Source organism: Rhineura floridana, chromosome 5, assembly GCF_030035675.1.
Source record: "Rhineura floridana isolate rRhiFlo1 chromosome 5, rRhiFlo1.hap2, whole genome shotgun sequence".
NCBI lineage: Eukaryota > Metazoa > Chordata > Lepidosauria > Squamata > Rhineuridae > Rhineura > Rhineura floridana.
Genome location: NC_084484.1, coordinates 151994615 through 152055562, shown reverse-complemented (window position 1 = coordinate 152055562; position 60948 = coordinate 151994615). Strand labels below are relative to the sequence as shown.

The window sequence follows — 60948 nt, the reverse complement described above, 5'->3', positions numbered from 1 at the left end:
CTCATGATACTGGATCAATTATACCATCAGTTACCACCAGAAATAAGGCTCCTGGTCAAAGACCGTTCCCCTACATCTGTGCAGGAGGCCGCCGAGATGGCGGATCACTTCGCCTCCAACAGAACTGGCTGGGTGGGGAAAACATCAAGAGAGTTTAAACCCAGACCATATAGTGCTGGCAGAAGGGATGTGGTACCACAGCGAGTGAGTCCTTCAGTAAAATCTGAAGGGCACAGGACACCCCAGAGTGGATCTGTGTACCCTAAAAGTGAGGAGAAATTATGCTACAAATGTGGTAGACCGGGGCACCTACGTTTTCAATGTGAGGTTGCCAACCCCATTAGTAATCCTGCTCAGACAAGGGCAGTGAAAACAGAGCCCAAGGCTTTAGAAACAGCGAAAAAGGTTCAGTTCTGCCAGATAAACTGGACAGAAGTAACAAACCTTGATTCAAGTCTGAGAGAGGAAGTGAGTGTACAAGGGGCAAATTATTGGGCATTGCTTGATACTGGTGCCGTTCAGACATTACTGAGGCCAGATTTAATAAAATCTGAGGTAATATTACCTCAGGAAACTGTGACTATCCAAGGAGTGAGAGGTCAACCAGAAAGTTTGCCTGTGGCCCTGGTGGATATGACTTGGAGAGGCCGAGAGGGCCGATATAAAGTAGGCATTAATGCCCAGCAACAAGAACCAGTAATACTGGGAAGGGATGTAATGGGCGCCCAAGGAAAGATCTATGTAGTGATCAGACAGCAAATTGGCAGAGAGAAAGAAGCCATATTAAGGGGGGCTGAAACAAACAGGGTGGAATCTGTTAACCAGCCTCAGGTCACCATAGCAACCACTAGCAGGCCTGCTGAAGAAGACAAACTGTATCAAGTGGTCTCTGGGGAAGAAGCAGATCAATTCAGGGGAGAGCTGCATAAAGATATCAGTTTGAAGCAGATAAAGGAACAAGCCCTGACCCAACAGATTCCTTTCACTGACAAACTGAGGAATCAAGTTGTGTGTGAGAATCGGATTTTATATAGACTGTGGTTGCCTGCTGAGAGAAAGGATGAATGTGAACCAGTGAAGCAATTGATAGTACCTAGCAAATACAGAACCAGATTGGTAGATTGATAAGGTAGCCCACAATGTCCCATGTGCAGGACATCTGGGAATAAAAAAGACCAAGAGGAGATTGGCTGCACATTATTATTGGCCAAATATCTCCAAGTATGTAAAACAACATTGTCTATCTTGTGGAATATGCCAAAAGGTGGGAAAGAGTGGAGTAAAGACCAAGGCACCCTTAAAGCCCCTTCCTATAATTGGACAACCCTTTTATAGAGTGGGAATAGATTTGGTGGGCCCTTTTTCCAAACCCACAAGGCATGGCAAGAAATATCTAGTGGTGGTGGTGGATTTTGCCACCAGGTACCCAGACGCAGAAGCACTGAGATCTGTAGAAGCCCCTGTAGTGGCAGAGGCTTTATTAAAAATCTTTATGAGGCTGGGTTTCCCTCATGAAGTGCTGACAGATCAAGGCAGTGTATTCATGGGAGAAGTGATGCAATGTATGTGGAAATGTTGTGGTCTAAAACATCTAAAGACCACTACTTACCATCCCGCCACTAATGGGCTAACTGAGAGATTCAATGGAGTTTTGAAGGGCATGATAAGAAGCTATGTTCAAGATCACCCACAAGACTGGGATGAACGTTTGGGATGCTTCTTATTTGCATACAGAGAAGTCCCTCAGGAGTCAACAGGCTTCTCACCCTTTGAACTCATGTTCACTAGAAAAGTGAGGGGACCTTTGGAACTGCTAAAAAATTCATGGGAAGGAACTCTGGGAGAGTACAAAACTTCTGTAGTAGATTTTGTATTGGAATTCCGCAATAAATTAACATCAATGATGGAAGTAGTGAAAGAGAATTTGAGTCATGCACAGGAGAAGCAAAGTTACTGGTATGACAACAGCCAGAGAACGTGTGTATGATGTGGGAGATATGGTTATGGCGTTCATACCCAGGAAACATGACAAATTACAGGCTAACTGGGAAAGACCATATACCATCAGAGAAAGGCTTGACACAGTGACGTATGTAATTACCACAGACCAATTAAACAAAAGCAAAGTGGTTCATGTAAATATGTTGAAGCCTTACCATACCAGGGATGCACAGGTGTTGCAAGTTACCTTATTCCCTGAGGGAAGTGGGCCTGAACTTCCAGATTTGGTACAGGAAAGCAAAGACAAAGGAGGGGTAGATCAAGTGGAATGGTCAGAGGAGGTGAAGGAGGAAGTAAAAGAGGAGATTCTGAGAGTTTTGAAAACCTATAGGAATCTCTTTAGCAACAAACCTGGCCGAACCAGTATAGTTATACATTCCATTGATACTGGAGATCATGCCCCAATCAGATCTGTTCCGTACCGTGTGAATGGGAAAGTTTTGAATGAGATCAAAAAGGAGGTGGAAGATATGCTGGAATTAGGAGTGATCAGGGAATCCATCAGTCCCTGGGCCTCAAGTATTGTCCTGGTTCCGAAAAAAGATGGAACGACAAGGTTTTGCATTGATTATCGGCTAATCAATAAAATTACTGTCCCAGATGCGTATCCTATGCCTAGGGTAGACGCAATGTTAGAGTTATTGGGGGCAGCAACCATTATCTCTACACTAGATCTCTGTAAAGGATTTTGGCAAATGGAACTAGACGAGCAATCCAGAGCCAAAACTGCCTGCAGTACACCAGATGGGTTATATGAGTTTGTGACCTTACCCATGGGACTAAGGAACTCACCAAGTTCATTTCAGAGGCTAATCAATACTGTGTTGCGAGGCATGTCAGATTTTGCAGTGGCCTATATCGATGACGTGGCCATTTTTAGCAAGTCGGTGCCTGAGCATGTCCAACACCTGACAACAGTATTGGAGGCCTTAAGAAAAGCAGGCCTCACAATAAAAGCTAAGAAATGCCAGTTTGGACTAAAGGAAGTAATCTATTTAGGACATAAGGTGGGGAGTGGGAAAATCACCCCCTTATGGAGCAAGGTGGAGGCAATACAAGCGTGGCCGATCCCCTTAACCAAAAAACAAGTAAGGGCATTTCTGGGTGTGGCTGGATTTTATAGGAAGTTTGTGAGAAATTTTGGGGAAATAGCAACCCCCTTGCATGAATTAACAAAGAAGAAGTGTTCTGAGCGTGTGGTATGGACGGATGAATGTCAGAAGGCTTTTGATCTACTGAAGCAAGCCTTGTGCCAAGGACCCATATTAATAGCACCAGACTATGAGAAACCATTCATCGTGGCTACAGATGCGTCGGACCTGGCGCTGGGAGTCGTCTTGCTACAGGAGAGAGAAGGCACCAGACATCCAGTGGCGTACCTGAGTCGCAAGCTGACGCCGAGGGAGAAAAACTATTCGTCGGTCCAGAAGGAGTGCCTAGCGGTCGTGTGGGGACTGAACAAGTTGCGCCCATACGTGTGGGGACGAAGATTCACAGTGACTACGGATCATCGGGCCTTGTTATGGTTGCAGACTATGAAAAACCATAACACTATCCTGCAGAGGTGGTCCTGGGCCCTACAGGACTATCAAGTGGACTTCCAGTTCATAAAAGGCAAGGACAATGTACTGGCCGATGGACTTTCCAGGCAAGTGGCTGGGACTGCAGTGACGTGACCAGACAGAGGAACAAAGAAAGACATTTTCCCCATAGAGACTTTTATTTGTTAACGTGATGTATAAATCCTGGAACAGGAATAATACTCTGCCGTTGTTTTAAGGGGGGGGAAATGTGATGTTCCTATATTAATGTATATATGGTAAGTGTTGGTTGTTTAGAAGATATATGGTAAGTAGTGAAAGAGGAGGGGGAGTGAATGGGCAGTAGAATGCTAGATGATTGGCTGAGTGTTTAAAATGGCTGAACGTATAAAAGGAAGAGTGAGAGTGGAATCTGGGGGGGAGAAGAGAAAGAGTGGATTGCTTGGTGGGGTTTGAGAGAGTTGTTTGCCAGGAGAGAGTGGAGAAGGAGGGGGGTGGAGTTCGGATTAGTATTGAGTAAAACCATATGCTTATGTGCCTTAAGAAGAAATCTTGTTAATCTTGTTAGCTTTGTTATCTGTAATAAATACTTAATTTGGTTTACCAAAGGCCTGATCCTTGGCTGGGGTTTCACAGACCAGAAGGGAGGGTAAGGTAATGACCAAGGCTGAAGGGGAACTGTAACAAATGGTGGCAGCGGTGAAGAGAATAACAATACCAGTATTCAGAGTCTCTGGGAATACTAGTATTGGGACGTTACTGGTGGTTGCCTAGCAGGGGGATCTGTTGAGATCTGTGCTAGAGCGGGGAGAGAAACAATACAAGAGGACAGTCCGGACTGGTGGAGTCCCTGGTGGTGCCTAGTGACAGGCAGTAGCCACGCGCAGGTAGGAACCTGACAGGGAGAGCCAGGGAAGGGGGTGTCACAAGTAGAAAAAGTGGAAGACCAAACAAGGGATGGATTGATGCCATAAAGGAAGCCACAGACCTGAACTTACAAGATCTGAACAGGGTGGTCACTCATTCATAGGGTTGCCATAAGTCGTAATCGACTTGAAAGCATATAACAAGTTGTTTAGGGCTTTAAACACTAACATGAGCACCTTGAACTGGGCCCAGAAATAAACTGGCTACCAATGCAGCTGTGTTAAAATAGGGATTATATGACTTCTAAAGGGAACTGCAGCCAGTAATCTGCCTGCTGCATTTTGGACCAGTTGAAGTTTCTGAAATGTCTTCAAGGGCAGCCCCATGTAGAGTGTATTGCAGTAATCTAGTCTGGAAGCTACCAGAGCATGGAGCCCACTCTTCTCTGTCCAAAAGGGGCCAAAGCTGGCAAACCAGCTGGAGCTGGAAAAAGGCACTTCTAGCCACTGGGGTCACCTGAACCTCCAGTGACAGCATAGGATTAAGGAGTACCCTCACGCTGCAGACCTGCTCCTTCAAGGAAAGAACAACCCCATCCAGAACAGGCAGTCTTCCCACCTCTTGGACATGAAAACTCTGGACACATAACATCTCTGTCTTTTCAGGACTCAGCCTCAATTTATTGGCCTACATCCAGTCCATCACTGCCTGCAAGCACCGGTTCAACACCTCAACTGCCTCTCCTGATTCAGATGGAATAGAGAGGTAGAGCTGGGTGTCATAAACATATTGATGACACCTCACTCCAGATCTCCTGATGACAGCTCCCAATGGCTTCATATAGATGTTAAATAGCATGGGGAACAAGATGGAACTCTGCAGAACACCACAGGATAATTCCCATGGTGCTGAACAGTAGCCTCCCATAACCAGTTTTTGGATAGATATATCCACACCATACATTTAAAGCACATTTAAAACAAATGGCTTTTCCCAAAGAATCCTGGGAACTGTAGTTTGTTAAGGGTGCTGGGTAAACTACACTTCCCAGGCTTCTTTGGGAGAAGCCATGTGCTTTAAATGTATGGTATGCTCCTTTATCACAGCCACTAACAGACCAGCAACCCCCACTTGATCCTCAAACACACAAACTAATTGCTCACGATCAGCTCCATTGGGACAGCATGCAGGGAAAATCACCACGTGAGCAGAAGACGTCTTTTTTCAGGATACCTGTACACGTTGTGATTTTTGAAATCACCACGTGTAGACTCTTTCTCAAGAGCAGCTGTACCCAGGTACAGGGGGCTTCTACCTGGGTACACAGTAACGTGTGAATACCCCTACAGTTAATAAAATAATCCTTATCCAGGTAGATAAAAGATGTTAAGCAAGGATATAGTCCTCCAGTGTTGTGGGGTGTGTGTGTCACATCTTACTTTTTTGGGAGCAGGGTCCCAGCCAGGTCCCTATGTATGAACCAATCAGCATGAAAGAGTATGTCAGCCACTAAGAAGAGTCCTTGTCATTTTGTGCTGATTGGAACCAATCATAGTGAAAGGAGGTGAGTCAGCTTCTGAGGAGACTCTTCTCAGTAGCTAATACAGCCTCCCCTTTCAAACTGATTGGCTCCTAGGGAGGTCTGTTGCAGTAGACAACAGGGAAAGCAAGGTAGACAAGGGAAAGTGGAAAGGGAGTGTGGCTGTAGGAAGTGTTGCATGGCTATAATGACTACTGCATTTCTGAATTTGCCACAATTCTGGTGCTAAGGGCTAGTAAACAATCCATAGAAAGTTGTTATTTTGAATGTCTCCCTAATAAATCTTTAAACCATCTTAATCAGCTTATTCAAATCACCACTGTCCAGGAGTGATGGGATTTTGTTTTATTGATTGATTTTATTTGATATATATTATCCAGCTCTTCCTCCTGGAAGAGTGTTCCAACCATATCCAAAAACAAAAAATTAAAATGACAATTTAAAAACAGTGCCGAAATGTAGCTATTCCCTTCCAAAGCACTGGACAAATAAAAATGTCTTCAAATTCCACCTGAATTGTGACCAGGAAGGGATTGCCTAATCTCTGCCCGTCCAGCTGCTTCTCCTCCCTGCCTAACATTGTGTGTGTGTGTGTGTGTGTGTGTGTGTGTGTGTGTGTGTGTGTGTACTGTGTGTGTGTGTGCGCGCATGTGCACCCACTCTCTCTCTCTCTGAGGACTAGCTAGGGAATCTGTTGGGCAGCGGGGTGGGCGGCACACCAACAGAATCCCCAGTCTGTCCCGCTGACCCAACACTCCAAACCAGTAGTCACATGGACAGGGTGCTTGCAGAGGGAGATGGAGCTCCTATAGACCACAGCAACCCCCCCTCCCTGACCCTCAGGTCTACCCTGATGCTGGACCAGGTACCCTGGTGGACATAGCTGAGAGAGACTGACTCCTCCCTGCTCACCCACCTAGGTCTCGGTTATACATGCCAGATAGGCTGCTTCATCCGCAATTAAATCGTGAACGAGGGAGATCTTATTATGCACTGATCTGGCATTTACGAGCAGCATCAGGAAGTCTGAGAGCTGGCTGATAGGGCAACCAACAAACCTGCGGGTATGGGGAGGACCGGAACAAGGCACAGTCGTTAACTGCCTGGGCCGCGTTCCCCTTACCTGGCAAGTGCTCCTCACAACGCCATATCTCCCTCTACCCATCACTACATTAATTGGGGGCCCCTTGAGTCTCCCCACTTGGTTCTGAGTCCTTTCTCCCAGGCACATGACTCAAGCCCCTCAAGCCCCACAAAAAGCCAGGCATCTGCAGAGCAGGAGCCACCTCAGCCAGCCAGCCAGCTTATGTATCCCCTCCAGGGAAGGGACAGGTGGATGATATCAGCAACAGCTGGCTGAATGCCTGGGGCCTGGTTCTGCAAGGCGTGACAACCTGCAGAGCAGAAGTCCAACAGGGACAGGGCGGTGGTGGTAGCCAAGCAGCAGCAAGCAAGCAGGCAGGAGCAATAGGCTCTCCTTCTTTCCTGGGCAGTGGTGGTCCCCTTCCTCCTGCAGGCACTGGGTCTCCCAAGCCACCTCAGCCAGCCAGTATGTATCCCCTCCAGGGAAGGGACAGGTGGATGATAGCAGCAACAGCTGGCTGAGTACCTGGGGCCTAGTCCTGCAGGGCGTGACAACCTGCAGAGCAGAAGTCCAACAGGGAGAGGGTAGTGGTGGTGGCCAAGTAGCAGCAAGCAAGCAAGCAAGCAAGCAAGCAGGCAGGCAGGCAGCAGCAGCAAACACCTCTCCTTCTTCCCTGGGCGGTGGTAGTCCCCTTCCTCCTGCAGGCACTGGGTCTCAAATATCACAAATTAAAAAGACAACTTCCCCAAAAAATCTGAAGGGGGGCAAGCATCCATTTGCCCCACCCTGGTTACAGGATTGGTGGCTACCCCCACCATTTTTGCTACATAGGCAATGGCACTCACACCTTGAACATCAGAAACAGAGGGAAAGATACTAGTATAGAATTGTGTACAGAGTAGAATTTGATTACCTAGTGTCCATGGATAAGCAATGGGGGAATAATTACACTAGATCTTATCAGTAAGGTCTTTTTAAAGGGGAGAAATGCAGGGGGCTAACATAAATGCTTGAATTATAAGGTTGGTACTCCCCCCATACTTTTTGTGGCTCCCCTTTTAGAACTGTTTTTAGACAGAGGCTGATGGGAGTTAGGGCATGGGGCTTGTGGTTTTTCATTACTTTTCCCTTTATAATTCAGGTACTAGCCAAAACACTGGAGACTGTGAGTGTGCAGCCTTTAAAGTGGGGCTGGGGGACTTTTGGGACCCCAGACGTTGTTGGACTCCAGTTCCCATCAGCCTCAGCCAGCACAGGCAGTGGTCAGGGATGATGGGAGTTGGGGTCTTTCAACATCTGGAGGGCCAGAAGCTTCCCTAGCTCTGCTTTAAAAAACAGAAGGGATGATAGTTTCAAACAGTAGCTCACTGAAAACAGCAAAAGCCGATGAGAAAGGGGCCTGTGATGCATTTCCCACAGATATCCTTGGTGCTTTTCACTTAGGAATCTTTCTGAAGGAAACAACTGGAAAGTCAATTAAGTGATGAGTTTTAAAGAAATTTCCATAAAGGGGAGGAGGACATCATCACTGAAGAACACTCCACAAAACAGGGTGTTTTATCATAAATACAGCAGGGTAACAGCTAGATTTGATATCTTCAAATATGGGAAATCCACCATTGTATTCTTATGAGCATGGGTGTTGGGATGGATGATTCCTGTGGCTCCCCTTTCCAGCCTCTGATTTGGAATCCCATGGCTTGACCTGGCTCTCCTGGCCAGATGATTTTCCTTTGTTAAACAAATATAGTGGTCAGGTAGGATAGTGGGATTATCAGTTGCCCAGCAATTGTTGAATGGGCCAGGAAGACCCTTTTGTCATTGAAACTCTTCAGGAGAGTATCCCCCCCCCCCGGAGCCCAGGAGAGGCTTGTAGTTTAGCTGTGTCTGGAGAATGCTTGGAGACTGGAGGCAGGCAGAGAGGCTGGCTCTCTGCATCATGGCTTTAGGATGCCTCCTGTAACACTGATGGAAAGACTGGATATTGGACTGCTGATGCCTTGAACCCCTCCATCCTAAGCTCAGGTTGGAATGTGTGTAAATAAATATACCATATTTCATAGAGACACCGCAGTCTCCACTGACCTTCTTCCCAAAGGAAACCAAACCCTAGATGAGCTCAGGGACCCCGGAAATCTCACCGCTCAGAGATTGGGGAGGCGCACAACAGTATGTTCCTTCTTCTCAGCATGTCTTGGTGCAACATGAAACCTGCATAGCACCTTAACAGAGCCTCATGTGAATGTCTGCTGCCTCCTTCCACTCAGGCCTGTAGTGGGGTGGGGGGGCACCACCCCTCCCTAAAGCTGTACACCCCCTTCCCCAATTTTTGGGGGAAATTGTATTTGTGAAATGACAGACAATGACAACCACCGTTTAAAGAATGATAGCTTGTTTAAAGAATAGGTGCAATTTAAGAGAGCACCCCCTGGAAAATGCAGAGTGAGTGCACAACAAAAAGCCTCATCTAGCAGAGTCCCCAAAAGTCTGCTCACTCAAGACTTTCCCTGACTGAGGGTGGATTTTTCATGATCACAATCACCCTATAACTAACATTATAGCAACATGAATTTTAAAGTTTAGAACTTTGTATGTATTATGGGTTGGAGATAGACTCAATTCCTTAGACTTTCCTTTGCTCTGCTTTTCAGTTTCAGTTTCACTTGTATTCTCTACCCAGCCAGCCATAAAGAAGCATGTTTGCCTGCAGTAAGAAGAAAGCATTTGTTTATTCTACTGTTATTATAATGAGCAGAGCAAGATTAGGTACTTATTGCTAAAGGGTGAAATAAAGAGATAACTTAAAGTGATTTGAAAAAATGGCTACCCAAATTACCCTTTACTCTTTTACAGCACACGCTATACTCACAGTCATAGTGGCTATTTTTTCATATTTTTGTTGAGTACTTGATGGCAAAGCCTGAAAACAGCCCTTGTTGTTGATATGTGTCTTCAAGTTGATTATGACTTATGGCTACCCTATGAATCAGGGACCTCCAAGAGCATCTGTCATGAACCACCCTGTTCAGATCTTGTAAGTTCAGGTCTGTGGCTTCCTTTATGGAATCCATCAATCTCTTGTTTGGCCTTCCTCTATTTCTACTCCCTGCTGTTTTTCCCAGCATTATTGTCTTTTCTAGTGAATCATGTCTTCTCATGATGTATCCAAAGTATGATAACCTCAGTTTCATCATTTTAGCTTCTAGTGACAGTTCTGGTTTAATTTGTTCTAACACCCAGTTATTTGTCTTTTTTGCAGTCCATGGTATGCACAAAGCTCTCCTCCAACACCACATTTCAAATGAGTTGATTTTTCTCTTATCTGCTTTTTTCACTGTCCAACTTTCAGATCCATACATAGAGATTGGGAATACCATGGTGTGAATGATCCTGACTTTAGTGTTCAGTGATACATCTTTGCATTTGAGGACCTTTTCTAGTTTTCTCATAGCTGCCCTCCCCAATCCTAGCCTTCTTCTGATTTCTGAAAACAGCCCTAGAGAAATAGAAATATTGCTGGCCACCTAGACTGTAACTCAAGCTTAATTTCTGATTTTTCTAGTATGTATAGCTGAGCTTGAGGCCTTTTCAGGGTTCTGTACAGAAAAATCAACCCAGCAACCAGTTAAAAAAAAATCCAATTGCTTTCCACAATTTGTTTTCAACTGCTTAGTAAGTCCTTGATATAGCAGCCAGTTAAAAAGTTTTCCCTTGATGGTCCAACAGGAAAGAAAATCTAAACATCAGAAACAAGCCTAGAAGGAAGGAAGTGTTACAAACACATCCTAAAGTATTTATTTCCTCTCTGCCTTTCCCTAAACTTGTAGAATGAACAAATTTGTTTTTCAAGTGGAATCTAAAAACGAGATACCGAATGCAGCATCAAAGCCAAACTCAGGAGCTCACTGACATTACCAAAGTAGTTCAATTCAAGAAGAATCAGAACACAAGGACAGACAACAGGTGAAAGGTACTGTAGCTATAGGCAAAGGTAAGTTTTTGAGTCTGGTATTAGCTTGGAAAAGTTACTTTTTTGAACTACAACTCCCATCAGCCCAATCCAGTGGCCATGCTGGCTGGGGCTGATGGGAGTTGTAGTTCAAAAAAGTAACTTTTCCAAGCTCTGTCAGGTGTACTCTCAAAAAGGGTGAGACAATTCACCAGATTAAACTTAATTAATGTAAGTCACCACACTCTCTGGATGGGTGAGGGGGAAGGTCACTGCCTTTTCCTTCCCCTGTCCTGGCCCTCATGTCCTTTCCACGGGGGGGGAGGCTGGTACTATGCTCCTCCCCCTATGCCCCCCCCAGAAATGTGTCTGACCTACCTAACAAGAAAAGCTGCTATAGGGCTGCTTCCACATTCCATCTTCAGACTGTGACCAGATGGAGGCTTCATGGCTTCACCAACCTCGGACACAATTTCGTGGCATTTTGGTTGAGCTAATAAAGGTATATCCCTAATAAGGATTTTATAATAAATACAGAAAAAATAATGGAGTTTATAGCTCAATAAAGAAATTTATAGCATAGTTCCCCTTTTTTTGTGCTGCTTCTAACAAGCTGTTGAAAAAAGAACAGGAAAACCACATCCTTTGAGTGTTCATACGTAAAGATTAAAAAACAAAATTAAACAAACCAGCAAAAAAAGTCTCCATGAAAGCCTGTGGGAAAGTGGGTCTTAACCTGCACGGGGAATAAGAATATCAATATGACGTATTGTTTTGCCTTGTTTTGGATCTGAGTGGTCTTGAAAAGGTCTTCACAACTGCATCTCCCAGTATTATGAGCACGTACTCATACTCATGTACTCAGGACATTCGATGGAGACTAAGTACTTGTTTTTTCTACATAAGTCCACATACAATCTAAATCGGTTGCATATTTCTTGCTCCTGAAAAGTGCTTTTTGAGAAACTGGTTTCATTCCGAAAATAAAAGCCCATTGAAGATTCATTCTACATTACCCCACAGTGTGCCCATTTGAAAATAGATGTAGTGGCCCTCAGCAGTGAGGAATGTATCCACACAGGCCCAATTACATTTTGGGTGTGCGGGCATATACCAAGATCGCAATCACCACTTCCTTCTTCATTTACCTGGAGCATGTACAGGGAGGAAAAAACATGGATAACCTAATTAAGGAGAGGGCTTTCAAAGTGTCTCAGGTAACAGCATGTTGAGGATGAGCACGAATGATTCTGGATTGAGAAAAACTACATTTTTGTGATGCAAATAGTGTTCTTGCGTGCACAGCTTTAGAGGCTCATGGGAACAGAAAATGGGAGCAGGGAGGGTCTGTAGCTCAGTGGCAGAGCATCTGCTTTGCATGCAAAAGGCTCCAGGTTCAATCCCCAGCAGCTCCAGGAGGGGCTGGGAGAGATTCCTATCTGAAATCCTGGAGGGCCACTATCAGAGTTAGTGTAGACAACACTTAGATGGAGTGACGGCTGGTGGCTCCATGTCAGTGGGACAGTGGAATCCTCTCTGGGTTTCAGTCTGAGAGTTTGGACTAAAATCTGGAGAGGATTCACTGCCCCACTGACATGGAGCCACCAGCCGTCACTGGCTAGATAGATTAATGGTCTGATTCAGTATAAAGCAGCTTCTTATGTTCCTAAGTCGTCTGTTGGAGAAGGAATTTGTAAATACAAAGAAATAGGATAGGATACTGGATGGTACAAATATGATACAAACGGAGAAAACAGAATTGTAAGGACTGATGCCATCACAAGACACATACCAATATATGACTCTTAAATCTTAAGTAAGAGATCACACTTAAGGGCCTATCCTCATAATTTGTGCTTCATGAAAGAGCCTATCTGTTTGACTCCTGGTGAACAGTGAGATAGTCATGCACATCTGACACTACACATTGGGTTCAATTTTGAGTGTGCCACTGAACACAAGGATGGGAGAGAATTTCCACTGAGTTTGCATTTCAAGCTGAATCTATCAAATTTGCACTTTCTGGAACAATACAAGAACCAAAACACAGTCATCCTTCGAGATATGCTTATATCCAAACTTTGAGATGCAGTACTCCAACCAACCAATGTTTACAAAAATGCATATATTATAATTGGAAAGTGTGCACAAAAATGAATATATGAATGAAAATAACATGCAAAAATGCATTATATTATGAGAAATGGCTTGCAGAAATGTGTACTGTAGTCAAAACTGCCTACAAAAATGTTGTTATGTGTTTGGGGTTTAGATGGATAATTTCTACAAGTCCCCTTCCAGCCTCTGATTTGGAGACTTGCGCTTGGGGGTGAGAAACCTGCTCTGCTGGTCAGATGAGTTTCTGTTGTTAATCTAATAGAATGGCCAGGTGGGTTAATGGGTCTGTCAGGTGCCCATCAACTGGTGAATGGGCCAGGGAGATCCCTTTGTCATTGAAACTCTTCAGGAGAGTGTTCTGTTTTTTAGTTGTGGCTGAGAAAGGCTGGGAACTGGAGGCAGGCAGAGAGACTGGCTCTCTGCACCATGGCTTTGGGGTACCTCCTGTAACCCTGATGGAAAAGCTCAATATTGGACTGCTGATGTCTTGAACCCCTCCATCCTAAGCTCAGGTTGGAATGTGTGTAAATATGAAACCATATTTCATAAAGACACCACAGTCTCCGCTGACCTTCTTTCCAAGGAAACCAAAACCTGGGTGAGTGCTGGGACCCCTGGAAATCTCACCGCTCGGAGATTGGGGAGGCACGCAACAATGTGTTTATTAGGAGACATCCGCACTAAAATGCTGGAGAATTTTCATGAGGATTTAAAAAAAATTGGCAAATTGCTGCAGAAATGTGGAGAATTGAATTTGTTGTTTTTATGTGCCTCCAAGTAAGAAAGGAAAAATGAGAAACAGAGAGACCTGAAATTGACACATTTTTCCATCCCTACCAGTGAGCACCACCCAAAATGTGGTTTTACCAGTAGCATTCCAAAAGCCCCCATCACACATCATGAAAGGTAGACACACCTGGGTTGCCATGGGCAAGAGTAGTGGTGGCAGAAGAGTCAACAGAGGCTATTTGTATTTTTTTCCCCTGATGTAGTTGTGAGAACAGACCAGGGATGGAAAATCTGTGACTCTCCAGACAATTATGGACTATACCTCCCATCATCCCTGACCATTGGGCATGCTGGCTGGGGCTGATGGGAGTTGGAGTCCAATAACATCTAGAGGACTGGAGCTTCCCCATCCTTGCAACAGACCCAATAGTGCAACCTATACTATAAATTAGAGCCATTCAGACCAATCTGAAATAGCCACAGATTAGAAAAGAAAGGATCTGGGGAGAAGCAAAGAGGAGCATGCTGTAGGCACTGTTTAGCAAGGGACCCTCCTATACTTAGGAATTCGTTTCCTCTATGTATATTTGCTCATGCAAAAAGTAGAACAATAGGATATACTGGACAACATTGTTGGTACACAGGCAGAATGATACATGGTAATTCATGTCCTGCCACATATCTCTCTTTTATTTATTTTATTTATTTATTTTTATTTTATTACATTTTTAGACCGCCCTATAGCAATAAGCTCCCAGGGCGGTGCACAGCATAATAAAACAGGTTAAAATACAAAAACACAATAAAACATAATTAAAAATTTTCAATTTTAAATTCAAATTTTAAAATTACAAATGGTACCTCTTCTCTAATGCTATTTATATATGTTTTGTGTGCTTGTTTGGAGTATTTGCCTCCCCTGGAAAAATTCCTGTGGACACCCATGCATAGGGTTGCCATATTCCAGTTCCACAAATCTGGGCAGGCTAATTTACATATTATGCAATTAAAATTTTAAAATCTCTTGCATCTGGGACAGTAACTCCGTGGTAGGGCACATACTTTTGAGGTAAAAGATGCCATTTTCGGTCACTGGCATTTCCATTAAAGTAGGACTGGAAAGACTCCTGTCTTCATGGGTGTCCACAGTGTGACTGTGGGGCATGAGCCGTAATCTGCAGATTCCCACCTTTCAATAGTCTTTAGAACCAGATATATGAGTCTCCTCGTTTGTTTTGTGAGAAACTATCATGCGGCCATCTTTCAGTGTTTTTAACCAATGAATGAAGTCATAGCAATAATTGACATTTAAGAAAGCAGATCTAGCCAATTAGACAAAGAGAAGGCCAAAGAGATGCTAGAGAAGGAACTGCTTGGGTTGTTTTAAAGACTTTCATGCTAATCTTCCCTGGTGGTGAAGTGAGTGGTACTGCCCCAAAGAAAAGAAAAATTCAGGTGTCCAAGATCCAATTCCTGTGACTGTAATTTGTTTTAACTGTTTTTAATATTGAATTTTAAATTGTTGCACCTCGCTTTGGTATCGGCTGGTGAATGGCAGGTAGGGATGGGGAAGAAATTTGATTCAGCTGTAATTCCAGCCAGATCTATCAAATTCACACTTTCTGAAACAATTTGAGAACTGAAACACAGCCATCCGTCAAAATTTGCACAAGTACAAGTTTCTAAGAGGCCTGACCTAACCAAGCTCTGCTCAGCCATCAGATCGATTACAAATGGTACCTCTTCTCTAATGCTATTTATATATGTTTTGTGTGCTTGTTTGGAGTATTTGCCTCCCCTGGAAAAATTCCTGTGGACACCCATGCATAGGGTTGCCATATTCCAGTTCCACAAATCTGGGCAGGCTAATTTACATATTATGCAAATTATTTGCATATTAATATTTGGATTGTCCAGTTGTTTTGTTTTTGTGCCTAGGAATTACCACCAAAAACTGGGGAAAGATGTGAGAAATCTTTTTTTTAAAAAGCAATATTTTCAGCCTTAAATGCCTAGACTCTAGTTTCCAACACTATGGAATATTTATTTATTGATTAAGAGGATTTATATCCTGCCCTTCTGCTGTTAAAAACAGAGCTCAGCACAGCTTACAAATATAATAAAAACAATAAAAATACACAATCAATATAAAAACATAATAAAAACACAAAATAGCAACAAACATAAAGTAAGTCAGGGCAGCAGTATGGTTAACCTTTGCTGGTCATTGACCGAAATAAACTTATTTACATTTTTTAGTATGGTTAACCACTACATATAGGATATATTTCAGAGATGTGGTGGGTGGAGAAAAACAAGAAGCCAAAATGTTAGGAAAAGGAGTCTTTCACACCACATGCTCAGTTCTAAATACTGTTGCAGTAAGTTTTACAAATTCCTCCAGTATTCCACTGGTGCAGGCACTCAGACATTCAAAGTATCTGTATGTTTCTTAGGTTTTATAAAAGCAGAGCTTTGCTTACTCAAAATTTCTTCTCCCTTTGATCAACCACATCTACACAGTTTCCACCTCCATACTCAAAATGAAACTGGGCCTGGAAGTGTGCAACAACCCCACACATACCTTGCTAATTAGATTACCAATGCCAGGATGTCTGTCTTATTGACTACTCTCCTACTCTCCTGCTCCCCCCCCCAGCAGGAAAGACCCAGGGCTCAGAAAGAAAATAAATATCTGGTCCTCTTCAAAGTACTGATAAGCCTCTTCTTGTAATTAAAATAATAATTATAAATTCTTGCTCTTATCACTAATGCAAGTTAATTACCTTGTATATGCTGCTGTTGCTTCTATGGCTGTAACAGAGTGAGGTTAAAGATAAGGGAAATGCAAATAGAAAACAACACAAAAGGCAGTAACACTTTCCTAAATGTAATACCATACCAACCACAAGAAGATTCCTATGAGTAAGGCAGAAAACTCAGCATCCCACAACCAGTCAGGATTCATAACCAAAAACCCAAACTAAAAAAATCCTAGCAGCCAGTCAGCCAAGGTCACAGAAATCCCCATGCAGCACAACCTGACCTGGGGACTGCAGTTAATGCAGAATGCTGCAACACAATTGCTGACATGAGTGAGATCCTATCAGCACATAATACCTCTGCTCTGAAATCTGCATTGGTTGCTGATTTGCTACCAGGCCAAGTTCAAGCTGTGCTTTCCATTTTATGGGTGCCACATAGTACAGTACTTGTTCTGCTCTTGTAAGAAATCAGTCCTGTAAAGTGGCAGCACCTACGCTTTGGAACTCCTTGTCTATTGACATTAGGCAGATGCCTCTTTTCAGCACCTGCTAAAATCAGTTTTCTTGAGGCAAGCCTCTCCAGGCATGTGGAAGCTATTGTGTTTTTAAATCTGTTTTTAACTCATTGTTGGTTTTATTATTTTGAATGTTTTTAAGTATCTGTCCTTAACACTTTTGCCAATAATTTTATTGTTTTAATTCTTTCTGTAAACTACTTTGAGATTTTTTACAATAAAGCAGTATATAAATGTTGTAAATAAAAATACATAAATAAATGTTGGAGTCACTGTGGCCCTTGAGTCTCTTCCCACTTTTAGGAACCCAGGAATCTGCCTTATACTGATTCAGGCCATTTCGTACCATGATTTCTTAAATGCAACACCATACCAACCACAACAAGATTCCTATGAGTAAGGCAGAAAACTAAGCATCTCACAACCAGTCAGGATTCCTAACCAAAAACCAAAAATGATAAATGAAGAAATATTTATATAAGCATGACTATCAATTATATTTATTATTTACAGAAACTGTAAAGATATTTATAGTGCAATCCTAGGTTTATTTATTCAGAAGCAAGTCCCAGTGTATTTAGTGGGGCTTACTCAAACAGGGACAGAAATGCAACCTCAAGTGATAAGCAACTTCATTCACACAACCCAAAATTCCGAATCATGCCACTTTACGCTGTTTTGCAACTGTTTATACTTGTTTTTATGGTTATTGGATTTTAAATGGCTTTATTTCTTGTTGTGAGCTGCCTTGGTTTCCAACCCTACCTCACAGGGTTGTTGGAAACACTCCATACACATACATACACACACACACACACACACACACACACACAGACTGCAGATGTATAAATACATACAGCCCATATAATAGTTTATTGTCAAACCAGATGGGCATTGCAGAAAAATCAGTATTAGTTTTTAAAAAATCAGTATTAGTTTCCTACAGAATAAAAACTGTAATACCTAAGTAAGCCCTGCCTACTTGCTTTAAAATAGGACTGGAACAGAAACAGAAAGAGTTAGAACACAAACACAATTCTTTTTTACATTCACTCCAAAGTCCCATTGATTTTCAGCACATTCATAACCATGTCTACTCAAAAGTAAGTCCTATTTAATTCAATGGGATTTACTCTGGGCATATGGGATTAGCATTGCTTTTACAAAACCAAGTATTGGGAAGGTTTTCAAAACACTGCCCAGGATCTGACTCCTGCATACAAGAGGGGAAAAAACTGAAATGTATATACTTACCCAATTTATGAGATTTTCAGATAAACAGGGGGGGAACCACCATTTTCTGGCATTGCAACGAGGTTTTCTAGGTCAATCAAACTGAAAGACAACCCTGGCGTCACTGATTGGCTGCAATGCTGAACGGGTGGGGTTAAAGCTACGAAGTGCTATACAGTACTGTTTAAAGAAAGATTTAACAGCCAGGGTCACGTTTTTATGTATTTCTCGAGAACCGGACTACCTAGGCACTTAATTTTTTTTTTAAGTTAAAGCTGAGAATCCGGGCCACTTAAGGGGCTAAACGGGCACTGGGTAGCATGCAAAGAATCCAGGTAAAACCCTGCTAACCGGGCAATATGGCAACCCTACCCATGCATGTCTGAGACGGTGGAGAGTTACTGCCAGTCAGTGTACACACAGTACAGAGCTAGATGGACTGATGCTGGTCTGACTCAGACAGTATAAGGCAGCTTCCTGTGTTCCTAGATATTGCATCATATGTTGTGGGGCTCTTATACGTGCAGATTGGAGAGTAACTTCTCATTTTGCACTACAAAATGTAGTACGAATGTAGCATGCAGAGGAAATGCAAGATAAAACTGTTTCAGCATTGGTTTCAATCAGAAGAATCCTCAAAACAATGACGAACATTTAGCTAACAAAAAGTGTGATAGTTATCACACCATGCACTTTAGGTGGGGAACATTTCTCCAGCTTCTTTTTACACCATCTGCTGGTTACACCATCATGGGTTTGAGATTATTTCATATCCTGGGTTCCTCCTTTGTAAACTGCAATATCCACAGAAAAACAGAAGTTAATTATAATCTACACCACTCTCTTCATTTTTTTGAAGTGCCTTTAATTGTAGTGTTTCCCAGGAACAAGTGCTCAAAGTCATGCTGTCTCTCATACTGGAGGTGTATTGTTCTCATATCTAGCAGCCATTGATAGCCCCTCATGTGCTATTTGAAAATCTGTAAGAAACATTTTAATGTTGTGGTCATTTTGCAAAAATCCAGCTTCTACATCTACACTGGATCAGTGTAGATGTAGAAGCTGGATTTTTGCAAAATGTAGGCAGAACGACACACAAAGAAGAAAACATGAGATTCCCAACCTCATATTTTTCTTGTAAAGAAAATGCAATGACAGGGCAATTGCAAGGGAGAATCAAGGTGGAAGAAAGTACTTAACTCTTTTCCTGTCCAGTGATTCTCTCTGGCAAATGCCCTTCCCAGCCAGAGTCTAAAGCTGAAAGTAAATCTAGGTCAGGGAAAAAGAATTGGGAGTGTAGGAATTTTTAAGACAGAGCTGGTGGGTATGGGAATGGTTAAACACCCCCCTTGCTATACAACTGTCCCTGCATTTGTGTTCTCTTGGAAAATATAACATTTAGTTCTGCCCTTTTCCATTATCAATGCTTAAATTATGGGGCTCTTAATGTATAAGCTCCTAACTCTGCCTTCTCCCACATTTTTGCCAAATCATGCATCCCCTGTTTTAACCCTGTTCACATCACATGTCACCTTTCATGCGCTTCATGGGTCACCTGTGAAAACATTGTCTCACTGGAAGCACCTCTTCTCTCCTCACCCCTTTTTGTGTTGTGTGTTTTAGATTGTAAGTCTGTGGACAGAGACTCTCTTAGAATAGTAGAGTTGGAGGGGCCTATAAGGCCATCAAGTCCAATCCCCTGCTCAATGCAGGAACCCAAATCAAAACATTCCTGACAGATGGCTGTCCAGCTGCCTCTTGAATGCCTCCAGTGTTGGAGAGCCCACTACCTCTCTAGGTAATTGATTCCATTGTTGGATGGCTCTGACAGTTAGGAATTTTTTCCTGATGTCCAGTCGAAATCTGGCTTCCTGCAACATGAGCCCATTTTTCCGCATCCTGCACTCTGGGACGATCGAGAAGAGATCCCGGCCCTCCTCTGTGTGACAACTTTTCATGTACATGAGGAGTGCTATCATATCTCCCCTCAGTCTTCTCTTCTCCAGGCTTAACATGCCCAGTTCTTTCAGTCTCTCCTCATATGGCTTTGTTTCCAGTCCCCTGATCATCCTTGTTGCCCTCCTCTGAACCTGTTCCAGTTTGTCTGCATCCTTCTTGAACTGCTGAGACCAGAACTGGATGCAGTACTCGAGATGAGGCCTAACCAGTGCAGAATAGAGAGGAACTAATACTTTGCGATTTGGAAACTATACTTCTGTTAATGCAATCTAATATAGCATTTGCCTTTTTTGCAGCCACATCACACTGTTGGCTCATATTCAGCTTGTGATCAACGACAATCCCAAGATCCTTCTCACATGTTGTATTGCCGAGCCAAGTATCCCCCATCTTATAACTGTGCATTTGGTTTCTTTTTCCTAGGTGTAGAACTTTTCATATATCCCTGTTGAATTTCATTCTGTTGTTTTCAGCCCAATGCTCCAGCCTATCAAGGTCCCTTTAAATTTTGTTTCTGTCTTCCATGGTATTAGCTGTGTCCCCCAATTTTGTATCATCTGCAAATTTGATAAGCATGCTCTGTACCTCCTCATCCAAGTCGTTAATAAAAATGTTGAAGAGCACTGGGCCCAGGACCGAGCCCTGTGGTACCCCACTCGTTACTTTTGCCCAGTCTTGTTCTGACGTAAGCCACTTTGGGAGCCTTTTTGCCTGAAGAGCAGAATAAAATGCTTGAAATGGATAATAAATAATAACTAATCCAACTATTTAATTGTCAGATGTTCTACATCATCCTGATTTTCCAGTTCACGTTGGTATCTCTGCAGGATCTTGTTCTAAAGATGGAAGGAGGTCCATACAGACTGTAGCAGAGAGTTTCATGAATTTAGTGTGCAATCTCATGCCCCGGGAGTAAACCTAATTAAACATAGTGAGACTTACTTCTTCTGAGCAATGCTCTGTTCCATGCCAGTTGCATACATGGGTCTGTTCTAAGCATCTGGCATCTCTGCTTCTACACATGGGTGCTTTAGATATGCAGATTAAGAAAGCCAAACATAGAAAGAGTGGGAGGCACAATTTACGTAGCTGAATGTGGACATTCAATGTACTAATAACACATTTGAAGACGATATGCTACTATCGCGTTGCAGCTTAACTGTGGAGCCATCAGAAATGTTCACTTCCTCCCTCTGAGGTTTGTCTGGCTGAGTGGCTAAAAAAAGAAGAAGAAAAAGGCTCAGCAGAATATCCTGACAAGCCTGCTGCGAGCATGGACCATGAGGTGGTGGGGCACATTGTCCTTCTGGTCATAGTCACTCTTTTAAGTGTCATCCAAAATGGTAAGAGAAAACAGTGCATATGGAAATTGGGGGGTTGCAGTGGGAAGAACAAACAGAGTGGGGGAGGGAATTAAATACATGTATTTTTGAACCTCTGTTTGTGCGTCTCAGTGCTGTTTAAGAGTTCCTCTCAGAATCTCCGACCTCTCTCTATTTCTCTTGTTTGTCTGGATTTTGAATTAAATACTTGTGGTATTGTATCTATTTTTATTTATTTATTGCATTTATATCCCACCTTTTCCTCCAAGGAGCTCAAGGTGGTATACATGGTTCTCCCCCTCCTCATTTAATCCCCACAACAATCCTGTGAGGTAGATTAGGCCGGGAGGCAGAGACTGGCCCAAGGTCACCATGGCTGCAATCCAATACACACTTACCTGGGAGTAAGTCCCATTGAACCCAATGGAGCTTACTTCTGAGTAGACATGAATTGGATTGCAGCCCAAGTGAGCTTCATGGCTGAGTGGGGATTTGAACCCTGGTCTCCCAGGTCCTAGTCCAACATTCTAACTGCTACGCTACACTGGCTCTCATTTTCCAGACTACTTGGTCTGGACTAATGTCATCAACTTTAATGTTAAACTAACATTAAAAAAATTGCAGTTGGAGAAAATATGTGGTGGTTGGTGATGATGGAGATGTTTCTTCTTGTTAAGTACACCAAGAGTTGGCCTCGCTGCCAATGCCTAGGTTCCCAAATAGTGAGAGAAGCTCCCCCCCTCGGGGGCACCAGTCATTTATCTACAGGGCTTTGTGTGAGACAGCCACATCTTCCAAAGAAACACTGAGCAGGCTAGGCTAACCTCTCTCCCCTAACATCAGCGCCAGCACCATGTTATCATTGGAAGCTGCTTGATGCGGACTCAGATCATTGGTCCATTCAACTGCATAATGTCTGCACTGACTGGCAGCAACTCTCTGGGGTTTCAGGCAAATGGTCTTTCTCAACCCTACTGGAAAAAACTGGGGGTTGAGCCTGGAACCTTCTGTGTGTGCACTTGCAAATTTCTTTTCTCCCTGCTGGGTTGAATCTAGTGGATTGATAGGAAGAGAATAGGAGTGATGGAGAAAGGGAAATAGAATGGTGCTTCTGGTTTTTAAAACTCTAATTAACATCCACTCCAACTCACAGATCCTCACACACAGCTACATATACACAGCAGAAAGGGCAATACCTAGAAGAGATGACATGAGCACAAAATGTTTGAGAAGGTATGGGGGGGAAGAGGTTTAAACTGCTTTTTAGACAAGCTGCTCTGGTATGATGAATCAAAGGGTGCTGTGGCCAAAGTGGCATTTAGAAATGGGATGGAATAACATGGCTAGAAACTTCATTCACTCTCCAGCCCTGCTCACTGAATAAGCAGCTTGAGATCAGTACAAATGTAATAGGGGGCTGAAAGCTTTCGAGTGCCAGAGAGGCATTTTATGTACATTTCAAAGAAAAACATTACATTTTTCATAATGGTGAAGGGCATTGTTTTATAGGAACAGTTAGTCTTGGTACATTTGCAAGTACTCTTGAAGACCAAGAGTGGTATTCCATGCTAGTCCTACTCAGAGTAGACCCAATGAAGTTAATAGACACAACTAACTTGGAGCAGACCCATTGAAATGAATGAATCTAAGTAGGACTTAGTTGAATACAACCCCCAAAATCTTTAGTGCTGTGGCACCTACCCTTTGGAATTGCCTCCCTTTAAATATTAGACAGGCACCATCTCTGTTATCTTTTCAGTGCCTACTGAAGACCTTCCTCTTTCAACAAGCCTATTAAACTGAGAACTTATCCCAGTCTACATCTATGTTGGAATTGCTTTTAAAAAAAAATTTCTTAAAAAAATATGTTTTGTTTTAAGATGTTTTTAAACATGTTTTGTTTCAGTATATTTTAAAGTATGTTTTTAAAATGTTTTAGAGGTTTTTTGGTGTTTTTGTTTGATGCCCTGGGCTCCTGGGAGGAAGGTGGGATATAAATTTAATGAATGAATGAATGAATGAATGAATGAATGAATAATAAAAGTTTACAAAATTAATGGCAGACGAACCTCCCCTTAGAGAGCACTCCCTAGCTGAGGGGCCAACCCCAAAAAGGCCAAAACTGTTCTCTTGTTGACACCCTCCAAACGTCTCTTAGAGGAGGCACCCAAAGAAGGTTATGTGAACGACTTCCAGCTTAATGCATATTTATGTTATTTATATAAAGATTTCTTCTTCATCCTTCTAAGACTGAACATTATTCATGAAGACCTACAAGTTCAACATTTCAAATACCCCCCACAATATATGATTTATTTATTTATTTTAAATAGATATATAGCTTAATGCCAAAATTGGCTTCTAATCAGTTTACAGACTAAGCCAGTTACAATGTGGGTGCATGTATATTGGAGGGGAGTACAAAACCTGGGTTCAGACTGAGATTTGGGGCTCATCTACATGGTGGCTTACTGTGTGCTTGGTGCTACTCACATCTCCTTTTAATTCGCATGGTTCACATGACATTACCGGCAAACTGACGTTATCATGCAGTTTTCCCCCTGTAAGTCCATACTAACCCAAACCACTGATAATACAAAAAGTGGAGGAAAAACCATCTCCACTGCGCTGTGTTCCTCCTTGCAGACACTTTGCTCTGATGTTTTTAGGTGGGTGTGCTTTTAGGAGGGTTGTTCTCCTCTCCACACCCAATATTTCCTTCTCGCTTCTTTCATTCCATTTCCTGTGGGCTGACAAGCAACTTCTGGCTGCTCTCCTCCATTCTGCTGGCCTTTTTTATATTGCTGCAAACAGTGTCGTTAGTTTTCTTTCCCCCCTAACCTGTGCACAAAAATATAACACTGCTCAAACAAAGATTTGTATTTCAGCTGTATCACACCATTGAAAATACAAATAATCACACTTCCAAGTTGCTGGTTTTTTAAAATGGAACCTACTGCAGCTGGTAGAACAAACTGAGTATGCTTGGTTGCCAAGCAACCAGAGGGAGTGGAAATGTTAAATTAGAGGGCATGGTCATTAGGAAACTGTGTGATTGATCCTGTAAGATGGTGGCATAGGAGGACGCGGGTTTTCGGAGCTCCGCAGCTTATATTTCAACATCTATTTTTTGACATCTTTAACATCTCTTGGGGCTCATGTGTGACTGCGTGAGTGAGCAGCTCTCTCCCCCCTCTTTCCCCTCCTTAATTGACGTGGTCTACCTTTCCCTGGACTGGACGCGGAGCTGCAGCGTGGGCGGCAGTTGCAGTGAGAGTGGCGAGAGAGCGCCGCGGAGGCTGGGGCTGAGGCTGGGGATCGAGTGGGGCCTACCGCAACGAGAAAGGATGCGACAAGAGAGGACGTGCCTCCGGCGCCGGCCACTGACGTTCCTTGTCGCCGCGGTGATTGTGTCTCCCGCTGCGGCTCTGCTGGCTGCATTGGGACGACGTTTTCTAGTGGCCTCGGGACACATCGTGCTTGGGTGTGGGAGTTGGCTGACTGGGGGCGTGAAGTGGCGGGCTTGGACGCTGCCTGTGCGACCACCTCGTCCCTCTGTGACTTGTTCGTGGGGGAGGGGAAGGGAGAGACTGTGGTGCTAGCGGCGCAACATGGCATGCCCTCCACAGACCGCTCCGGTTGCTCCAGAAGAACAGGTCATGAGAGAGGAAGAGGACGACAAATCACCTTGGGACGACTTCTACTTGATTGTGGAAGTTGCCTGGCTGGGGGCGAGGAGTGGCGGGTTTGGGCGCTGCCTGTGCGGCCGCCTTGTCCCTCTGCGGCTTGTTCGTGGGGGAGAGGAAGGGCGAGACCGTGGTGCCAGCAATACGATGCAGCGCGCCCTCTGCCGACTGCTCCGGAAGCTCCAGAAGATCAGGACTTGAGAGTGGAGGAAGCCATTGATCACGCTGAAGGGGAACAAGGGCCAGGAGAGAGCCGTGGTGGAAGCCCAGCCCGGCGTAAGACGAACGGCCATTGGCTGCAGATGAGCTGACCGCCCTTGTGAAACTAGAAAGTTATGGGTGATTCTGTGTGTCTTGTCTGGGGGTGGGGACCTGCCTGACTGTTCGACGGGGAGGTGGACATGTGCAGACCGGAGGGAGACACGCTGGGGAGGGTAGGTAGCCATGACATCAAAAGGCTAGGCAGCAGACGCTGGAAAGGTGCGAGTGGCAGGCCATGCCAGTTTAGGGGAACGAGGGATAGATGCTTAATATCCATCCCCTGTTCCGGGCCTGTCCATGACCAGAAGATAACTGGGGGATGCAAGACTCCATCCGACCTTCGACTGCTGTTGTGTAACGCCAGGTCTGTGGTACAGAAAACAACGCTCATCCATGACATGATCGTGGATGAGAACGCAGACCTGATGTGTATTACGGAGACCTGGCTGGATGCGGCCTCAGCTCCTGTGCTTGAGGCCATGTGTCCAGCTGGTTTCCGGTACGCACAGCAGCCAAGGGTTGATAGTGTTAGGAACAAATTTAAATACCCCCCCCTTCTCTGGGGGGGGGTGAGCAGGCGTATACCTTAATTCTAATTAGGCACACAAGCTCAATAATTTATTTTACCTGTTAGTGGTCCCGCCAGATACCAAAGGTAAAGCAGACACTGAGACAATTACTTGCTTGATCAAGAAAGGGATCTCTAACCACACAGACCACAGTCTGTCAGGAGAGAGAACGTTTATTAGGCAAAGGTTCCATTATATAAGGTTTTACAGCAAAACAAAGCAGAATGTTATTAAAAAGGCATACCCAAAGGAAATACAATATTACATCTTTACAGAGATAAGTAAGCGCGTTAGCTCATTATTGTTACATTTGCTTTTGATTCTAAAAGGCGAGAGTTGTGATAACGTATTTATACACTTGTCAGTCAAAAGGAAACTTGTTGTGAGGTCAGAGCTACAAGAAGGCGAGGAAAAGGGGCAGATTGACACCAAAGAGATAAAAAATGTTTCTAACTTTCTTATGGACTTAGCATAGTCAGCAATATTGCGCAAAACTTAAGGAAACATAAGATATTATGAGAAAATGTCTTGTTTGTACTGACCTAGTTTACAATGTTGAAGGAAGAGTATAGTGGCTTTAAGACAGAGTGAAATAATAACATCAGAAGAGAAACATGTTATCTCGTTTTTACAGAGATGTTTACGGTCAGAGAGGCGCCTTCGGGGTTTTTCTCATGAGGGAAGAAACTGAACTTTGAGTTGTATTTCTCTGGGTTCCAGAAATCTTTGCAACATTGGTTCTGACAGAAATGTAGGTTCCTTTAAACCACTCCTGACAACCCTGGGCAAACTTTTGGGGTCGGGAATAATTTTATTCCTAACAATTCCCTGATATGCAGCTAAAATTCAAACAAGACTTGTTTGAGTTACAGCTGCACCATTATTGTTACTAGTAGAAGTCACTCCGAGGCGTGAAAGAGTGGCTGTGAAGGGAAAAGTCATTAGGTAAAGGGGGCCTTCTCAGGCACTGAGTTCCAAGAGTTGAAAAGAGGGAGAATAAGCTAGGTAGAGATTGTATACAGCAGCATAAGGAAATCAGACCTGAAATTCCAAGAAAAATGTAAAGTAAAATTTGGTGCCAGCTAGGCCATTGCTTGAACCATTCCGTGAGGCTTGGGAAGGAGGAAAAGGTCTTGATGCATTCTATGTCGTTGTAAACTGTGTTAAGGTGATTTAAATGTTGCAAAACATCAGCTTTCCGGTCCGTTATTGAAGTACAACATTCACTCCCAATCAAAGAACAAATGCCCCCTGAGCTGGCCAATAAATAATCAATTCCTAACCTATTTTGTAAAGTTATGGTCCGAATTTGTCCCTGCTCGTTAGTCAAATCTCGCAATGAGGCTGTGGTATCATTTAAAAAATCCTAAAAGTCTTGAGAAAGTTTAATTAGGTCTTGATAGGTTTGGGCTGCCCATAATGTGGAAAAAATCCTCTCAACACTGCCTCCCCTGTGTCTTTTCGATTTCGGTGTCTGGCTGTAGGGAGAGAAAGAGTGGTTCTAATCCCAGGCATAACCCTTCCCAAAGTGCAAGTCCATCTTACTAGGGATGGCAGCCTCCGCTGAGCCCTATGTCCGCACAACCACCATAATCCTCGGGGAGTGGGCTTGGTGTATAATGAAAAAATAAAGGAGAATAAGTCAGGGCTCTGAGCATCTTGGGGAATGAGGGTAGCCCAAGCCTATACCCATGTGTCATTAGTTGTGGTTGCTGCATTAAGTAACTGGGCATTGTTGAAAACCCCCCAAGAGCCCCCCTTTCTCTGGTTAAGAATGAATTTACAGGAGAGTCCCATGTTGGCGCGCGGGCTGCTACTTACACACACTTCCCCCTGAAGTGGCCCACTGGTATCCAAAGGACCATCTAATTCTTTAGCTGGTTGCCAGTTTTTAAAACTTAAAACTTCTTTTAAAGATAGGGGCATGCCTATGAGGGGCACCCCTGCAACTCCATGAGGGGGAGTGTGGGCGCATACGTAACACGATCCGTTTTGTGGGGCTGAGGCTTCCAAAAGAGAGAGAAAAATATTTGCTTTCCAGCTTTCCCCTTGAAGTGTGAGGGATGGGGGAGTGAGAGGCTCCAAAGAGGGCTTTGAAGTTAAGTCGGATAGACTCGGGGGAGCAAACCGGTTGAGCTGGCTCCTTTGCAAAGCGATATAACAATTATATTCCCCTAACCCAATGCAAAACTTAGGTGCTGTTGTTCCCAAATTGCGACAGGTAAAAACAGAATATTCTTGAAGAACGGATCTGGGGTCCAGTGATGTGGGGCATGCTGAGGCTCTGGTTAGACCTGTGGCTGGTGTACAATTTACAGCCAAGTAAATGGCCCATGCTATGTCTGCCCTCACACACTGAGTGACCAGGAAGCCATTGAGGCTGTGTTGAAAAACTACAGCTGCTTTCTGACACTTTGTTTTCCATCCTGCGATTTCTACAGTGAAGGGTTGATTATGAGTTAAAAGCACATGGTAAAGGTAAGGATCTGGACACTCACCCATTACCTTCGGATTTGGCAGCCCATTTCGGATCCCAGCGAGAGGAGGTTTGTAGTCCTCCCTCGTGCATATTTTTATTCCATCAGGACAACACAGAGGGAAAACAAGGCTCAGTTGCACAAGTACACAAAGAATACAATAGAGAACCCCGCAGTCCTGAGGCGTAAAATAGTTCATGATATTTTGGCTGTGCAGAAAGGGATAGTCTCTGGTGCCCATAGATCAGTCACGGGGTCTCTTTTTAAGCGTAACGCTGGCACAATTCTGTCCTCTGAGTCCACAAGTCCTTGTCCGTCTTGGGGTGGCACGTCCGGTACTTCTGCGGGGCTGAAGTCTACAACGGCAGGTTTTACGTGTGCGTGATGAATCCAAGACTTCCTTCCTTCCAAGAAAACTGCCGTCTGGGTAGTTAATAAAACCTGGTGAGGACCGCTGAATCTTGGCAGGAGCGGACTGCGACGGACAAACGTTTTCGCCCACACGAAATCACCTGGCTGGAAAGGGTGCACTTGCTCTTCGAACGGAACCGTTTGCGCATACCTGGCCGTGCGCCACAAGGCTCGCAATCTGTTGTGTAAAGAAAGAAACTGAGAACAAGTCACATGCTCCCCCCCCAACAGGGACACATCGGGCTTTGGGAGGCCCCCACCCTTGGAGGGCGGATGACCGTACAGCAACTCGTAGGGAGAGAGACCCAGAGCTCGAGTGGGCCTGGTACGCATGTGGAAAAGGACAATAGGGAGTGCCTGAGGCCACTTTAATCTGGTTTCCTGGCAATATTTTGCTAAAAATGATTTCAATTCCCTGTTCTGTCTCTCAGTTTTTCCAGTGGATTGTGGCCGGTAAGCGGTGTGAAAGAGGTGGGAGATACCCAAGCCTTCTTCTACATGTTTTAAAACTTGTCCGGTAAAGTGGGTGCCCTGATCAGAATCAATAGTCTCTGGAACCCCAAACCTCGGAATGATTTCCTTCAATAATAACTTTGCCACTGTGAGTGCGGTGGCGTTTGTGGTGGGGTAAGCTTCCACCCAGGATGTTAGGGTGCAGACAATAACAAGTAAATGTTTTTTACCCATTGCTGGTGGTAAATCGACAAAGTCCATCTGCAAATGTTGGAAGGGTGCAGCTGCTGCTGGTCGCCCCCCTCGTGGTGCTCTATTTGGTAAAGCAGGTCCGTTAGCCTGGCACAGACTACAGGCTTTTACAGTCGCAGCACATACAGATTGAATGCCAGGGGCGTACCAAAACCTGGATATTGTGTCTACCAAAGCATGAGTTCCATAATGTCCTCCTTTATTATGGTGCCAGGTAACTGCCGCGAAATACATGGAGCGAGGTAGACAGGCTCTTCCATCTGGCATAACCCACAAGTCATTCCTGTAGCTGGCCCCCAGCGCTTCCCAAGCTCGAGTTTCCTTTGGGGGTACAGACGTTAAAGTGGTGGGTTGGAAATCATCAGTAATTAATGCCAGTGTAGGAAAAGAAAGAGGGAGTCTTGCTGCTTTCTTGGCTGTAAAGTCTGCTAGGGCATTCCCCATTGCTATAGGATCGCGATCTTTGGTGTGCGCCTTGCAATGAATGACAGCTATTTTCGCTGGTTTCTGAACTGCTTCTAGCAATCGCTGCACTAAAGACAGGTGTTGAATAGGCTTTCCCCCCGCAGTTAGAAACCCTCTATATTTCCACAGGTGGATGTGGCAATGAATGACCCCAAAAGCATATCGGCTGTCTGTAAAAATAGAAACAGTCTTACCCTCTGCTATTTGGCAGGCTCTGGTCAATGCATATAATTCAGCTGCTTGCGCGCCCCATCGACCAGGGAGGGCGGCTGCTTCCACTGGTTCCCATTGGTTAACAACAGCATAGCCTGTATACCGCGTTCCCTCAAGGTAGAAGGAACTCCCGTCCGTGAAAAGGATCAGATCTGGGTTGGACAATGCCTCGTCAGACAAATTTTGTCTTACTTGGAGGGTGGAGTTAACCACTTCCACGCAATCATGATTGTCCAAGGGTGCAGGGAGATCAGGCATCAGGGTGGCTGGGTTCAACTGACCGCATCTCTCGAAGGTCAAGTTAGGATCCTCCAGCAATTCTGCCTCAAGTTGTTGTTGTCTTTGAGCTGAAAAAATTTGGGCTGTGCCTCTGCGGAGGAGAGCTGATAACGCATGAGAAGTCCATACAACAGTATTATGCCCCAGAGTTAAGCTTTCGCTCTTTCGCACTAAGAGCGCCGCCGCCATTAGAGCGCGTGTGCAGGAGGGGGTGCCCTTTGCCACATTGTCTATTTGTTGTGAATAAAATGCTACCAGGAAGTGGCTAGGACCCCATTTCTGGGTCAGAACTCCGCTGGCTACCCCCTCCCTCTCGTGCACAAACAAATGAAAAGGCTTACCGTAGTTCGGGGGCCGGAGAGACATTGAGATCGCCACATTATTCCTAACAGTAGGCGGGGAGGGGGAGTGGCAGTCATCTATCGGGAGTCTTTGGTTTTTGCCAGACCCCCTCTCCATGAGACCAAGTATGTTGATTGCATGTACTGGAGGTTGGGCCCAAAGGGCAGTTTGGGGATTCTGCTTGTGTACCGCCCACCCCGCTGCACAGCAGACTCCCTGACCGAGGTGCTCGAGGTTATCTCGGGCGTGCGGGTGCTTTCCCCCAATCTGTTAGTTCTGGGGAACTTTAACCTGCACGCCGAGGCAGCTCTCACAGGAGCTCCTCAGGTTTTCATGGAAACCATGACTTCCTGGGAACTGCACCTTAGTAATACTGGGCCCACCCATGTAGCCGGTCATGCTCTTGACCTTGTGTTTGTCTCGGGGGGGGAGGAAGTGCTGTGAAAATGGGGGTTGTTTCTTCTAACCCCGTGTCATGGTCAGACCACTATCTGGTGAATATAGACCTCTCAATGCCACACACCCTCTGCAGGGGAAAGGGACCTATTAGGATGGTCCGCCCCAGACGCCTGATGGAGCCTAAAGGATTCCTGAATACGCTGGGAGAATTGGAGCTGTCTGAAAGTCACCCAGTCGAAACCCTGGTGATGAAGTGGAATAGGGAGATCACCAGGACAATAGACCGGGTGGCTCCGAAACGTCCTCTCCCCCTGAATAGAACTCAGATTGCGCCCTGGTACACACCATGGTTGCGGGGTCTGAGACAGGAGGTGAGACGACTGGAGCGTCGGTGGCGGAAATCTCACTATAAGACGATTGGACACAGGTCAGAGCAGCCATAGCTTCCTATCAAGTGGCAACAAAGGCAGCAAAGAGGGATTTCTTTGCTGCCTCTATTGCGTCCGCAGAGTGTTGTCCCAGGAGGTTGTTCCAAGTGGTCCGAAGCCTGGTTGGTCCAGTTGCTCAGGAACCCCTGGAACATTCTAAAGCCTCCTGTGACACATTTGCCAAACACTTTGCCGATAAAATTGAGCGCCTGAAGAGCACGATTCCATACGCCGTGGATACAGGCAGTGGGCCAGAGTCGGTCAGTTGCATTCCGGTCCGGTGGGATCGGTTTCAGCCTCTTCCCTCTGAGGAGGTGGACAAGGTGCTCTCTACTGTGAAGCCGACCACCTGCTTGTTTGATCCTTGTCCTACGTGGCTCATTCTGGGCTGCAAAGAGAGACTGAGCGAAGGGATCAAGGCAGTGGTGAATGCATCCTTGGAAGAGGGTGCAATGCCATTAGCCCTCAAGGAGGCAGTAATAAAGCCTTTCCTGAAAAAGTCCTCCTTGGATCCCCAAGAGTTGAATAACTTCCGCCCAGTCTCTAATTTACCATTCTTGGGCAAGGTGATTGAGCGTGTGGTGGCCAAACAGTTACAGACACACTTGGATGAAGCAGATTATCTAGATCCATTCCAATCAGGCTTCAGGACTGGATATGGAACTGAAACAGCCTTGGTCGCCCTGGTGGATGATATGAGGAGGGCGTTGGATAGGGGAGAATGTACATTCCTCGTCCTCCTGGATCTCTCAGCGGCTTTCGATACCGTCGACCACGGTATCCTGTTGGATCGCCTGGGGGGATTGGGAATAGGGGGCACTGTTTTACGGTGGTTCTGTTCCTATCTCTCCGATATATATCAACGGGTAGCATTGGGAGATGAGGTTTCAGACCCTTGGCTTCTCACTTGTGGAGTACCACAGGGTTCTATCCTCTCCCCCATGCTATTTAACATCTATGTAAAGCCGCTGGGGGCCATCATCAGGAGATTTGGGCTGCAGTGTCACCAATATGCGGATGACACCCAGCTCTATCTCTCATTCAAGTCCTCACCAGAGTTGGCTGTGGATACCATTTCCAAGTGCCTGAAGTCCGTAAGCGAATGGATGGGAGGAAATAGGCTGAAACTGAACCCTGACAAGACCGAGGTGTTGCTTGTGGGAGATAAAAGAAGGTTAGGAGATATAGACCAGGTGTTTAATGGGGTAAGATTGCCCCTGAAGGACCAGGTCCGCAGCCTTGGGGTCATTCTTGACTCCCAGCTGTCCATGGGGGCTCAGGTCTTGGCAGTGAGCCGGGCAGCATGGTATCAATTACATCTGATACAGAGGCTACGACCCTACCTTCCTGTCCATCTTCTCCCGCGGGTGATACACGCCCTGGTCTCCTCTCGCTTAGACTACTGTAATGCGCTCTATGTTGGGTTACCCTTGAAAACGGTCCAGAAATTACAGCTGGTACAGAATGCGGCGGCACGTATGATTAAGAACAGCCATCGCCGTGATCACATCACGCCGGTGTTAGAAGATCTACACTGGTTACCAGGTGTTTACCGGGCCCAATTCAAGGTGTTGGTACTAACCTTTAAAGCCCTATACGGTTTCGGCCCAGTTTATCTGAAGGAGCGCCTCCAGCATCACCAAGTATGCCGCCTGACAAGATCAGCCAATCAAGACCTTCTCTCTGTCCCAGCAGTTAAATCAGCTAGGCTGGTGCGGACCAGAGAGAGGGCATTTTCGATTGTGGCTCCCACCCTCTGGAATTCCCTACCTTATGATCTTCACCATGTCCCCTCCCTCGCAGGTTTCTGCCGGGCCTTAAAGACCTGGCTATTCAGACAAGCCTACAGGATTTCAGGGGTGGACTAGTTTTATTCTGTTATGAACTATGGGCGGTTTTAGATTAAGTGTGATTGTTTATATATGTATTTTATCCTTCTGCTGTACGTCGCCTAGAGTGGCCGTTAATTCGGCCAGATAGGCAACCCAGAAATAAAATTTTATTATTATTATTATTATTATCAGTGTGAATAGAAAACACCGTGTTTGCAGCTGGCATTGAGCCCTTACTGTGGATGGTGCAAACAGAAAACAGGAGTAAAAACAGAGTCTTTAGTATGAAGTAATGCTCCCATGTGGATAAGCCCTTGTTTTAAGAAAGCTGTATGACATCTTTATGCTTGAGCCCTTGTGTCTTTTAAGGAGGAAAGAAGTTGAATAGAAAAGAAAGCCTAATCATCAATTTTTTTCCTGAAGGACAGGCTGGTGGTTTCATTACTTCCTTTCTTCAACATATGCCTTTGCTTGCAGATATCTTTAATGGAAGGCTTAAGGGACACACCATTCAAGAATAGGGATGCCAGACCTCCGGCAAACAGACAGAGTCAATGGCAAAAGGATATTTCTAAATTTGTTTGGCAGGGGAAAAAACCAAGAGTTAAATTTAAATTATTACAAGACGCCAAAGAAAGAGGAGGGCTGGGATTACCAAATTTGAGACTTTATTTTGCTGCTTGTTGCTTAGTCTGGATAAAGGAATGGATTCTATTGAGGAATAAAAGATTATTGGATTTGGAGGGTCACAACCTGAAGTGGGGATGGCATGGATATCTATGGTATGATAAAGTAAAAGTTAATGTGGATTCTAATAATCATTTTATAAGACGTCCTTTGTTGAATATATGGAATAAATACAAAACAAGTTTTTTTTTGAAAATACCACTATGTGTTTCAAGTCAAGAAGCATTTTATAGAAGAGAAATGGCTGGAAAAGAGAAATGGTTAACTTACCAAGAACTATTAGAAAATGTGCATGGTGAATATATAATGAAAGAGAGAGAACAACTAATAAAGGAAGGATATAGTTCACAATGGTTTGCTTATTTACAATTGTTAGAAAGATTTAAAATGGACAAGAAAATGTATGGGTTTGAAATAAATAAATCTGATTTTGAAATAGGTTTGTGTACAAATGATGAATGCATAATTGCAAAAATGTATAAATTTTTATTAAAAATGGACATGGAAGAAGAACAAGTAAAAGAGTGTATTTTTGGTTATAATATACAAATGGATCAATGGGAAAATATGTGGAAAAAAGGTTTGAAATTTACATTATGCTATAATCTTAAAGAAAATTTTTATAAAATGATGTATCGTTGGTATATGACTCCAGAAAAGTTGTCAAAAATGTATAGTAATGTTTCTAATGTATGTTGGAAATGTAAACAACAAGAAGGATCTTTTTATCATGTGTGGTGGTTGTGTAAACAGGCAAAATTATTTTGGGCACAGATAGGTAGGATGATGCAAAAAATCTTAAAGATAAATATTCAGTCAAAACCAGAATTTTTTTTATTGGGTTTTATGGATAAACAAAAGGAAAAGAAATATGGAAGAATAATATTATATATGATCACGGCAGCAAGATTACTATATGCACAAAAGTGGAAAATGGAATCGATACCAACAATGGAAGAATGGCTATTGAAATTAATGGACTTAGTTGAGATGGACAAATTGACATGTCTTATTAGAGAAAAAACGACAGATACATTTCTTAAGGAATGGAAGCCTCTTTTGGACTTTTTGTTGAAAGAAAAAAATGAAATGATAATGGGATTTGACGATTAATTAAGATAGACTTTGGAAAAAAGTGAATTTCGTATGTTTTAGGAGACAGGTTTGATATATATTATATACTTATAGCTGATCTGTAACAAATCGGAAGTCAAGTTTTTCTTTTTCTTTTATTTTTTTCTGTTGTATTGTTTTTGTTGTATTTGTATTTGTTTTTATAAAAATTTGAATAATAAAAAAATTATTATAAAAAAAAAACAATTTACATGCAGGCAAAATTTATTACGTGGATTCACACAATATGTGTAAAGCACATCCAACTCGCATTTAAAGCGCATGACTTCCCCTAAAGAATTCTGGGAAGGGTCATTTCCCCTGACAGTTATAGTTCTCACCACTCTTAACAAGCTGCAGTTCCCATGATTCTGTGGTGGGATTCATGTGCTTCAAATGGGTGTTGAATGTGCTTTAAATGAATGGTGTGGATCTGCCCTAGGTATGATGTTCATTCAAGAGTGAATTGAAAAGAACAATTTTAAAAGATACTTCTTACTCTTACTCATTTTTCAGATCTCTTTCTGAAGTAAAGGGTCAAATCTGTAAAAACGTTTGGAGCAGCCACATTAAAAGATAAGGGCAGGGTATTCCAGGCAGGGGGTTGCCAGCCCTGCTTGGATATGGATGTCTTTGCAGAAGAACCCTAGTCAAGGTTTACCAACAGCAGAGTCCAAACTATATCTACTTAGAAGTCAGTCTTGTTGAGTTCTATGGGGCTTAATCCCTTAGTAAGTGTGTTTAGAATTGCAGCCTTCAGGAGCCTCTATCTTTACTCCCCAAAGCACCCATGTCACATCTCCACAACACTAGGCTCCTTTGTCTCTGCAGTGGCCTTCTGGTGACTGCCCTGACCTGAAGGCACTTAACCCTTCTTGCTGAAAGCAAGTAGGCTAGATTAAATGTTCCCTACCCAGGCTCCATCTTTTAGCTAAGATTTCTATCTTAAATTCCAATCAGATTTTTTTTTAATTGTCTGCTCCAAGCAACTGTGATTGATGCTTAATGTATCATGCTTAATGACATCACTCGGGCCCGCCCCGTGACATCACTCGGGCCCATCCCTCAAATCTCAGGTTTTGGGATGCTTCTGACCTGGCAACCCTATTCAGGAAGCATATTTAGACAGAACAGCAAAGAGGTGTAACATGTCAGAAATTGGTCCACCTCTGCCAATATAGATGGGTCTACAAGACACAACTTCCTCGGGTCTTGAGGCCTTATTGGCAAGACAGGAATGATTTTCCACCTAGTGGATAGCTTATTTTTGAAAGGGGAGTGTTTTGTTATACCCAAGGAGCTCCATCCAGAGAAGCATGATGAAGGGCATCAAAGCATTATTACTAATACTTTGTCAGCTCTCCATTTGATGGCCCAAACTTAGCAAGAAATGAAAACCTTAATAAAAAATGGCATTATATCCATCAAGACAATGAAGCATGATGCCCTGTTTGGGTCTTTCCAAGACTGCCACAGGGCAAGGAAGCACCACTGAGTGAGCAACATGCTCTAACAAAGGCTAGAGATGGATTGAGGCCTTTTGAGACTGCCTCCAATCCACCTCTTTTTTGTGTGAATTATAGGCCGTAAAGGAGCAACCCATCTCTGGCCTGCAGATGGTCACTTTTTCTGCACTCTGTGGCTTCTTTCTGGTGTGCTTCTTGCACTGTTGGCTGGCGAGAAAGGTTTGGAGGTACTTGATTCCTCAACTCCAGGGGAAGGCACCTGAGAGTGTCCTGGATCTGGCTCTATGGGACCTGGCCCTAAGGGATTTGGTCTAGAGCTCCTGTGCGCTAGCCTCAGGTTCAGTGGCCCCCAGTCACCAGCATTAGGCTCAAAGTTAAGAACCAGTTTGGCTCCTTAAGCAGCAACTCTGCAGCCTCTGCCTTGGTGTTTTGGTCACTGCTGGACTCTGGGTCATAAACCTTGCCCCTCAACATTTACTCCATACTAGGGATGGAAGGATCTGTCAGTTTCAATTTTCTGTTTCTCATTTTTCCAATCTTAAATTCTGTTCTCCACATTTCTGTAGAAATCTGATATATTTTTTTTAATCCTCACTGATATTCATCAGCATCTTAGTGCAAATTTCTTCTAATAAACACATTTCAATATGCTTTTTAAACTAATGGACACTTTTGCAAGCAATTTTCCCTGATGTATTTTTGTATGTTATTTTTACTAGTATAATCATTTTTATGCACACTTCCCCCTAACATATGCATTTTTGTAAACATTGTTTGGCTGGAGAAAGGCATTACAAAGTTGGGTAAGTACAAATTTTGAAGAATGGCTGTGTCTTGGTTCATGTATTGTTCTTGAAAGTGTGAATTTGGTAGGTTCACCTATAAATGCGAACTGAATCTAATTTCTCTTTCCCCCCCATCCCTTTATACAAAGCAGCCTGCAGCAAGGCCTTTACCACAAGTAGCAATATGCTTGTTTGTCTGGAAAGGGAAAGCATATTTCAGGTATTGATTTTCCCTATATATATTGACCTTTCTTTACTCATCCAAATTTCATTCCATTAGCTCATCGAAAAATTGAAAGGGATATTTGGAGACATCAAACCGATACTTTGTTAAATAGTTGTTATTATGTTATGGAAATACTGTGATTTCTTATATAACGGTTTATTATAGAACTGTTTTGAAAAATTAATATGAACTTCATTGGTTTATTGAACTGTTTGTTTTACTGTCTTTGATGCTGTCCTTCTGTTTGTGTTTCTTAGCCACTTTGGGCTTCATAAATAAAGGAAAATGGGCCATTAATATTGAAATGAAATTAAAGTAAGTTTTTTTTTTAAACAGCCTTTTTTGCAAACAAAGTAGAACAAGAAAGCAAGAACAGTACGGGCAAAACTGTTCACCGTGGCGGTTCATCTGCCTTTGAGCGAGTCTTTACTGCCAAGTGAGTATTTCAGCCACAGTAAAGAGTGAAGTTGCACACAATAAGGCCATAATTGTTGCAGATATAAGAATTTTATTTACAGAGACATTCTGGGGCTCATATTTGCTTATATGCTATTCCTCCCTACCACACCATTCCCCAAAAGCTGGCCTTCTAAGAATGCATGGGACTAGAAACTAGCTGAGGCTAGAGCTGTGTGCACTGCCTGAGCTAACCTGCTGCCTTTGGATGTGGGGGAGGACGCCTCCCTGTAGCCAGTGTTGAATAAGATTCAACCATCTAACTTGAGCCACATTCTCACCATGCATTTATTCCACTATTATGCCACATTCAACAGTCATGACTTCCTCCAAAGAATCTTGGGAAGTGTAACTTGTGAACGGTGCTAAGAGTTGTTAGGAGACACCTATTCCTCTCACCCTCCCCTAGGATGGATGCTGCATGTGGTCAGGGGGTTTGAGAGTATCAAAGAAGCTGAGAGCAAGAGGGTCTGTAGGGAAGGAGGCGGTCTTTCAGATATTTGGGACCTAAGCTGTTTAGGCTCCCTCACGTGATGAGAGGGTTTGAGAGTGTTGAAGAAGCAGAGAGCAATGCCATAAGGAGTCTAGACCAAGAGTCTAGACTCCTAGCAGGGGCACCCAAGGCGGAATGGTCAAAGCTGAGACACCAGACTAAGATGCATCCAAACTCAGAGGAAGGCAATGGTAAACCACCTCTGAATACTTCTTACCACGAAACTCTATGAACAGAGTATCCAAAATGCAACACGAGATAGTGCTAGAAGATGAGACCCCCAGGTCAGAAGGCACTCACCGAGCTACTGGGGAAGAACAAAGGACAAGTACGAGTAGTGCTGTGACTAATGACGCAGCTGGGTCAAAGCCAAATGGAACCCTGGAGGCTGATGCTCACAGATTCGAAAGGGGAGTCTGGAGTTTTATGACGTACACAATAGGAACATGGAATGTGAGAAACCTGAACCAGGGAAAGTTAGAAACTGTCCAGCAAGAAATGGAATGCATCAACCTTACAATACTTGGTGTGAATGAATTAATGGGAATGGGACTTTTTCAATCAGGCAACTACAAAAGATTTTATGCAGGAAATGAGAAACTAAGAAGAAATGGGGGTTGCTTTAATAGTGAGAAGTGACGTAGCAAAAGCAATTAAGAGCTATAATGCAAGGTCTGAGTGACTGATATCAATGAGATTAAATGGGAAATATTAATATAACCATCATTCAAGTCTACGCTACAAAAGCGAACACAGAAGAAGAAGAATTGGAGAGATTTTATGCAGAAGTACAGGAGGAAATTGATCACACACTAAAACAAGATGAGCTGATAATCATGGGGGACTGGAATGCAAAAGTAGGGAACAGAGAAGAACTAGAAATTGTGGAAGATGGGGTTTAAGAGACAGAAATGAGGAAGGAGAGAGACTTATTGAATTCTGTGAAGCCAATCATTTGTTTCTTGCAAACACATTTTTTGAGCAACCGAAAAGACGGCTGTACACATGAACATCACCAAATGGTCAATATAGGAATCAAATTGATATTGGTAGCAGAAGATGAAGAAGTTCCATGCTTTCTGCAAAAACAAGACCAGGAGCAGACTGTGGTACAGATCATGAACTGGTAATATCAAAAATCAGAGTAAAGCTAAAGAAGAAGAACAAAGCAATCATCATGCCAAAATACAATTGAAATAACATCTCAGAAGAATATAAAGATCAGATAAGGAACAGATTTGAGGCTTTAAACCTAGTTGATAGAGAACCAGAAGAACTATGGATTGAAGTCAGAGACATTATGAGGGAAGAATGCAAAAAGACAATACCTCTAGTTAGGGCCGGCTCCAGGAATGCTGGGGCCCTTGGGCATCAGCCTGCCCTGGGCCCCTCCGCTCCCCTTCCACAATCCGTGGCACAAGCTGTGCCGTGGATCACAAGACAAGAGCGTCCGAGCCACCCGCTGCCGCCCACCACCATCCCCCCGCTTCATCTACCTTTCTCTGCTGTTGTTTGCAGCTGTGTGCACTGCGTGCGCAGGGATTCCATCAATCAAGATGGCGGCCGAGGTTTCTGTAAGGGACTGAAGCCTCTGCCCCCATCTTGGTTGATGGCATGCAGCGCGCGCAGCATCTGATTGTCCTGATGCACAACCTATACTCTCGACAAGAGGCTACTGTAAGGACAGAATATGGAGAAACCGATTGGTTCCCAATCGGAAAGGGTGTAAGACAGGGGTGCATTTTATCACCCTATTTGTTTAATCTGTATGCAGAACATATCATACGGAAAGTGGAATTGGACCAAGATGGAGGTGTGAAAATTGGAGGAAGAAATATCAATAATTTAAGATATGCAGATAATACCATGCTACTAGCAGAAATGAGTAATGATTTGAAACAAATGCTGTTGAAAGTTAAAGAGGAAAGCACAAAAGCAGGACTACAGCTGAACGTCAAGAAGACTAAGTAATGTCAACAGAAGTTTTATATAACTTTCAAGTTGACAAGGATGACATTGAAGTTGTCAAGGATTATCAATACCTCGGCACAGTCATTAACCAAAATGGAGACCATAGTCAAGAAATCAGAAGGCAGCTAGGACTGGGGAAAAAAGCGGATAAGCGAAAAATCAACATTTGAAATCTGGTGTTGGAGGAGAGCTTTGCACATACCATGGACTGCAAAAAAGACAAATAATTGGGTGTCAGAACAAATTAAACCAGAACTATCATTAGAAGCTTAAAATGATGAAACTGAGGTTATCATACTTTGGACATATAATGAGAAGACATGATTCACTAGAACAGACAATAATGCTGAGAAAAATAGGAATAGAAAAAGAGGAAGACCAAACAAGAGATGGATTGATTCCATAAAGGAAGCCCCAGAATTGAATTTACAAGATCTGAACAGGGTGGTTTATAACAGATGCTCTTGGAGGTCACTGATTCATAGGGTCACCATAAGTCGTAATCGACTTGAAGGCACATAACAACAGTTCATCTCACAGAACTCCAATTCCCAGAGCAGTTTAACAGTCAGTCCCTGTTCCCAGGGAACTCTGGGAATTGCAGCTTTATGAGGGAAATAACGGTCTCCTAGCAACTCTCAGTGCCCTCCCAGCCCTACCTGGAGGTGCCAGGGATTGAACCTGGGGCATTCTGCATGCACGGCAGATACTCTGCCACTGAATCATGGCCCTTGCAACAGCTAACTTTTGTGGAAAATGTTTTTCTTAACTGCCTGCATGACCCTAGCGGCAACAAAAAATGTTCAGCAAGTGTTTGAACGTTAACACAGAAAGTGCCTGCTGAATCTCTTTTGGAAGAGCATTCCACAGGAATGAGCCAGTCAAACTGAAGACTTACAATGAACAAAAACCTGATAAACATACTATTTTTGCTACCGGAGCGAGGTGGTGATGGTGCTTATACATCTCTCTGGGGCCACCTCACCCCACAGTGCCTCACTCTGAAGAAGGACGCAATGCGGTGATGTTGTTGTGTTCTTGTTCAGAGCGATACATTGTTGGGGAATCAGACAGAAATAGCAGGACTTTGCTATGGTGGCAAATACTGTTCTAAGCTTGCAGTAAACTGCTAAAAGAGGGACGAGGAACCTGTGGCCCTTCAGATGTTATAGGAAGCCAACTCCCATCAGCCCCAGCCAGCACGGCCAATGGCTAGGTATGACGGGAGTTGCAGTCCAATAATAATATTTGGAGGTCCACAGGTTCTCCACTTCTGTGCTAAAACATAAATAGTTTTTGCTGTCATGGCAAAAGGGCATCTGTGCTCCTAGGCAGCAGCTGCCAGCAGGCTACAGTCATGACTGAAGCCACCACACTTCAGGAGAAAACTAGCCACCGCCAGCCACTCCAGAGACAACACAATGCACCTAGCTTTCTCTTGGATGGTGGTCAGTTGGCAGCAACAAGCGGGTGGGTGGGCAGGTTGCAGAAGTAGCCGCTGACACCTTTACAATCCACTGCCTGAGCCAAAAGACTCAACTTGTCTCATGCAGAGCCGGCCCTGGGAACTCTTTGAACTAATCTATACCAGATTTCCAATGTGTTGCCCTCCAGATGTTGTTGGACTACAATTCCCATCATCCCCAACCATTGGCTGTGCTGGGACTAATGGGAATTGGAGTCCAACATCAAGAGGGCACCACACCACACTGGTTACCTCTGAGCTACACATTACATAGAATTTGGTGATAGAATTCTGAATCTACTACTTCGGAAAACAGATGAGGGTACGGATCATCTCTTTAATGCCTATATATTTAATTTATATGCAGCAAGCAGCACTACAGAGATAAGGTGGGGATGATGTTGGTCAGGGGCTCTATTGACCTGGGCAGAGTAAACAATCTACCCTGGATGGGGGTTGTATTCCTCCTGAAGGATGAGATGTGCTATTTCAGGCTGCTATTTGATCTGATGCTTCCTCTGGATTTACAGATGGTAGTGGTAGCTAGGAGTGCCTTTTACATGCCTTAGGAATTAAGTAAAAGTGCCATCAGTGATATAGTTCGGCATTGCACAACTGATTTCATGTTAGAAATACCCAGCACAGGGAGATGGTGGCATGGGGGGAAGACTGTGAGTCTTTGCTGCAACCGCCATCTCAATCAGAATCAACAGCCCCCCCTCTCATGTGCTTGCTATTTGCATTAGTCGAGAAAAGCTTTCAATCTTAACTATGGTTTGTTAGTTACATAACCCATAGTTTTAGGTCTGCTTGCTTCAGCAAACCACTGTTAACCACATATTCTCCAGATATGGACACCATGACAAACTGTGGTTAATCTAAAACATGAGAAAACGCTTCCAAACCAGCCCTTGTGGCTGCACCAGAGAAGGAAAGGATGGGTGAACACGAGCACATAGCTTATTGCATCTCATTTCCATAACACTAAACCATGGTTTAGACTTATATACTAGACAGCAATACCATTGCATTTCAAAAAAGTGCAGTTAGATGTCTTGAGGAAACATTTAATTCTTAACCAGCGAATAAATCTCGGCAAATGCATTATAGCTGTTCTGCTCATCTATTCCAAGGCTAAATCCTAGTATTTAAAACATGGGGCTGGATAAGACCTAGCTCAAATTAAGCATTTTACAGTTAACACCTTCCAGGAGATGGGAGGGGATTAGTTTTTATGCCCAACATTCCTTTGAGATTGCAGTCTTTCTGATTTTGCAATAAACTCCCTATTGTTTCATATGCATCTTGTTCATTAAGAACATAAGAACATAAGAAGAGCCTGCTGGATCAGGCCAGTGGCCCATCTAGTCCAGCATCCTGTTCTCACAGTGGCCAACCAGGTGCCTGGGGGAAGCCCGCAAGCAGGACCCGGGTGCAAGAACACTCTCCCCTCCTGAGGCTTCCGGCAACTGGTTTTCAGACGCATGCTGACTCTGACTAGGGTGGCAGAGCACAGCCATCATGGCTAGTAGCCATTGATAGCCCTGTCCTCCATGAAGTTGTCTAATCTTCTTTTAAAGCCATCCAAGCTGGTGGCCATTACTGCATCTTGTGGGAGCAAATTCCATAGTTTAACTATGCGCTGAGTCATTGATTTGGATTGTATGGATACATGTCCTCAGTATATTATCTCTTTTTAAAAATAATTTCCTAGCCAAAACTGCAGAGATGCCTATCCCACCTTTCTTGCCGTGCTTTGGTGTGCTGGCCTGCTGTGCAGCCAAGGTAATGTATTCAAATCATCACTCTCCACATCACTTAACCAGATTGTGGGTTAACTTGCTCTCATTCCAGGCAAATGACAGTACTGCATTTTCCATCTGAAAGACTCAAGGGAACTGAGAGGGATTCACTTCAAAAAACTGCAGGAAGAGCTGCACCACTAACATGGGCATCATCCACACAAATGAATTTCTTTCCTGAGCAATGGGGAATGGATTTAAGGGTTGACAGAAGTGGTGGCTGGTGCTGCCAATTTGGACTGGTAGGGCGGAAGCCAAGGAGCCCAACAGTAGGCAGAGACAGAGCCAACAATAGGCAGAGGGAACTAATTCTAGTTTTGCCCCTATCCTCTTCCCTGCTGAGTTCTGCAAGGGCGACACTGAGGAGGAGGCAGCTGACATGCTGTGTCACCCCCTGGACTGGTGGTAAGTAAGAAGGCAGACAGGTTGGGGATGGCTGAGAACAGATTGGTGGGCAGTGCCCCATTCACCCTAATGGACCAGCCTTCACTGGTTATTAGCTTTGTTTCTGACAGTGCTGTTGACCACATGGGGGCAAAAAGTGTGTAGGGAACATGGGAACGTGTGCCAGCCCCACCTCTCAACCCCTGATCTTTATCCAAAAGTCTGAAGGGGGCTAGGAAGGGCATGCAGTTGAACGCCCTTACAAGCCCTCTTCAGACCTTCATGCGAAGGTCAGGAGTGGAGGGATGGGGCCAAAACACGTGGGCGTATTGCGGCTGGCATACACATGCCTGACCCCCAGTCACATTTTGCCCTTGTGTGGCTAGGCTGAACACCGGAAGAGGGTTTATGTGATAAGCAGAATGGGTAAAGCTTTCCCCATCAATGTATCTGTAGTTGTTAGAGCAGCCTTTCCCAACCTTTGGGTACCCAGATGTCGCTGGACTACAGTTCCCATCATTCCTGACCATTGGCCATGATGCCTGGGGATGATGGGAGTTGTAGTTCAGCAACATCTGGAGACCCCAAAGTTGGGAAAGGCTGGGTTAGAGAAAAGTTTGCAACAGGGCATCTCAAAGGCTGTGTGCGCATTACAGGCTTAAAACACAGCTGGTTTGTTCTTTTTCTCAATTCAGTTTGAAGTTGGTTTTGGGGGAAATGCATCTAAATGCAGTATTTCATAAGGAATGGCAAGATAGATACAGGATAGATGTGGATTCTAGCTAATGTTATGTTTATCATGTTTCCCAAACCATCGGTGGGCGCACACTGATTGCAGAGTAAATGGGAATGTGTACAGACCCAAACTTTCTACCATCCCCCAGACCCGCTTGAGAGTGTTGAAACTTACTGAGGCCCACCAGTCACAAAATGGCAGTGCAGAGGCAGAGCTAGTCACAAAATGGTGGCAGATGGAGGCAGAGATTGGCATAAGCAGCTGACGTTTTTCTTTGATAGCTAGCTAATCCCTCTTTGGAAATTGCTAATTTTTTTAACTACAGCAATTTCCTTTGGCAGGAAGTTCAATAGTTCAGCTTCTCTCAAGTTAAGTACAGCCATTGGCTCTGGAGGTTTTGTGACTCAGCCACCCCATTTGAGGCAGAAGCTGCTTATCCAGAAGCTCTAAGTGGAGAAACCCTTTTATGTTATATCTGTCCCCCCAAAAATCCCTGCCAATGTATTTTTACTCATCTCCTATAATCTCTTCTCCCTTGTTTCTTTCACACTTAAACTTAACGTTTGTGGAAAGGAATAAGGTACAAATTCTTTAATCCCTTCTCCATGCTCCTTTTATATTCATTTCTTCCTCATATAACCACTTCCTTCTCTTATCCCCTTCCCTTTTGTTGTTATGTGCCTTCAAGTCGATTACGGCTTATGGCGACTCTATGAATCAGTGACCTCCAATAGCATCTGTCATGAACCACCCTGTTCAGATCACATTTCAAATGAGTTGATTTTTCTCTTATCCACTTTTTTCATTGTTCAACTTTCACATCCATACATAGAGATTGGGAATACCACGGTCTGAATGATTCTGGCTTTAGTGTGCAGTGATCCACCTTTGCATTACCATTTTAAAAAATATTAACCTTTTATCTATCTTTCTGATTTCCTTCAACACACCCTGTGGCCTTTTCCCTTTAGGGAAGGAAGACTCTCCCTCTTCCTCTCTGTCCTCCAAGCTTCTCCATCTCCACCTTTACTCATTTCCATTTTCTCTTCCCCTGCATGTGGGGCACACACACACCAGCTATCCAGTTTCCAAAGCTACTGCCCAATGCCAGGTTGTTCTTCTGAGGTGGAGGAGGCAGTTGTCACCTTGGAATCAGTCAGGACTTGAGGCCACAGTTCCTCATGCCTGGTCTATATTAAGTAGCTTTCCCCAATGAACCCTGGGAATAGTAGTTTTGTGGAAATAGTCAAAATGCATTTATTAATGTCCTTAGTGTTCGGTATTATAAAAATACACAAAGAAATAGGAACTAATTTGGTTGGTCCTATTTCTTAGCAGAGATATAAAAATACAAGCAGCAGAATGAGAATAAACCAGCCCCACCTTTCTCTATATAAACAACAACAGACACAATCTTTTAGGTAAAAGAAAAGAATGTTTACTTACGACCTCATATGTTAGGAACATAGGCTCTAGCTTAGAAGAAAGAGAATAGGAGTCTCAGTTCATTTTAGTGGTTTAGTATTGATGCTCTCAGAGAGAGCATCTGTGCCATGCAGCCTCTCTCAATGGTGGACAGATCAGCAATGGAGAATATTCAAAAATCCCCAGGACAAAGGAAGAGGAAGTCAGGTAAGTAACCGCACCCATTAGGAAGTTACATCATGGTAAACAGGTACATGGGATATTTCCCCAAATATCCCTTAAAGGGAACATGCAACATTTGCCTATTCCAACACTTAGTTCATCCATACAGGGGTTGGTCACTGAAAGCCATCATAGTTAAACAGGTTTGAAACAGGCTTGGGTTTGCAATATATAGTTCAAGTGAAGTGAAGGTGTCTAAAACATCTGCCTTTTTCTTTCCCTTCAGCTCCTGCTGCCTTTGCTGGACTGATGTACTTGTTTGTGAGACAGAAGTACTTTGTTGGCTACATGGGGGAGAGGACACAGAGGTAACTCCCCAGTTGCATCTTCTCAAAATGGTTTCAGTTGCCAGGTGGCCATTCACATGTATATTCCTTGGTCCCCTCCTTCCAAAACAATATGTTCTAGATCAAGGGTGGGGAGCCTGCGGCCCTCCAAATATATATCATTGGACTACAACTCCTACTATCCTTGACCATTGCCCATGCTGCTAGCTGGTGCTGATGGGAGTTGGAGTCCAACAACATCTGGAGGGCCACAGGCCCATCCCGGTTCTAGATTTTCATATTCGGTTTGTCAGGCTCATTTTGACATAATGTTTTCTTCTCACATTCGACACATGCAGAAAAATGCTTTTTTGGAATGTCAAATCCCAGCAGATTTTGCAGGAACAAAAATATGAGAAAAGGACATTTCTTGTGTGTTTCTTTATGTGTTTTTCCTCTGTGGAACAAAATCTATATTTTCTTCTGACTGTTGCATGCTAGTGGGCCCGGATGTTTATAGGCCAACTAAGATGGCATGGCTTTAAGATATTTAATATATATTTGGGCTAGTGTTATTTGATTGATGATTGGCTGTGGACTCAGCTGCATACTCTCTGATCTCCTATGGAGGGCTAGATCAGGATGGGCTGAAAGTATATTGGGCCCATTAACGGATCACTGCCAGGGCCAACACAAAAACATTTTGGTGGCCAAAATGGACTAGCAAATGCCACATAGCTGCCACTCATTCCACAGTGGCCACCTCTTCCTTCTTCCTGTTTGATGAAGCTGCAGTTACTGCTGCTTCTCTTTCTCTTCCACTTCCTCCCCCACAGACCCCAATGGAGTAACCATGTCGCCCCAAAAGGCCTTGCTCTGAAGAAGGATGCTATATAGCATCTTTCCTCAGGACAAAGTATTGTGGGGTGACCAGGCAAAATTGCCTCAGAGAGCCATAGGAATGCTGCTACAACAAAGCACACTGTTAATCTTTGACAAAGAGGCAGTGATGTTCATATGCAGTGGCTGGCCACCATCATGCTTCAACCCAGGAGAGAAAGTTAGCACCCAATGGCTGCTCCACACTTAGCAGGCACACCTGGCTCTCTTGTGGGCAAGGAACAGGCGGGTGGCAGTGGTAGGTGGCCAGTGCTGTCCTTCCAATTTGCTACCTGAGCCAAAAGGCCGACATGCCTCATGGTAGAGCTGGCCCTGAAGATAGATCACCTAGTGTCTGCTAGTTACTGGGATTCTTGCAAAGGATGCTGGAAGTGGGTGAACTTTGATCTGATCCAGCAACCAAGGCACATACATTCTTGCATTCTCAAAATTACTTAGGCCAGTTATACTGTTCTTAACAGTGCCTTTCATGTATATGCAGACTTCATATAAAATATATAATATATATAACACCTAATATGGGCTCATGTTGGGCCCATATTAGGTGTTTAGGAGGAGTCTTAGTATGGAGGAACATGGGTGATGCCACCCCAATTTCAGTGATTACGGGCAGAGGGAAATATAGCCATGGGGAGGTGGTGAATTACCAGAGAAGGCGAAGGCAAGGCTATCTGCGCCTTGTTCCTTGCTGCCACTCCTCTCATGGATTGGTTCCTCGTTGCTCATCTGCTGTGCCCACTGGCCTGTGTGTGTTGTTGTTTAACGCCAGATCGGTACATAATAAGACCACTCTCATCCATGACTTGATTGTGGATGAAGGTGCCGATTTGGTGTGCATTACCGAAACCTGGGTGGGTGAGCTTGGAGGGGTTGATCTGACCCAGCTTTGCCCACCTGGATACTCACTGCAGCACCAGTATAAGCTGCAGGGATGGAGGGGAGGAGTTGTTGTGTCTACAGAACTTCGATCTCTGTCACCAGGAAACCACTCTGTCTTGGAGCTGGCTGTGAGGGCCTGCACCTGGCATCGGGCTGAGGAGACAGTAAACTAGGGTTGCTAATGGTGTACTGTCCACCCTGGTGCCTGGCGGCTTCTCTGACCGAGCTGGTGGAGGTCATCTCGGCTGTGGTGTTGGAGGAGCCCAGAACAATAGTGCTGGGTGATTTCAATGTCCATGCTGAGGCTGCCTCTAGTGTTCTGGCTTGGGACGTCATGGCCTCCATGACGACCGTGGGGCTGTCTCAACTTGTTACTGGCCCAACACATAGGGCAGGGCACACGCCTTTGCTCCAGATGGAGGAAGGGGTAGTCTGGAGATAGTGGGGGTGGATGTCACCCCATTGTCATGGTCAGATCACTTCCTGGTGAAGTTTAGACTTATGAAGTTTAGACTCGAATGTGAATTGTTTGCAAGGCACTTTGAGGGTAAAGTTGCTCGCCTCCACAGCAGTCTTGATGCCCCATCCACCTCTACTGTAGTCTCCAATGAGGTGTACAGTGCAACATCTGCTGCAACGTTTTGGGAATGGTTTCAGTTAATGCGGCCTGGTGACATGGACAAGGTGCTTGCAATGATGTGGCCAGCAACGTGTCCTCTCGACCCTTGTCCTTCTTGGCTTATTAAAGCTTGCCCAGGGGGTCTGACCAAGTGGATCCAGGGTGTGGTCAATGCATCATTGTGAGAGGGAGTGGTTCCAGCCACCTTGAAAGAGGCGGTGATCCAAACACTCCTGAAAAAGCCCACCCTGGACCCATTGATTTGTGACAACTACCGACTGGTTGCAAATACCCCCTTCTTAGGGAAGGTGATTGACAGGGTTGTGGCGCAGCAACTGCAAGTACTCTTGGATGAAACAGATTATCTTGACCCATCCCAGTCTGGGTTCAGGCCTGGTTATGGGACTGAATTGGCCTTGGTCGCCCTGATGGATGACCTCCATCAGGAGAAGGACAGGGGGAGTGCAACCCTGTTGTTCTTACTAGTCTCTCAGAGGCTTTTGATACCATTGACCATGGTATCCTTCTGGGCCGACTTAGTGAGATGGGTATTGGAGGCACTATTTTACAGTGGTTCCGATCCTATCTCCAGGGTCGTTCTCAGAGAATAGCATTGGGTGACTGTCTTTCGGCCCCCTGGCAGTTGTGCTGTGGGATGCCGCAGGGTACCGTCTTGTCCCCCATGCTGTTTAACATCTATATGAAGCCCTTGGGAGCAGTCATCAGCTTTGGGGCGAGGTGTCAGCAGTATGCTGATGATATCCAGCTCTATTGCTCCATAACTTCTGGATCAGGAGAGTCCGTGCAAGCCCTGGACCGCTGCCTGGACCTGGTGGTGGGCTGGATGAGGGCCAATAAACTGAGTCTGAATTGTAGTAAGACAGAGGCACTGTGGGTTGGTGGTTCCTGAGTTCGGATAATTGGTCAGTTGCCTGCTTTGGATGGGGTGTACTCCCTCTGAAAGAGCAGGTTGGTAGCCTGGGGTGCTCCTGGATCCATCTTTGTTGCTAGAGGCCCAGGTGACCTCAGTGGCTAGGAGTGCCTTTTACCAGCTTCGGCTGGTGAGACAGCTGCGGCTGTTTCTGGACCAGGATAGCCTGACCACTGTTGTCCATGCACTGGTAACGTCTAGGCTGGATTACTGTAATGCTCTCTATGTGGGGCTGCCCTTGAGGTTGGTCCAGTAGCTGCAGCTGGTGCAAAATGCGGTGGTGAGACTGCTCACTGGAGCAGGGTATTGCCAACATGTCACCCCGCTGCTGAAAGAATTGCACTGGCTGCCCATTTGCTACAGGTGAGGGCCTCCTGCAGATATCATCTTATCAGGAGGTTTGTTCTGCTCAATATAGGAAATGAACCTTTAGTGTGGCAGCACCTACCATGTAGAATTCCCTCCCTTTGAATATTAGGCAGGCACCATCTCTGCTATCTTTTTGGCGCCTTTTGAAGACTTTCCTCTTTCAACAAGCCTTTTAAGTTGAGACCTATCCTAGTCTGCATCTGTGTCAGAATTGTTTAATATGTTTTTTAATAATGTTTTTAACCCTTTTTTAAAGTTGTTTTTTAAAAATGTTTTTAATGCTGTCTTGTTTTAATGTATTTTAAGATTTGTTTTTATGATGTTTTAAAGTGTTTTAGTGCCTTTTTTGCCGCCCTGGGGTCCTGCTGGGAGGAAGGGCAGGATACAAATTAAATAAATAAATAAATAATAAATAAATAATGATAGATCAAAAGGGTTAAAAAATGTAGAACACACAAGATTGGTCAGCCTAGATTTCCTCACCTTTCCATCCTGATTGCATTTCTCAAAGAAAATGCATTGTAAGTGTTATTCCCACTACTGCATAAACACTTGGAGTTGTATCCAATATACTCAGAGTAGACTCATTAAAATTAATCTAAGTAAGTCAAGTCCATTCATTTCAGTGGGTCTACTTTGAGAATTCTAACACTGAATACAACCCTTATCTGCAAAGGCTGGAGCTGTATGATGGTTAGGCATTGTTGAGATGGCAAAATCACTGCCCTCAATGGTGAAGCAAAGCAGGGTCTCTGAACGTACAATGGGGCTGCAAACCTACACCTACTAAACCCCACTGAACTGAGTGGAACCTACAGAGGGTCTCCAGTTGTCCTATACTGCTTGGCTTTCACATATCTCACCAGGTTCTTGAATTAAAAATGCAAGGCTATTGAATTTTGTTTCAAGTATAATCAACGGCTATCATTTTTAATCGCTAGGATCAGATATATATGTCTCTTAAATGAACAGTCTTGGTTATTAAGATGCATAAATTTTGCACTGTGAACCAAATTCATTTGCTGATTTACACCTGTGTGGCTCATATGAAATTAATTGTGCTGCTGTTGAGACATACATCAATGCAGAATTTGACCCTATTAATCTGAACATCCTAGCTCTATTAAAGTTGAGCTTGACCTGGAGGACAGATAGAGAGGTTTAGTTGGTTTCTTGCAAATCGATAAATTTTTACATACTGCTTTCTCCCTTTCTCTCTCTCTCTTAGCACGCCTGGTTACATTTTTGGAAAACGCGTCATATCTTTCTTGTTCCTTATGTCTGTTGCTGGAGTCCTCAACTATTACCTGGGTCTCTTGTTTGGAAGTGATTTTCAAATGTACATAAAAACTATAACTGGCACCATCTCCCCACTGCTGCTTATTCCTTAAATCTCTGCAGAAAGAGAGGGAAGGAGGTGAGAGAGAATGGAAGGGGTCAGTGTGCTTAGCCAATCAATATCCAGAAGCAGATGTTTGAAATGAACCTACAAAGCCCCTTTTAGATTGCCATAAATCCAATGCTCCTTGGGACTTCGTAGGTATGATTTATTGTGCACAGTTGGCATGTCTTTGGAGAAGAGTAATATGTTCCTGTAATTTATGAGGTTTCCTTCTATAAATGGGGTTGGTCACTGAATTCTTAAGTGCAAGGGAATTTTTTATGCTGCCATCCAAAAAACTTTTTTTACAAGATACCAAGGCATAATGCCTGATTTTGTAATCTTTTTGAATTTGTAATTCCTATGACAGTTAATGGAACTGAGACTTCCAACTTGGTAGAAATAGGGCCAGACATATGGCAGTCACACAAGCTCACAGCCCTGTTTTATCATTATCACATAAGCTTAATATGCCTAAAAATAAACTATTATGTATCTTTCTCTCTCTAGAAGGTTGTTTTGGAACATGCTGGTATTTTAAATAAAGTTACTTACAATGACAAAATTAATCCAATTGCTGTTTGATCCTTATCATTTCTCAAGTCTGCTGCAATAGTTTTTATTGGACCAAATAACATTCAGAATACTAGATGTGATTTTAGAGGTAATACAGAATTCAGGTATAAAAGTTTAAATCAGAAAATAAATACATGAAAGTGTTACATAAGAAACCTTGGTAATGTTGGTGAAAACTGTTTGTGTAAACAAGTATGGGGTCAAGTCACTCAATACCCAGTGTGGACTCAAAATTATTTCCTTTTTTATGTATATTAAAAATGGATGCTATTTGACAACAGCAAGAAAAAAAATGACTAGCTACCTACTCCTCTGTCTGCACTGTGCTTTGTTCTGCATGGACTTCTGGGGACATATAGCAAGTCTTATTTCCTTTGTTTTCTGAAGAGCATCTCCTATTCTCTTCCACATGCCCCTTTTGGTAGCTACTTTTTAATTCTGGGGGAATTGAAAAGCAACCTGCAGTGCGGCACAGTCAGGGGGGCTTTTTTGCTCATAAAAGAAAACAAGCATCCATCCTGCCTATGCACTTCTCTAGATCAAGGTCCATATTTCTTATAAAGCATTTTCTGATTGCCTTTAGTGTCAGTCAGTGTATAATACATCAACAGCTACCCTTTTGGATTAGCAAGTCACTGATGGCATTTTTGTCTCTCAGCAAGTCCAGGACATTTACCAAAAAACAAACCACAACCACAACAACCCAACACATTACAGGCAGGATCACTGATGTACTGGATAGCATTAATCATCTCTTTACAACATTCTGCCTGCCTAGCATAAACAGAATACATAAACATTGATCTTCTTGTGTAATTCAACTCAGATTGCCTTTTCTACTCACAGCTAAGCTGCCTGATCAAATAGGACCTGTAGAGCCACAATGTCTGTTTTGTAAAGTATTATGGCTCTGAAATGTTTTGAAATAAAGGAAATAAAATCACTCTATAATGGTGCTTACCAGAAGAAACATGGCAATCTTAAGCAATAAATGAATATCCTGCTATCATCCAAATATTCTTAGCCAGCCAGAAAGCATGCTTGCTTTTGTACAGGTGATGCACATGTTGTTGTTCTGCTCCTTTGAATGAAATTATCTCAGCTGCAGGAAATAGTCCTGATCAGCCTTGTAGTGTAAAACCTGATCCATGCTTTGGAGGTAGGGAACAGACTTCCAGGAACAATAAGTCCATTTATGATTCATTAAATAAGATTTCTCTCCTTCTCAGATAGTTTCACAGAACCTTCCCACCACCACCGCAGCAAAAGGTAACTTTTATAATGACTTCAAGGTGGAGACTTACTTGGAACCAGGCCTTTTAAAAGAGTTCTACATGCTTTCAGCCGTCTAATCAAAACCCAATTTGAGCCTTACCTAGCAACCTAGTGTGTGGACTTGAACATCTCCCACTTTACACATTGCATTGATTTTTCCTATGTGGAAATTGGAAAGCACTTTTATGTAGGAAAGAATGTGTATTAAATATTATTATTTGCATGTTAGTGAGTTTGTTCTTTAAACTGATTGTATATATTAGATTATATTGTTATCTTTTTTTTCCCCACAGGAAGGTGTCCAATTTTGTTTCATTATGTTTGTGAGCTACTTTGGGGGATTGAACAGGGCCAAAAATATGCATATAAACTGCGGTGTAAATCATCATCTCTTATCCATGAATATGTTTAGACAAGTTTGATACACCCAACATGTGTTTTAAAGTGTAAGTACAGTTGTCATGTCCTGTCCCGTACCTTACAGAGGCCTGTCTCAGTTTGGGAGAGCAGGAAGGGTCTTAAGGTTGCCCATCAACAACTTGGACAACAGACTGAGCAGGCACACTGGTCACCTAGTCACAGTCTTCCCCACAATATGTATTGCATTTCTGTTTCTATTATTTCTGCACTTGCCTTTTTGCCTATAAACGTATGCTAATTTTAGACAGATCTGTGCCCTCTTTTTATCTTCTTTTTTTGGTGATGTGTGAACTTCACCCTTCCTTGCCATCTCAGCATCATTAGCTATCCTAACTGTGGGAGCATACTTGTTTCGGAAATGATTCAGGCTGCAATCTAATACCCGGCTTCCTGGGAGTCAGCCCCAATGAAAATAATGGGGCTTACTTTTGAGTAGACACATAGAGGATTGTGCAAGCCTAAGAACACTGGCTTGAGAGTAAGGCTAACTGTACTGAATGGGACTCAAAAGAAAAAAAGCTTTGCATAACAAGCTAGATTTGAACTGTTTGGGGTCCCAGTACACACAGTAGTTTGGCTTGATGGAAAATAATTTATTCTCGGCACCTGGAGAACAAAGGGGAGTTGTCAGGCAAGCCATTGTCATTAATCATTCCTCTCATATTTCTTGTACTGGTACTTATGAAATCAGCAACTTAAAACAAAAATATGTAGTTGTACGATGTGATGCTTATCTGCAGAGCCTTGACTGAATCTAAAGGAGCTATTCAGAAAGTGCTCTATTATGCTAATTGGTTTGTGATTTTCATATATTTCTGTACATGATTTTGTTTATATTTCCCTTTTGAAATATATCCTGTCCTGTGTGTAGAACAATGACAATCTCAGAAGGGATCTGTTATATTTTCCCCAGGAATTAATTGCGGGGGGGGGGAGAATATCTGCTAAATTGGACTTGATAGCAGATTGTGACTGAATTTGACAGTCCACTGTCTTTTTGGACCAGCACTGAATTCTTGCGGCGGGTCATGGCTGTAATTGGCATGGCTTTAAAAAAAAAAATCCCCCAAATTTTGTAATTACAGTCGCTATCCATTCACCTCCATGGATTTATGTAAGCATTTATGTTAAAAATTATTTTTTTTTACCACCAAAAAAAAAAAAAAAGCACAGCAGATTGAATTGGCAAGTGCAAAAGCGAGCTGGAACAAAAAAAGGGCGGATCAGGATTGAACAAAGGACTAGCAGATTGGAACTAGCTAGCAAACCCCATCCCTAGTGTGTGTACACACAGACATACACACAAGCAGGATCTGCAACAAATGTTGCAATATGGAGGTTCCAGCCAGCCATGCCCTCTTCGAGGATACTCCATTCCATTCCTCTCTCCTGGTTTTTATTTCTCACCTGTCCCAACAGTCAAGCCAGGATACTGTGGCCACTGAGCATGCTCAATCCTCATTTGGCTGTTTTGAGGCTTCCCCCACTTAGTTTTTTCCCCCTAAAGTGTTTTTAATGCATATGCAAAGCTTTGGGTTTCGGGTGGGTGCCATTTCGGCTACATAGGACTGACACTCAAAAGATTTTCACTGTTAGTATATATGATACAATAAGACATCAGTTTTAATCATCTGGTCCAATAGTCTTGTCTTGACCCCCCCATCTTACCTGTAACATGGAACCCCTTTCTTAATTGACTATATCTGCCCAAATTGTCTTTTCTTTTTGTCTTTTCTCATTTCCCAGTTCTTTCCATTTCCTCCCTCTCTTTTGAAAACCGCCCCAAATCACTACACCACTCAGTTGTGTATCATGCAACCCACCAGCAGAGGGTAAATAATCAAATCTAACTCCTACCATGTTAGGATTCTATGGTCTCAAATTAATCACCCAATAGATGATAATAATTAATAAAGCATCATTTATTCATCATTGCCATATGCCAAAAATGGTCTCATGGCAACTTGCAGCAATAGATGCTCACAGCCTTTCCTAGAAGAATAGGATGTTGCCTTATATCGGATCAAGCCTCTTGTCCATCTGGCCGACTGTTACCTACTTGGACTGAAAGCAGTTCTCCAGGTTCTCAGAATAAGGTCTTCCCCATCGATTGCTAATTGTTTCTTTTTAAAATGGAGATGTCAGGAGCATGAGGTACGTTAATGTGACCCATCCTCTTAATTAGAGATGGGGAAGAAATTTGTTTCAGTTTCAGTTGAACCTACCTAATGCGCCCATTCCAAAATAATACTGTTGTGAATTTGGGGGTTGGAATGGATGATTCCTGTGGGTCCTCTTCCAGCCTCTGATTTGGAATCTTGTGCCTTAGGGGAGGGGGTGGCTCTGCTGGCCAGATGAGTTTCTTTTGTTAAGGTAATAGAGCGGCCAGTTTGCTAATGGGTCTTTCAAGTGCCCAGCAACTGGTGAATGGGCCAGGGAGATCCTTTTGTCATTTAAACTCTGCAGGAGAGTCTTCCCCCCCTCCTGGTGGCTAGCAGAGGTTTGTGCTTGGAGTGTGTGTAGAGTGTGTCTAGAGAAAGGCTGGGAACTGGAGGCAGGCAGAGAGGCTATCCCTCTGCACCATGGCTTTAGGATGCCTCCTGCAACCCAGATGGAAAAGCTGGATATTGGACTGCTGATGCCTTGAACCCCTCCATCCTAAGCTCAGGTTGGAATGTGTGTAAATAAATATACCATGTTTCATAAAGACACCACAGTCGCCGCTGACCTTCTTCCCCAAAGGAAACCAAACCCTGGGTAAGTGCAGGGACCCCTGAAATCTCACCACTTGGAGATTGGGGAGGCGTGCAACAATACAGAAACCGAAACACAGATATCCTTCACAATTGGCATTTCTCTGAATTTTGCAATGCAGTTCTCTAGCCAAGGAATGTGTACAAAAATGCATATATTGGGATAAAGTGTGCATAAAAATGCATATACTGGTAAAGAAAAAATAACGTAGAAAACAATACAAAAAATTACAAACAAAAGTATTAAGAAAATTTGCTTTGCAAACGTGTACATTGGTCAAAATTGCATACAACAAAGTGTAGATTAGAATAAATTTACACTAAAATGCTGATGGCTTTTCAGGAGGGCTTTTGCAGAAAAAAGGTCACATACTGATGTGGAAATGTGGAGAGAACTGAAGACTGAAAAAAATGAGAAACAGAGCGAAACTGAAGTTGACAGATTTGCCCATCACTACTCATATTGAAGAAGGGACTGAGACCAGAGGCTGGGAGTAGAATGCTCTGCTTGGAGGAAACAGTCTGCTGGAATCACGGATGGAAGGGCTCCTTTTTAGAAGGGAGAATGCAGAGCCATATTTGGATGTAGGTGTGATGTTCCTATATTAATGTATATATGGTAAGTGTTGGTTATTTAGAAGATACATGGTAAGTGGAGTGAAAGAGGAGGGGGAGTGAATGGGCAGTAGAATGCTAGATGATTGGCTGAGTGTTTAAAATGGCTGAACGTATAAAAGGAAGAGAGACAGTGGAATATGGGAGGTGGTGGTGGTGGATGAGGTGAACTGAGTGGGTTGCTTGGTGGGATTTAGAGAGTTGTTTGCCAGGAGAGAGTGGAGAAGGAGGGGGGTGGAGTTCGGATTAGTATTGAGTAAAACCATATGCTTATGTGCCTTAAGAAGAAATCTTGTTAATCTTGTTAGCTTTGTTATCTTTAATAAATACTTAATTTGGTTTACCAAAGGCCTGATCCCTGGCTGGGGTTTCACAGACCAGAAGGGAGGGTAAGGTAATGACCAAGGCTGAAGGGGAACTGTAACAAATGGTGGCAGTGGTGAAGAGAATAACAATACCAGTATTCAGAGTCTCTGGGAATACTAGTATTAGGACGTGACTGGTGGTTGCCTAGCAGGGGGATCTGTTGAGATCTGTGCTAGAGCGGGGAGAGAAACCATAAAAAAGGACAGTCCGGACTGGTGGAGTCCCTGGTGGTGCCTAGTGACAGGCAGTAGCCACGCGCAGGTAGGAACCTGACAGGGAGAGCCAGGGAAGGGCGTCACTGTAGGCTCCACTGGTTATGGTCTGATCTCAAAGGTTTGTGTGTGCATGGGCCATTCTGATCTCAAAGGTTTGTGTGTGCATGGGCCATTTCATTTACTGGAGCCTTTTGAGCTGCATTATGCTTGATGTGTGGTGGTGGCATCACACAGCCCCCTGTGTTCCTGTCTCCTGGGAGTATCTGATCACTGGGGAGCAATTACATGTCATGTTTGTGTGTTTGAAAGAAAAGCAATGCAGTTTGCTCTAGTCAAGGAATGTACAATTATAAATGGAATCATATCCATTCATTCCCTAAGAGCAACAAAAGAAGAAATAAATTGCAGGGGAGGAAAAATCTAATCCTAGGGACTAATCAGACAGTGGATTAAATGAGCAAAACAAGTTATGGAGTTCCCCATGCTGGGAGTTTAAGCAACCCAACAAAAGCTGATTTAGATGCAGTATAATTAATTCTGCCTCATGGTGGATGACCTTTAAGGATCATTTGAAGGCCTGAAGATCTATATTTCTATGAAGAACGTGCAGCTCCATAAAACAAAGATCTCATTACACAAGTCTCAGAGACTCATAACTCCTGGTTATTTAAGTTCATTATATGTGGCTTCTGACTCTTAGTAATCCAGGGTAAGCTGCTCTCCTGAGTACATCTATTTATGCAGTTATGCTGCTGCTCACAAATAACAGATTGTTTCAAACAATAACACAACCTGACTGTGAAAAAGTACAGTAATCAGTTGCTGTTGTTGCTTAGACTGTAAATAGGATACACACTTCTTGTCTGTTGTAGCTGTCTTCTTTTAAACTGAGAGGCAAGCTTCTAGAACATTCCTGTATGTGGAACATAGCCTTTTTGTTGTTCTTGACAGTGGTCTTGTTTGGTCCACCTGGGTTTTTTTTGGGGGGGGGGGAATGGTTGATTCTACCTTTCAGTACCTTGATTATGCTGATCTTTTTGCAACAGTGATCCTGCAAATGGCATTCCTCCATCCCACCCCACTTTGGCAGTTTCAGATTGTCATCACATGTATCACCCCTTGGACTCGGAGCTCAAACACTGCCATTTGCTGTTTTGAAGCTTCTTCAAAATAAACACCTTTCACAAAAGACTTTATGAGTGCATTGATCAGGTTGCAGGACTGACAGGGTTCACAAAAGACATTCTTATTTTTCTTTTTAATAAATGGAAACAGCATAAGCAGCTGCCTTATACTGAGTCAGACCTTTGGTCCATCTATCTCAGTATTGTCTACACTGATTGGCAGCAGATCTACAGGGTTTCAGGCAGGAGTCTCTCCCAGCCCTACCTTGAGAAGCTGCGGATTAAACTTGGGACCTTCTGCATGCAGGGCAGATGTTCTGTCACTGAGCCACACCCCTTCCCCATAGCTCAGTTGAATCATACACTTTCAAATAATGGTCCTCTGCACCATACATTTAAAGCACTATTATACCACTTTAACAGGCATGGCTTCCCCCCCAAAGAATCCTGGGAACTGTAGTTTGTTAAAGGTAGTGAGTGTTGTTAGGAGACTCCCCTACAATTCCCAGAGTAATTTTAACAGTCAACCCCCTTCCCAGGGACCTCTGGGAATTGTAGCTCTGTGAAATAAAAATATAATACTAATACTAGTTCTACAACACAGTAACAATGTGCTGTCCTTTCAGAATCCGTGGCCTGAGGTGGTCACCTCACTCTTTATAAAGGTAAGGCCAGCCCTGAGAATTAATGTCTAAAACTGAGGGTTCTAATTCAGAGTATTATTCAGATTTTGCAGACCTTTCAGATGGATCCAGTCCTGTAGTGCAATATCCCGTGTTGGGCGCCTCCCCAATCTCCGAGCGGTGAGATCTCAGGGGTTCCGCGCTCATCCAGGGTTTGGTTTCCTTTGGGAAGAAGGTCAGCAGAGACTGCGGTGTCTTTATGAAATATGGTTTACTTATTTACACACATTCCAACCTGAGCTTAGGATGGAGGGGTTCAAGGCACCAGCAGTCCAATATCCAGCTTTTCCATCTGGGTTGCAGGAGGGATCCTATAGCCATGATGCAGAGAGCCAGCCTCTCTGCCTGCCTCCCTGGCCATTCTCTAGACACTTCTAAAAACACTCCAAGCACAAACCTCTGCTAGCCGCCAGGAGGGGGGGGAAGGCTCTCCTGCAGAGTTTAAAATGACAAAAGGATCTTCCTGTTGCTGGGCACCTAATAGGCCCATTAACTGCCTGGCCACGCTATTAGCTTAACAAAATTAATTCATCTGGCCGGCAGAGCCAGCCCCAAGGCATAGGATTCCAAATCAGAGGCTGGAAGGGGACTCACAGGGATCATCCATTCCAACCCCCATACTCATAACACCTGTTCTACAATGCACATAGTTTTT

The 60948-nt window shown here is 43.8% G+C and overlaps 2 protein-coding genes across 4 annotated transcripts; one reads left to right on the top strand and one right to left on the bottom strand.

Annotated features, from left to right (window-relative positions):
- Nucleotides 1-18388: 18388 nt before the first annotated feature.
- LOC133385967 (uncharacterized) lies at nucleotides 18389-30664 on the bottom strand. 3 transcript variants are annotated; one of them, XR_009763038.1, is made up of 3 exons: nucleotides 29711-29816; nucleotides 26682-29205; nucleotides 18389-18444 (listed from the first exon to the last, which is right to left on the bottom strand). XR_009763038.1 is itself a non-coding variant. In XM_061629569.1 (2 exons), the coding sequence occupies exon 2, from the start codon at nucleotides 28855-28857 to the stop codon at nucleotides 27823-27825; it is 1035 nt and encodes a 344-aa protein (XP_061485553.1). In that variant the 5' UTR covers nucleotides 28858-29205; nucleotides 30392-30664; the 3' UTR covers nucleotides 26342-27822. The 3 variants fall into 3 exon arrangements, 2 of the variants coding, with proteins under 2 accessions (XP_061485553.1, XP_061485552.1); XM_061629569.1 differs by lacking the exons at nucleotides 18389-18444; nucleotides 29711-29816 and adding an exon at nucleotides 30392-30664 and having other exon boundaries at nucleotides 26342-29205; XM_061629568.1 differs by lacking the exon at nucleotides 18389-18444 and having other exon boundaries at nucleotides 26342-29205.
- Nucleotides 21461-52821, top strand: ALOX5AP (arachidonate 5-lipoxygenase activating protein; the record flags this gene model as incomplete). The annotated part of the gene is made up of 5 exons (XM_061629571.1): nucleotides 21461-21644; nucleotides 38304-38403; nucleotides 44067-44137; nucleotides 47148-47229; nucleotides 52114-52821. Coding segments are annotated over 5 exons (600 nt in total), but the record flags the coding sequence as incomplete, so codon positions are not given.
- Between the last annotated feature and the right edge of the window lie 8127 nt (nucleotides 52822-60948).

What these genes read in the sequence shown, in the direction of transcription:
- LOC133385967 (XM_061629569.1), bottom strand. Translation starts at nt 28,857, where the DNA reads ATGGGCACCAGAGACTATCCCTTTCTGCACAGCCAAAATATCATGAAC.